Source organism: Notamacropus eugenii, chromosome 4 (assembly GCF_028372415.1).
Source record: "Notamacropus eugenii isolate mMacEug1 chromosome 4, mMacEug1.pri_v2, whole genome shotgun sequence".
Taxonomy (NCBI): Eukaryota; Metazoa; Chordata; class Mammalia; order Diprotodontia; family Macropodidae; genus Notamacropus; species Notamacropus eugenii.
In genome coordinates, this window is record NC_092875.1 from 163,312,931 (window position 1) to 163,385,019 (window position 72,089).

Genomic DNA, 72,089 nt, shown 5'->3' on the forward strand with positions numbered 1-72,089 from the left:
AGCTCTTTTAATCAATGCAAAGAATCGGAAATTTAGGATGGTATTCATCTATCACAGAACAGCTGAACAAATTAGGGTATGTAAATGTAAAGTAATATTATTGTACTATTACGTATGAAAAAAGGATGCTTTCAGAGAAACTTAATAAGTCTTGTGTAAACAGATGCAGAGTAAAGTCAGTAGAACCAGGAAAACAACTTATAAATAATAACATTGTAAAAATAACACACAACTTTGAATGACTCAAGAATCTTGATTAATGCAATGGTCACTCATGATTCAGGGAATTAATGGTGAAACTTGCTACCCATGTTCTGATAGAGAGCTGAGACCCAAGATACAGAATAAGATGAACACTTTCAGATATGTCCAAGGTGGAAATTTATTTTTATATTCGTTATAGGAGTTTAAATTTTTTGAGGGTCATGAGAGGGAGAATGGTGTCTAGAAATAAAGAAGAGAAAGAGAGGAGAGAAAGAGAGGAGAGAAAGAGAGGAGAGAAAGGAAAGAAGGAAGGAAAGGAAGAAAGAAGAGGGACGGAGAAAGGAAGGAGGAAAGATGGAAGAAGGGAGGGAGGGAAGGAAGGTCCCTGAAGGAAGGAATGTCACTGAAGCTTTTTTTAATAGTACACAGACATGAACAGAACCACTGACAAACTTTGAACTTTGAACAATTTTGAAAGTTACATGTTTAATTTACCATTATTGTTATTTTTTTAGAAACAGCATACATAGTAAGAGATTTAGGCTTTTATGTACAATCCTCTTTTTCACTATATATAGGATAGGATTCTTAACCTAGGGTCCATGGATTCTGGAGTGGTCTGTAGACTAATTTCAAGGAGTCTGTGAATTGAAAAAAAAAAACAAAACCAAAAACACATTTTGATAACCATGCTTCATTACAACTGGTTTCATTTCTAATCCTATATATTTTATTATAAGCACTTAAAACCATTATTCTCACATGTCCATAAGTTTCAGTAGACTGTCCATGACACAAAAGAGATTAACCCCTGATATAAGAAAACATTAATTTTATTTGTTGTTAGTTAAATTCAAGGTAAAATATATGATAATTAAAAAAAACAAAGATGGCATTGAGATTATAAATCTGAGCTACTTGGAGAACAGAAGTATTTTCAACTGAGATAGGAATGTTTGGAAGACACGACAATTTAATGAGTAAGAGGATGATGTTAATAGGATATCCATGTTAACTCATACAGGAAGCATTTTGGAGATGTAGCACCAGAGTTCAGAAGAGAGATTTCAGATGGATATATTGACTTGGGATCCAGCTATGTACAGACATGTAACCCATGAAAGTGAACAGCATTACCAAAAGATGTAAGATAAAAAGGAAGAAAGAAAGGAACCAGGACAAATCTTTGGAGGGCATCAATGTTTAGCAATTTGGAATTGGATGTCCTTGTTTGATCCTGAAAACAATCCAATAACATCGGTTATGCAGATGTAAATAACTCAATTTGTACACGGGAAAACCAAGATTCACATGAAATGAGATTTTAAACTAGAAAATGTCCATCAAGGTTAGTGAACATTAGAAACAAAATTAGAACCCAAGTCTAACTAGTCAGTCAATGAGCAATTATTAAATACTCTTGGCCAGGTACTTGTGCTACACACTAGAAACACATTTAATGCTTTTTTCCCACTATACCACATATGCCTCTCTCTTAAGTAACTCAGTTAGCAAACATAAAAGACAAAGAAGTAACTTTTAGTAGCTGGTCTCTACCCTCTCAGAAACCCTATGGATATAACCAACACGGTCAGAAACAGCTCAGTTGATATTAACTTTGTATTGTAGAACATCTAGGATGATATTTCCCCATAACAGGAATGGGGAACCTGTGGCCTTAAGGCCACATGTGGCCTTGTAGGCTCTTGGGTGCAGCCTTTTGACTGAATCCAAGTTTTATCGAACAAATATCTTTTATTAAGGGACTATAAACTCCCAAATGGGGCTGGCTAACTGTATAAGTTTCTTAACTGCTTCATTTCTGTCAAATGAATAATCTTGGTTCTCTACTACCAATGAGTCACTGCAATCTAACCTCTTTCATATTGCTTCCCCAATTCCAGTCATCTAAATATTACCATCTCAGAAGCAAACTGCATGTTTTGCTGTGTTCTTCCTGTTCTTTTGTTCATACCATTGACTATGCCCTTGGCCTCCACGTTCCTGTTGAATTCTTAATCATCCTTGAAAACAATACTTAAATGCCACAGGTCAGTAATGATAGTTTTCCTCTATGACCTTGCACAGAACTTTGTTTTCACCTCTCTTAAGTCCTTTTCATCTGTTAGTTTGGATTATTTATATTTATCATGTTCCTATACTAAGTGGTAAGCTCTATTGGGTCAGGAGGGACCCTGTCTTACCTGATTTTTTTTATCTCCCTCTCTCCATACACTATCACAGTATCACAGTACTTTATATACAACAGGCACGGAATATTTTTTTAAATTATTTTATTCTCAGTTTTCTACAATCACTTCCATATATCTTAGATTTTTACCTCTCCCTCCCCTTCTTTTTCTCCTTTCCCACTCACTCCGAGATGGCATGCAGTCTTATATAGGTTTGACACATGTTCTAATTATATTTTTACCTTAGTCATGTTGCATACAAGAATTGAAATGAATGGGAGAAACCATAAAACAAAATGAAACACAAGAGAAAATGATTTGCTTCATTCTGTGATCCAATTCCATAGTTCTTTCTCTGGATGTGTAAGGCATTTTGCCTCAAGAGTCCACTGGGAATTTTTTTAGGTCCTTGCATTGCTGTGAAAGGGTAAGTTTACCAGAAAAATTCCTTGCATACTAAGGTTGTTGCTATGTACAAAGTTGTCCTGGTTCTGCTCCTTTCACTCAGCATCAGTTCATATAACTCCTCCCAGGCCTCTCTGAAGTCTTCCTGTTCATCACTTCTCATAGCACAATAATATTTCATTACATTTATATACCACAGCTTGTTCAGCCATTCCCCAGTTGATGGGGATCATCATGATTTTCAGTTCTTGGCCACCACAAAGAGAACTGTTATAAATACTTTTGTACATGTGTACATTTGTACTTTTGGTGGAAATGACAGATACTCTACAATTGGGGACTGGCTAAACAAGTTATAGTCGATGGTTGTAATGGTTTCCTACTGTGCTGTAAGAAATGACGATATGGTTGAGTTCAGAAAAAATATGGGAAGACTTTCATCAAAATAATGAGAAATGAAATGAGTGCTACCAAGTGAATGTTGTTAGAAATTTTGTCCAAAGACCAGCTTTGAATGCCTAATTCATCTTGAGTATGATGAATATTAAAGCCAACTATAAAGGACATATGAAGGAAGATGCTACTCATCTCCAGAGAAGGAATTGATGAAAAAATTGATGATAGTATGCATAGTATAGTTTTACATATATGTGTGTATGTGTTTGTATTTGTGTTTAATTGTAGCTTTTTCTAGGGCAGGATGGGGAGGGAGGAAGAAAAAAATAAAAAGTGCACAGCAGAGAATAAAAGAAAACTAGGAAGGAAGCACAGAAGACAGGGTAACTTTGAAAGCAATGTGTAATATTTATTACATAGTTTTTTTTTTTTAACGAACATGGAAGTTCATACTTATATATTGAATCCTCTCATGTTGTGCGGTATATATGGAAATGTTTTGTCTTTTTGTATGTAAGTTCAAAATGAGTAAAAAATTTAAAAAAACCCAAAATATCAATATAAATGTAGTCTCAAAAGATTTACTGATGCCAAGTTTATGCCCTTGCTTTTGTTTCTATCGTCAACCCAATTGTTTATTCAACTACTGACTCTTTGAAGAAAAACAATAAAAATGCATCATTTGATTCTGTTAAAGCTTACTAACAAAGGCTGCACATACAAATGGTGCTGTGCATTGAACCTGGCAAAGTGATTAATTGTTTAAATTCATTCTTTATAAAACTGTTTAATCTTTTATAAAAAGAAACACTATTATCTTTTTAAAAACCATTTTTTTTTTTTTGTATTTTGAGAATACCTAACCAAACAAGATAAAACATTAGATTATGAACTAAAGCCTCAGTACAGGCATAATGTACTCATTTCCTGATCTTTGATAGGCATTAGTCTTTACTAACATAAAACAAATTAAAGTACCATAAGAGATTATGGTGGGGTGGAGCCAAGATGGTACACTAAAAGCAGGGACCAGCTTGAGCTCTTTCCCCAAACCCCTGCAAATACCTGTAAAAAAATTACTCTAAACAAATTCTAGAGCTGGAGAACCCACAAAGTGACAGAGTGAGGCAAATCTACAGTCTAGGACAGCCTGGAAGGTTGCGATGGCAAGCAAGGTAGGATCTTTTGCTGTTTTGTTTTTTTTTTAATAATAATCAAGTGCCTCTGATTGAATCTTGCCTTAATCAACCAAGAGTCTTTACTAGGAGTAAAATACAGAAACAAGAGTTTCGTTAACTAGAAACAGTATATGTATTTGTATTAATTATTTTAATGTGATCAAACAAGATCCTCCCCAGTCATTAATGGACCTGGGAAGATTTGTAGGAAGGCCCATATTTTTTGTTAATGAGGCACTGGTTCTGAAGGGTTGTGATGCTTTCCTGTATGTATATATGTATGTAAACATGTAGATATACATGAATATATTTTTGTATGTGTGTATTATACATACAAATATGTTACACATAAAAAAAGAAACCCTGATTTAACCGTATTTCCCACTTTTCACTGAAATGATTGTTCAAATAAAAGTCTACATTAAAAAAAAAAAAAAAAAGGAAAGTATACAGCCAGATCAGCCTAGACATCCTCTCCAGAAGTGGACAGAGCCTAGCCCTAACATAACGTGCAAAGTCAGGAAGTAAGTTCAAAGAATGAACAAACAAAAACCATGACTATCACAAGTTGAAATAATTAAGAAATACCACAAGGCTTCCTATCCATTTTAACATTAAACAAAACAAAACAAAACTTTAAGGGTCATATACTGACCAGTAATGCTGACGTGCAGAGATTTCACAGACTTCAATAGAAGTCACCTGTTTCTCTAGCCAATATTTTTCAAACTTCTTGAGTTATGTTTTTCTTTCTTTGTTACTAGGAATATCTGTACATTGGTATCTTTCTTCAGCATTAATCTCTTCTCTTACTACTTATTTATTGCCTAATGCCTATCTTCCATCTAATGACAAGTATTCTGCCAAAGAGAATTTATTTCTAGATCCATGAACAATGGGAGAAAAATTCAAGAGGTATTTTTTTTTGTTATGTTATGTCTTTCCTATTTTGAATGGTGTATCATCAATGTAAATAATCTCCCCTCTCTATTCCTTCTAAACCTGGGCAATTCTCAACCATTATCTTCCCAATATTTCACAGAGAATTAACCTGTATGTTGGAGGCTTTACTCTTCTTAATAACCCACATTTTTAAAGCAGTTTAAGGTTTAGAAAGCAATTTCAATCAATGAGCCCCTACTACGTGCTAGGCACTGGGGTTTCAAATACACACAATGAAATAATTCCCTGTGGTTTTATATCACAACGAGACTGTGAGAAAGGTAGGGCAGGTATTATCCCAATTACTCTTTTCACTGTCTAATTACTATTTCTCATTCTCATTCCATGACTGACCTATCTTCCTTTTTCAGTCATACATAGTTTCAAAAATGTCCTTAATGCTACTTCTTGCATATATCTTTATAGAAGTTGTATGGTTTCATCAATAAGAATGTCAGAATGGGCAAATGCTTTAATTATTATTGATGATGATAACAAATTTAAAATCTGATTTATCAGCTGTGCTATGGGAGAAGGACAATGGCAAAACAGGGAAAAGCTTTCTGCAGAAGGTTGGATCTGAGCTGAGACTTGAAGGAGGCAGAAGTGAGAGGAGGGAGAACATTCCAGACATAGAGGATAGCTAGTACAAAGGCACAGAATGGGATTTTAAGGGTCATGTATCTATAATGGCTACTGTAAAGTGCATGGAAGAGAGTGTTATTCAGTCATTTTTTTTAGTGTTGTCTGATTCTTCATGACCCCATTTAGTGTTTTCTTGACAAAGATATTGGAGTGGTTTGCCATTTCCATCTCCACCTCATTTTATTGATAAGCAAAGTGAGGTAAGAGTCACAAAGCTAGTGTCTTGAGTTCAGACATGAATTCAAGATGAATCTTCCTGATCTCTAGGCCTGGCACTCTATCCACTTCGCTATCTAACTACCCAATATGTAAGATAACTAAAAAGGTAAGAAGGTGCTAAATTGTGAAAAGCCTTTAATTCCACACAGAGAAATTTATATTTGATGCTAGAGATAAAAGGAAGTTGAGTTTACTCAATATGTGTGTCGGGCGGCATTATATGCTCAGATCCATGTTTTAGGAAAATCACTTTGGTGACAGTATGAAAGACGGTTTGGAGTGGGGAAAAATTTGAAGCAGGGAAACCAATTAGAGAACTACCGCAATAGTCCAGGAGAAATATGATGTTGACCTAAACTATATTGATTGTTATATAAGTGGAAAGAAGTGGACATGTACTAGAGGCATTATGGAGAAAGAAACTAAAAGACTTGGTAAGTGATTGGATAGGTAAGTGAGTGACAGTGAGGAACTGACAATAATTGTGAACGTGAGTGACTGGAAGTATGGTGTCACCCTCAACTGTAATAGAGAAGTTTGGACATACTGAGTTTGAGATGCCTATAAGACATTTACTTTGAAATGTCCATCAGATAGTGATATGAAATTAAAACTCAGGAGAAGAGAGCATAATACTGGATGTACAGGTCTTTGACTCTTCTGCATAGAGATGAAAATTAAACCAATTAAATCAAGAGTATAAAGACAAAAGAAGGCCCAGGAAAGAAGTTTGAGGCCATATTCACATTTAGTAGACATGGCAGATGGCGATCCAGCAAAACAGACTGATAAGGAGTAATAAGACAGGTGGGAAGAGAACCAAGAGAAAGCAGGTTCACAAAAATCCAGAGAGAAATTATCTAGTGGGAGAGTGGGGTCAAGTGTTACACCTGCAGAGAGGACAAGAAGGAAGGGGATTGAGAAAAGCCATTAGAAGAAGCAACTAAAGAGATACAAGTTGTTTCAATGAGTGATAAAGGGGAAAGCTAGAATGTAGAGGGATTAGAAGAGGGTGAAAGAAGGAAAGGCACCAAGTGGAGGTAGCTTTTTCAAGATTAGCTGAGGAAAAATATAAGGCAATAGCTAACTGAGATTTTTATTTGCAGGGTGTCAGGTGAAATGAGGTGCTTTAAAGAGGATATGGCTTTTAAAACCTTACCAGTAAATAGTTGCTGAAATTTATAGTTGCATAAGGGATGACTACTGGATTAGCATATCATTGCCAATTCTTCTACTTCAGGAGCTAAATATTGGTCTGGTTGCCATATATTGCGATTATCTCTCTTGCTGCCCTCACCAACTTACACTACCTCATATTCAATTTCATATAAGAAATAAATAGTGGCCTTTGATTATATTTTATTTTTGCTTTGTAAAAGATCAAAATTAGTAAATAAAACTGTGAGATAATAAGGAACTTTCTGAATGCTTCCCTTCCTTAGTCTTTAATAAAAGCATATGTTTATTTTTCATAACAACTTTTGTGGTGGTAAAGTGTTTCACCTCCCTTAATCAAGAAATATGTAGAGTTACACGGGTAGTGAGCCAGCATAATGGAAATAGCTGATCATAAATCTACATAGATCTGCAAATTTTACTAGTTGCTACTGCATTATTTTATGATCCCAGAATCATGTGACTTCTTTACAACAAATTTCTTGGTTCTGGTTTTACTGCCATTGTGATTGATAATCTCCCCTTCCATCTCTAAAATTCTGTACTATCACTATGTAAAACTAGTCTATGTCTCTTTTCTATTATAATACACAACTGCTGTTGTTTTTTATTAGCTGATATGAAATACTCATTCCTCTTTTTTCCACAAATCCAAGCCTTTCATCATTTTCTTTTAGTTAAAGATCAGAACTCAATTCACCTATTTTCAATTTGGAGGTGAAGGAAATAAAAAGGGAAAGACTGGAAAAGGTTGTTGTAGGGGATGAAATAAAAGGTAAAATGAAAGCTTGGATAGGAAAATAAAATAATTCAAAGAGAAACAACTATAATATTATGTACAGTAATCAGGAAAATAAGACGAAGGAAGGTTACTGGAAAGCAGTTTTCTATCATTTTGATTAGGCTAGCAATGAAATGTCAACATCATTATCAATCATTTAAGTGATTACTATGTGCCCGGTGCCATGTTAAGCTCTGGGAACACAAAAAAAGGCAAAACCATGGCCCTTGCACTCAGGGAGCTCACATTCTAATAATGGCAGCCACAACATGCAAAACAGGTAAATAATAACATTCATACAGCATAAAAGGGAGGTAATCTCAGGGAAGGCATCAATTTGGGGTTGGTAGGAGACTCTGAAAGGCTCCTTTCACAAGACAGATTTGAAATGAATTTTGAAGAAAACTGGAGTAGCTAATAGATGCCAAGGAGGCAGATCACTCCAGGTGTGAGGACAGTCAAGGAAAAGTGTCACTGGATAGTATATGGAAGTGTAAGTGTAAAGAAGTAAAGTGTAAGAAGCCTGGAAAGGCAAGGAGGGGTCAGATTATGAAGGGCTTTAAAAGAAAATTAGAAGATTTTATATTTGGTCCTGGAGGTAGTAGGGAGCTACTGAAGTTAATGGAGTAGGATAGTCAGACCTGTGGCTTTATGAAGATAACTAGCAGCTGAGTAGAGGATAGACTGGCATGGGAGAGACTTGAAGTAGGGAGAACAATTGACATGAAGTTAGGGAGCTATTGTTTCCCTGCAATGTCCCTACTCTTAGTGGCAATTTCCTACAGTCAAAAGTTTACTATCAGATTTATGAAATAACAGATTGTTGGGACGGGAACATCTGAGGTTAAGTCTAAAATTAAGCTATCAGGTTTAGGACTTTAGACTTAACAACAATAAATTAGGGTTTTTTTTTTAAATTTCTAGTAATAGTGTGGAGACCATCGGGTTAATAAGACTTGTGAGGTTAGCATACATAGTTAATCATTATTTTGTCTCAGTTGGTTAAAAGAAAAATGGTTTGTGGCCTATGTTGTAAATGCTTTAAAAGATCTGAATGTAACATGTAAATACTGGGTTCTAATGTGGATTTCTTAAATATGACAATTGGCCAAAGTCCCAATTTTGATTTTGTAGAGTGATAAAGGTACAAAGCTTAAGAATGGTCATCTAAAATGGTATTAAGGTCAGTTTTGTAGAAGAGTGGACATCCGGATTTCTACAAGAAGATAAAGAACGTGCAGAGATGCTGTGCTGAAGATGGACTGAAGGAGCATCTATCAGAAAACTGCATCAGATGATGACCCTTCCCAGATGAGATGGAACCCCTGAATGGATAATTCACTGATCTACCTTTGTATCTTAAATCTCTGTATCTGTACTTATAACATGGGATAGTCCCCTTGTAATTTGTTAATGTATTGATTAACTTTGCTCTCTACCTATATTCATATAAATGGGGATAGATGAAGGGAAGAGTAGTGGTGTGGAAAGTCTTCAGAAAATTTCTCTTCCATAAGGCCTTTCTCCTTGGATACCTGAGTTTCACGTATCCAGGGCTTGTGGATGGTCAGTTGGTCCCCCTCCCCCCCCCCCACTCCCCCTTATCAGCTACCAGCTTTCTTTGTCAAAGTGCTGTGGGCTGTAGCTGAAACTTGGAAGTTACTCAAATCTCCCCATTGTTTGTTGTACTGTTGCCACATCAGCACTACCAGTTCTTGCTTCTCCCCTTCCCCTCTTTTCTAAAGCCACAACAGCAGTTAAGTTAGATATTAGATGAGGTAATTGTATTGGGATAGGTGAAGATTTCCTGGGGTTTGCCTAGTTTTTCCGCACTTAGATTGTGAGCCTGCCTCCCAGCCAATGGAGAGGTGGGATAGTGGGGAGATGGGATTCTCTGCGTTAGGGTATAAAAATTGTGCTTCAATTTCTGTATCTTCTCCTTCCTTAATGAGACCAACCCTAATAGTGCACCTTTGGTCTGACTACCTGTGTACAGGAGCATTCCTTTACTGTGGAACCCCCGGAAATCTGCCTTTTAGTTCATGTCCTGCCCCAAGTTTATTTGTATTCTGAGCCTGAAGCCCAGGGACACTTCAGCCTACGAGGATGTGTTCCCAGGGCTGCTCCTATCCTGATTCCCATTCTAGCAGGATGGGGTATAGCTGGTTCAGCAGCCATGAGCACAGCTGCCCTAGTCCTGAGCAACAGCCATTTCGGCCTGCATAGACCAAGATTAAACTATTTGCTCTGCGCATGGCTTATACCCCCCCTTTGGCCTTTGACGAGTCCCCCATTTCAGTTAGTTACATGAAAAGGGGGGAGTGAAGTGGACGTTATTTCCCCCTGGAGCCCCTGGGTTGATAAATGTCCGTTGAGTTTCTAGGCAGGGTTGGGCCCCCTTGCCTAGCAGGCACTTTCTATTGTGCCCCCCCTTACCTAGTAGCCACTTTCTGTTGTGCCCCCTTGCCTAGCAGCAACTTGGGCCCCTGTCAAAACTGTTCTGTGAGATACGTTTGCTGTCAAGGCTGTACTGGGAAGTGCCGAAATGCTTAAAAGGCACATACGCACCTTACTTCGGGGCTGCCTCCTCTGGGTTTTTCCATGAGACAGCCGCCGGCCCTGCTAATAAAGATGCTCTCAAAATTCCCAATTGATTCTTGCCTGTGCTTTTTCTCGGTCTGTCCATTTCAAGTCCTAGCTATAGAGAAACTCACATTTACAAAATATATAAATTCACCCTGAGATTTCTTTAAATATTAAGCTTCCTAAAACACCTTACATTTGTACTAATTTTCTAACAACAACTAAGGTAGAAAGTTGTATTATCTCCATTTTACAGATAAAACAAAAACCAGAGGCCAGGATGTCAGTAAAGATTACACCCCAGAGAGTAAATGACAAGAATGGGCGGAAGTTGTAGACAATGATTTTGGCTGGGTAGAAAGCGAAACTTGACAAGTGTATTGTTCAAAAGAGGAATGGACAGCCTCAGAAGAGTTGAGTTCCCTGATGCTGGAGGTCCTCAAATGGAGAGTGGATGAAAGGATGCTGTAGTCAGAATTCTCAGATGGTGTAAGGATTGGACTAAGCTGACCTCAGATGTGCCTTCAATTTCTGCAGCTCCAAGACCAGAGCTTTTGTGCTTTTTTTAAAAAAATGTTTTTAATGTCATTTCCTAATGGTTTTCCCTCTCCTAAAAGAACCTTCTCTTCAAACAAGTACAGCCAAGCAAAATAAATACATTGGCTGTGTCTATAAAGATATGCCTTATTTCCCAGATGTTGTCCATTACCTTTATACTGAGACTAGAGGCATGCTTCATCACCGACTCCTCTGGGGTCACTATTACTAGTCAATGATCTGATCTTTTCCATCGGAGGCAGCTAGGAACAGCCGGCTGGGGCTGGAATCAGGGAAAACTGAGTTTAAAGCCAGCCTCGGTCACTCCCCGAGTCAAGTCTCTGTCCCTCAGTTTCCTCGACTGTAAAATGGGGATAACAGCACCTACCTACCAGGGTCTCCTGTGCCATCAAGTGAGACTTCTACAAAGTATTCTGCGCAGTGATGCACACAGCAGGTGCTTAATAAAGCTTCTCCCCATCCAGTCACCGTGCCTCCCTTACTCACAACTTACCAACAGTTTATTTCGTGAAAAGTTGGATAAAGCAAATAACCATTTGTAAAACCCATGTACTTCCATTTCCTTCTTCCCACCCACCAAAGCTAGCCCCGGTGCCCACAAGTAACTGCGGAGCTGGAGAACAAAGCAGCCGGGCAATCCACAGACTAGGTAGATCACACCTGGGACGCGGCGGCCGGCCTGGGGCTGGTGGGGAAGCCCCACGGCCTGCGGACACCTGGGTAAACTCCGCATTCCTCCCCCCCTCCCGAGAACGCCGGAGCTCCGATTGTCCGCAGGCAGACGGTCGCCCCTCCCCCCCCGCCCCCGGGGCTGAGGGCCACCCTCGCCCTACGCCCTCTGCGGCTGCTGCCCAACCCCCCCCAGGCCATTTACAGCTCCGAGAGGTGAGGTGGCACTGCTTTCCCCCAGGCGTCCCGCCCCCGTCCCACCCCCTGGTAAACTTTGGGGTTAACGGTCCTGCAGCGCGCAAAGCTCCCTGGTCCGGGGACCACGCGACACTCCCCTCCCCTCCCTGAAGTGAGCCGGAAGCCCATCGGCACCCCACGGGGCTTCGCCCACCAGGTACCTCGAGGGCTTCAGATTCAAAGCGAGAGGCGCACGGCCCCCTCCCTAGGCCCGTGCTCGGCTCGCGCCAACTCCCCCCGCGCGTACGCGCGCACGCACACACGCGCACCGCAGCGAGGCGTTGTGCGAGAGGGGGCGCGCGCGTGATCGACTCTCCCCGTTTGCCCCCTCACCTCTTCCCACCCAATCGCATCGACTCCCCCTCTCTCTCCCCGCAGGGGGGAGGGTTAGGGGGGATGGGCAGGGATTCCTCCGGGCGAGCCCCTTCTCGGTTGCCGCTCCCTCCCCAGTACCCTCCGGAGCCGCTCCTCAGCCCGACCGCCCCCCGCTTCAGCCTCTCCTCTCGCGACCCTTCGGGTTCAGCCGGGTCGACAGCACGCGACGTCACGAGGGCGGGGCCTGGCTGCGCCCCGTCCCTTTTTTCTTTGCCCGGCCCCCTCGGGGGGCGGGCAGGCCCCCAGTCGGGGGCGGGGGGGTGCGGCGGGACTTCTCCTTGTTTCTCCCGCTGGGCTGGTCTGACGCCGCGGGGGCGGCTCGGGGTCCAGTCCTGGGCTTGCGGCTGGGTCTCTGCTAAGTGGGGGGCACTGCGGGGTGAGGGAATCTGGGAGGAGGGGCACCGAAAGAGGGCACCATGAGCCGCCGCGGCGGCCGCTTCTGCCTCACGGCCCCCGGAGTGGCGGAGGGGCTGGCGGGCTGAGAGGCCGGGGTTTCTCGGGGGTGGGGCGGGCTGGGGTGGGGGGGCCACGGCGGCGGCATGTGGAGCTCCGCCGGGAGCATGCTCCAGTTGCTCCCCAAGCTCCTCAAGTACGCGGCTTTGCAGAGCTGGAGGCAGGAGCTGCCGACCCGCTGGGGCCCGCCGAGGGCGGGAGGAGGCGGAGACCCTGCGGACCGGCTTCCTCGGGGAGGCGGCGGCGACAGCGCCGGGGCGGCGGGCGCACTGCTCAGCCCCTACCAGGAGCGCAACAGTTTGCAGTCGGACTTGGAGCTGCCCGCCCCGGGAGGCTCCTATCCGGGAAACGGTACCAGCAGCTGCGGCGGCCCGGCCGCGGCCGAGGTGAGGACCTGGCGCTCCTGCTGCCTCCTGGGCACCTGTTGGTGCAAGAGCTTCCTGCTGGTCTGCGCCCTGGCCGCCCTGTGCTTCTCCTCTCTGGCCCTGGTCCGCCACTACCTGCAGCATCTCCTGCTGTGGGTCGAGAGCCTGGACAGCCTGCTGGGCGTGCTGCTCTTCGTCGTGGGCTTCATCGTGGTCTCCTTCCCCTGCGGCTGGGGCTACATCGTGCTCAACGTGGCCGCTGGCTATCTGTACGGCTTCGTGCTGGGCATGGGGCTCATGGTGGTGGGGGTCCTCATCGGCACCTTCATCGCGCACGTGGTCTGCAAGAAGCTGCTGGCCCACTGGGTGGCCTCCAAGATCGAGGGCAGCGAGAAGCTGAGCGCCGTCATCCGAGTCGTGGAAGGGGGCAGCGGCCTCAAAGTGGTGGCCCTGGCCCGGCTGACCCCGATCCCTTTTGGGCTTCAGAATGCAGTGTTTTCGGTAAGTTGTCAACCCCACCCCTCGCCCAGCGCAGAGTCGGAGTCACTTCACTTAGTTATTATAGGTCCCGAGGGAGCTTTCTTTTGAGTGTTTACTGAGACCCCAAGAGAGGATTCGAAATAACTGTGTGTGACACGATGGAATCGCCTCCTGGAAGGCGAATATGCAGGTTGGGCCAAAAGTACGAATGCCTACCAAACGCACCAGGACTTTTGGGACACCCTGGGTATGGAAGTGACAGACTAGGAGCATCGCTGGGGGCAAGTCTTGCTTGCTTAGCACAGCGCCTGACAGTAAGTGCTTAAGGAAGGCTTGGTGACTGTTTGGGACGTGGAGTTGGGAAGGTGAGAAGTTGAGAAAATATTCTTTGGCCACTTACTAGCTTAAATGACCTTGGGCAAGTCATCAGGCTCCACAAGCCTGAATCTCTTCACCGGTAAGGTAAGGATACTACTATTTTGGAGTCAGCAAGCCCTTCTATAAATGCTTACTATGTCAGGCTCTGGGGATACAGACGGAGGTAAAAACACCGTTCTTGAGAAACTCACATTCTGATGAGGTGACAACATGCATTTGTGCTGTAATTACGAGGTACATACAAGATACAGGATAGATTAGAGGTACTGGCAATTATTGCTTCATGAAGCTGTGAGGGTCCAGTGGATAACCATGTGAAGTGCTTTGTAACAAGTCAGCACCTTACCCCCTCCCCAGAAGAAAAATAGTTGTGTCAGATAGATCTTGGATATCTGATCCTGTAAATACTGAGAAGAGCAAAATACAAATGTCTTTTGAGTAATATTTTTCCTGGATTTATTTGGTAAACATCATTTAATGATTGGAAGTAATTCAGGGCTTAGAAATTTTAAAAGTTCATATGTATATGTATACACACATATGTGATGCCATCTTTTTTTACATTCCTATTTATGTCTTTTACCTACATTTTGACATTTGTCATTTTAAAAGTTCTGAAGGGAAGTGTTTAAAACAAAATTTTAGGTATTTAGGACTGGACCTGTAAATTCATCAGTGTCTGGGGAGTTTTTGGTGAGTACTTTTTCTGCCCTTTTTAGTATTAGACAGCTTTTCTGAGGAAAAGTGACTTGCCTGTGTTCAGCATCCAGTGTGCCAGAAGCAAGCTCTCTGTCCATTTCTGAGAAAGCACATTGATTTAGTTTCCAGAAGCTGAATGCTTGTTGAGTAACATTTTAGTTTCTTAAAAGTAAACTTGTTTAAATTCATAATATTTCAAATACTGTTTTCTCTTGTTTAGTAAATATTTTTAAAAGTTCTAAAACTTGGGAACATCTAACAAAAAACCCTCAAGTGCTGTAAGACTTTTGTTTGCCTAATAGATGTGTCCTGCAAATACCAGATAGGAGTACATTCTTATGGGAGGTCGGTTCTCTCCTCCATTTTTTAACCTAAAATCTGATTTTTTACTTATCCTGTTTGTTTTTATAGCTAATGCTTTTATCCATGCAGGTATGATGAGTACAGATAAAGCAGGTGCAAAGAGTACTGGATTAGAAGGCAAACATAAATTCCAGTCATGGTTTTGTGACTTTTTTTTTTTTTCAGAACCCTATGTGCTCAGTCTCCTGCTTTGTAAATTGAGTGGGCCTGAATTAAATCTCTGGGGTATCTTTCAGGATTTCAAAATATGTAGTGTATGTAAAATATATTGATTTTACATGTTAAGAATGATTATGTAATTGAAGTAGACATTTGAAGTCATAAAGTTCAAAATTTTAAAAACATCATACAGTAATTCTAGTCTAATTGACTTACTCTGAAAGGAGGAATACTGTAAACTACCTTGAAAACTATCTTGTTGGTTTTATTTGAAGAAAAGAAAAGATTCTTCTTCTTTTTTTTTTTTTATTTAACTTTTAACATTTATTTTCACAAAATTTTGGGTTACAAATTTTTTCCCCTTTTATCCCCTCCCCCCCCCCAAACCCAAGCATTCTTATTGCCCCTGTGACCAATCTGCTCTCTCCTCTATCCTCCCTCCCTGCCCTTGTCTCCGTCTTCTCTTTTGTCCTGTAGGGCCCGATAGCTTTCTTGACCCCTTAACCTGTATTTCTTATTTCCCAGTGGTAAGAACATTACATTTGATCCTAATACTTTGAGTTCCAACTTCTTTAGCTCCCTCCCTCTCCACCCCTTCCCTTTGGAAGACAAGCAATTCAATATAGGCCAAATCTGTGTAGTTTTGCAAATGATTTCCATACTAGTTGTGTTGTATAGGACTAACTATATTTCCCTCCATCCTGTCCTGTCCCCCATTACTTATATTCTCTTATGATCCTTTCCCTCCCCATGAGTGTCGACCTCGGATTGCATTCTCCTCCCCATGCCCTCCCCTCCATCCTCCCCCCCACCCTGCTTGTGCCCCTGTCCCCCACTCTCCTGTATTATGAGATAGGTTTTCCTATCAAAATGAGTGTGCATTTTATTCTTTCCTTTAGTGGAATGTGATGAGATAGACCTCATGTTTTTCTCTTGCCTCCCCTCTTTATCTCTCCACTAATAAGTCTTTTGCTTGCCTCTTTTGTGAGAGATAATTTGCCCCATTCAACTTCTCCCTTTCTCCTCCCAATATTTCTCTCTCACTGCTTGATTTCATTTTTTTTTTTAAGATATGATCCCATCCTCTTCAATTCACTCTGTGCACTCTGTCTCTATGTATGTGTGCGTGTGTGCATGTGTGTGTGTGTGTACTCCCACCCAGTGCCCAGATACTGAAATGTTTCAAGAGTTACAAATATTGTCTTTCCATGTAGGAATGTAAACAGTTCAACTTTAGTAAGTCCCTTATGACTTCTCTTTGCTGTTCACCTTTTCATGGTTCTCTTCATTCTTGTGTTAGAAAGTCAAATTTTCTTTCCAGCTCTGGTCTTTTCATCAAGAAAATTTGAAAATCCTCTATTTCATTGAAAGACCATTTTTTCTCCTGAAGTATTATACTCAGTTTTGCTGGGTAGGTGATTCTTGGTTTTAGTCCTAGTTCCTTTGACTTCTGGAATATCCTATTCCATTCCCTTCGATCCCTTAATGTAGAGGGTGCTAGATCTTGTGTTATCCTGATTGTATTTCCACAATACTTGAATTGTTTCTTTCTAGCTCCTTGCAATATTTTCTCTTTCACCTGGGAATTCTGGAATTTGGCCACAATGCTCCTAGGAGTTTCTCTTTTTGGATCTCTTTCATGCGGTGTTCTGCGGATTCCTTGAATATTTATTTTGCCCTCTGGTTCTAGAATCTCAGGGCAGTTTTCCTTGATAATGTCATGGAAGATGATGTCTAGGCTCTTCTTTTGATCATGGTTTTCAGGTAGTCCCAGAATTTTTACATTGTCTCTCCTGATTCTATTTTCCAGGTCAGTTGTTTTTCCAATAAGATATTTCACATTATCTTCCATTTTTCGAATCTTCTCGCTATGTTCTGTGATATCTGTCTTTCTCATAAAGTCCTTAGCGTCCATCTGTGCCATTCCAGTTTTGAAAGAACTATTTTCTTCAGTGAGCTTTTGAATCTCCTTTTCCATTTGGCTAATTCTGTTTTTGAAAACATTCTTCTCCTCATTGGCCTTTTGAACCTCTTTTGCCAATTGAGTTAGGCTAGTTTTCAAGGTGTTAATTTCTTCAACATTTTTTTGGTTCTCCTTTAGCAGGGAGCTGATCTGCTTTTCATGCTTCTCTTTCATCCCTCTCATTTCTCTTCCCAGTTTTTCCTCCATCTCTCTAACTTGATTTTCAAAATTCTTTTTGAGCTCTTCCATGGCCTGAGCCCATTGGGTGGTCTGGGACACAGAAGCCTTGATTTCTGTGTCTTTGCCTGATGGTAAGCATTGTTCTTCCTCGTCAGAAAGGAAGGGAGGAGGTGTCTTTTCTCCGAGAAAGTACCCTTCAATAGTTTTATTTCTTTTCCCTTTTCTGGGCATTCTCCCCAGCCAGTGGCTTGATCTCTGAATATTCTCCTCACACCCACCTCGCCTCCTGGTCCTCCCAGCCAGTGTTTGGGGACTGAGATTCAAATGCTGCTTCCCGCCTTAGGGCTTTTGGCGGGGGCAGGGCTGCTATTCAGTGTGAGAATTAAGTTCAGGTGGTGAGGTTAGGGCAGGGCCGCCTCTCAGGCTCAGTTCCCTCAGGGGGTTTATGTACAGACCTTCCACAATGGATCCAGGCTCCCGCCCGTTTGGGGAGCCCCTGTCTGCAGCCGCCTCTCAGCTTCTATCTCCTGGTGGGGCCCGAGCCATGGGGGCACCCCACTCCCCTCTCGACCCGCCAAAGAGACTCTCTCACCGACCCCCGTCACCTGTGGGTGGAGGGGCTTGTGCCGCCACTGGAGATCCCGTCTCTGAAGCCTGCTCGGATCTGTACCTCTCGGAGCCGGAGCCGTGGCCGCCGCAGGTCTGGGCTGGGCTCCGCGTCTGCAGCGCGACGGACCTTTTGCGGGAGGTTTGCAGGTCCCTCTGTGGGTGGAGGGACCCGCGTGGCCGCTGGAGATCCCGTCCCCGTAGCCCTCTCGGATCTTTTCCTCATGGTGTCGCGGCCGCTGTAGGGCTGCCCTCTGCTCCCAGTCCCGGCGCCCAGTCCGCAGTGCGAAGGACTCCCAGCGAGAGGTTTGCAGGTCTCTCCTGAACAGAAATCTCCCTCGCTCCAATATTCCGTGGCCTCTGGGTGCAGAATTCACCGTGGGTTGGTCCCCTCTAGCCGTTCTGTGGGTTGTGGGTTCGGAGCTATGTGTGTGTGCGTCTTTCTACTCCGCCATCTTGGCCGAAAAGATTCTTCTTGCTACTCCTCCTTTCCCCATGAGATCCTATGTGCATATGTACATATACACACATAGGTGTATGTGTGTATATGTACATATATATATATATATAAATTTCTTTTTAATTTATTTGCATATCCTGGCATTGTTTTGAGTTAGTATCTTGAATGATATGACAGGCTTGGGAGAAGCAGTAGGTAAAAGGCCTTTAGTGAAATCTAGAGATAGGAAATAGATCGGTGATTTTATTTGTGTAGGGAACTCCTGGGTGAGAAAATTCTCTTACCAAGACTGATTGGCACTCTTTCTACAACTTAGAGTCTTAGAGAGTTATCTTACAGCACAGAGAAGCTAAGTCACAGAACCAGTATGTTTGAGGCAGGACTAGCCAAGTCTTGGGTTCAAGGCAGGCCCCCAATCCACTTTTGCCATATTACTCCTGGATAGTAGAGAGAAAAGCTCGATAATTGTTGTACCTTAAAGTAGTCTTCCCCAACTGTATTTCTCTTCTTCCCATTTGATTCCTGCATTTAGAAATGTAAAAGGTAATCTTTGACAGATGGTTGAAAAACTTATCAACTCTGTACTTGGCTTGGCTGGTCTTTAGACAATAAAAATAGAAACAATCACCAACTAGGTCTACTTAAAGCTTTGTAGAATTTTTCATAGCTTACTTTCCCCTTTCATTACCTGGGAACAACCAGATCCTTGGCTACTTGTAGGACACAATGAGACTTAGGAAGAGAGGATGAGAATAAGCATTTATATAGTGCCTGCTATGTACCTGGTACTGTGGTAAGCACTTGACAGATATCTCATTTGATCTTCACTGCAACCCTGTGAGGTAGGTGCTGTTATCACCCCTATTTTATACTTGAAGAGACTTGGGTAGACAGTGTAAGTGACTTGTGTAGGGTTATACAGCTAATGAATTGTCTGAGTCATATTCAACTCTGATCTTCCCAACTCCAGACCTAATGCTCAATCCGCAGGGCAATCTAGAACATTTGTGTAGGTCTTTCCACTTAATGTATAGACAGGGGTAGTCATTAGTGGTGGTCATAATCATTTTTTCCTTGCCTTTCTTCCTGTTTTAAAACAGGATAAATAATTACTTATCTAAAATAGTTGAAGCATCATTTGGTGGATTTAATAGCCTCAAGAGTGCCTTTCTAGATCCATGTGTATCTATGATTCTCTAAAAGTCAAAGATAGTGATTTTTAAAGTATCTACTGTAGATATTATTTTCAGGCTCTTAGGAATTAAACAAAATAGATAGTGAAGGAATTCTTAGGAATTAAACAAAATAGATAGTGAAGCACTTTCCTTACTTTTACTGCCAAGATTTTTTGTTTTTAGGAGCAAGCCTTTTTTAAATGCATTATCTCCTTCAGCACTAGACACTGGAAATGGAATGGTCTTTAAGAAGAAAGGAGGCAGGGTTTGGGTGGTTATGCAATTTCACACTCTTGCTCTGAGCTTTCTCCCTCACCCAGCATCCAGTGAGTATTATCTTTGTGTTCACTAGATTTTAAGAAGACATTTTTTTCTTAGTAATTCACCTAAAAGTATGAATAAAGAAATAGTTAGAAATGTCTAACTTAAAAATGAGATTTTGTGTTTATACTGTTTTTAATATAATTTTTGAAGAAATTAATATTTGTTTTACAACTCAACTTTAGTACAGATAATTGCTTTTTAAAAGGAGATGCTTTCCCCAGTTGATTCCAGGATCAGATTTCTGGGGAAAGAGACCTTAAAAGTCCTGTAATACAACCTTATTTTACTTAGGCATAGAAAGTGGTCATGTATGACTTGCCCAAATTCTTACAGGTATTAAATAGGAGGAGTGGAATGTGTGGGAATATTGGGTCTTCTCTCAAAGTCTGTACTTTTTTACTCTCCTATTTCATGGTAAAAAATATTTTTTTAAAGCAGAGTAAGGATGGGAAGGGGAGGAGGTAGCTAGTGCCTTTGTTGGCTGCTACTTCTGCTCAGAAATTGGGAGTCACTAAACTTTCTTCCCCATTTTTGAAAGATTTCCAGCCTTTGATAGATGTTCATAACTTTATGGTTGTATTAGAAAGTTTTGTAATTTTCTTAAAATTTATACTTGAAATATTTCCCCCACTGTGATAATTCTTATCACTGAAAAAAATCAAAATGAGTTGCAATAAACACATGGATTATTTAGCATGGTATTTTAAAACATAATCATCTAATATGTCAACCTTTTATACTTGTGGCTTGTATTTAAGTAGTCTTAAGTACTAAAATGTCTACATCAAACTTGAAGTAGTGTTTAGAAACCAGAAGCCAATGCAGTAATATCCTACTTAACTTAGAAATGAGATTTCCACCATCCACATTTAGAAGCGAAAAGGTATATCTTTCTCACTGTAAACCCTGCTTTACTTTTATTTAACACAGAATAAGATGGAGATTGGGAAGACTTAAAAGGGCTATGAGAGGCATCCTCATCAACAGCTTTGATTAGTAACAGGACAACTAAGAAGAGATTGGGGAGGGGCAGGGTAGGAGGGGTGAAGACAATACTGAAATCACATAATTCCAGAAAAAGAAGGAACTTAGAATTCATCTAGAGCAGACTAAACCTTATGGGAGGCATGAATTGATCTCCCCTAAATCATTCCTGACAAGTGGTCAAGCTTCTTTGTAAATAGTTCCTCTCCCTCTTCCCCTTCTTCTTTCCGTCCTTGAATTTTTTACTTAAAACAGAAAAAACTGAAATTTTGTACAATGACTTTATTAGAATGACTAACTTAAAAATAAGATTTTGTGTTTAAACTGTTTTTAATATAATTTTTGAAGAAATTAATATTTGTTTTACAACTCAAATGTTTTAAGTAGTTTTTTAAGTTTTAAAGTAATTAGATGTATTGAAAGGACCCAAGTCAAGGCTATTTTGATGAGCTGAAAATTACAGTCTATAAAAAAATGAATTTACATTGCCTTTTTAGTACTCTTTTGAATCTTTTCATTGAATGTAGTGAATCATCGATTACAAGGACTAGGACAATCATTGTTTCATTTCTGTACTACGTATCATTCTTTGTGCTGCTGTCCACATGGTGCTTTGCCTGAAGAATATAAATTTTCATTGCTGAAATCTTGAAAGATGTCTTGGGGTTTACTGGCTAGATTTCTTTTTCAGGATAATGCCTTAAATCCAGATCACTCTGACTCTCATTGTTTGGCCAACAATAGCTCCCAGCCCAAGCCTCACTTTGTCGTTGTTTGGACTCTGATGGCCCAGAGTGGATGTAAATTTTTTCTGTTTTGACCAGAAAACTTGCGAGTTTTTGAGGGTCTTCCTTCCAAGATTGATTTTTTTTGGCTAGGTAAAAGAGGCCATTCTTTCCCTCATTTCTTAGAACCTAGCCTTAATCACTGAATGGGTGTTGCCTCAGCCAAACTGAGATCTGGAAAAGACCTCAACTTAAAAAGGTCAAGGTCTCCCCCTACATCTCCAGTCATCCTGACCTATATCTTGCCACTGGACCCAGATGGCTCTAGAGGAGAGAATGAGGCATGAGGCTGGTGACTTTGCACAGCCCTGCTTCTTTTAAATTCAATTCACTTGAAGTCATGATATCCCTTCCTGATGTTGTGGTCATCTTGGAGAATGAAGGACAAACAACAATCATTCTTTGTATTAAATGATGTATGTGTACGTACATATACATTTCTCATATGATTGTCACAATAAATCTGTGAAGAGAGGCAATCCTGTTTTAATGTAATTTTTTGACCATTGGAGGCTGCAAAATCTACTACAACAAATCATTAATATTAATGAGATATTTAATAAGACTATAGGAGCTGTAGGAAGATAGGTAAAAAATCTCTATAAATAATGTTGTTTCTCTGAAAACATTGGAAGAGAATCTCCTAATCACAATTTGTCCAAAGTACTCTGAGGAAATATTTAATCTTTTCTGTATCTGTATAGGAAAACTAAAATACTTCAACGTCTTAAGAGTATAGATAATTAAAGTTGTGTGAACTTTCAATTCCTAGTGTGATAGTAGTGTTTTTCACTTCCCTAACAGTATAAATTGTCACACCTCAATTCAGAGAACTTGAATTTTTTTTTAAAGGAAATGATGTCAAAAATACTGTTTACTTTCACAGCCTACCTTACAAGAAAACATTTAGTCTATACCTAAGAGAGTGTGAGGTAAGTTAAGCAGAATTGCGGAATTATTTATCAAATCCAAGCTAAAAATCATGTATTCTGAAATAGGAACCTTTTTACTGAATTACTTTCCTCATCATCTGATTTGGCTACATAATATGGATAGCAATACTGCAAATTCATGTTTATATAGCACTCATTTTCACAAAATTAATCCCCCCCATCCAATTCTGAGTCAGGTAATTAAAAATATTATTCTCTTCTTACACAGGAGGAGACAAAGGTTCAGAGAAGTTAAGTGACCAAGTGTCCAAGGGACACAGTAGTAGTGAGTAGGAGGGCCAGGATTTGAGCTCAGTTCTTAGACTCTACAATGCTCTATTCTGGTCTATTGTGAATGGTTACTGTAAAGGAAACATAGTGAATGGGTGAACATTCAGAATCATATTATTAACGGAACCGCTTTTGACCTTACCATTTGTATAGCTATAATTTTGAGGAAGTTTTTTTCCTTGCATAGAGTAAAGAGTGCTAGATTTGAAGTTGAGGAACTATGTTTGATTCCCAGCTCTACCCTCAAAAAAGTCACTTAATTGCCTTGGAGCTCAATAGGAAGTGAGGAGATTGAATTTCTCATGATGCTTTTGGTTCTGAGTATTTGATCTTGTGTCCATAAGCTTAAACCTGCCTTTATAGATTTCACCCGCTGATCCAGTTATGCTTTCTGGGGCTATAAAACAAGTTTCAACTGTTTTCCATGTGATACTTCTTTACATTCTTGAAGAAAGCTAATATTTATATTGTACTTTAAGGTTTACAAAGCACCTTATATACATTGTAATTCTTGTGAATGCTATTATTATCCCCAGTTTTTACAGATGAGGAAATTGAGGCTGAGAAAGGTTGAAGTCATGTTGACCACATGACTTGTGGTCACACAGTTTGTGAGAGACGGAAGGAGACTTTGATCTCACATCTTCCTGGCTCAAAGTCCAGTGTTTCTTCTGCTGTACCACCTATCTTTCTCTAAATTAAAGATGACCTTCAAGTTAACTTTTTATAAAACTAAATATATTACATCATGTCTACATTTAAAGCTACTTTATGCAATTTTTGTTCAACGGATAAACATTTTAATTATATTGTTAAGGAATTTTGACATAGGAAGGACTTGTGGCTTGTTGAAAATAATGAATTTGAGTTTAATTGAACTGGAACTATAACTTAGGTGAATTTATTTTTGGAAAAAGTATTTTATTTTTTCCAATTACATATAAAGATGGTTTTCAACATTCCTTTTTTATAAACTTTTGAGTTTGGAATTTTTTCTTCTTCCCTCCTATTCCTTCTCCCCAAAAAGACAAGCTCTCTGATATAGGTTACATATGTGCTATCATGTAAACATATTTCCACATTAGTCATGTTGTGAAAGAAGAAACAGAACAAAATGGAAAAGCCACAAAAAAAAATAAAAGTGAAAATAGTATCGTTTAATCTGCATTCAGATGCCATAGTTTTTTCCTGTGGATATGGATGTCATTTTATATCATGAGTCCTTTGGAATCATCTTGGATCATTGTATTGCTGAGAAGAGCTAAGTCAGTCATGGTTGTTACACAATGTTGCTGTTACTGTGTATGATGTTCTCCTGGTTCTGCTCTCTCCACTCAGTTCATGTAAGTCTTTCCAGGTTTTTCTGAAGTCCATTTCTTATGGCTCAGTAGTTTTCCATTATATTCATATACTGCAACTTGTTCAGCCATTCCCCATTTGATAGGCATTTCCTCAATTTTCAATTCTTGGCCACCACAAAGAGCTGCTATAAATATTTTTGTACCTGTGGCTCCTTTTTTATGATCTCTTTGGGATGTAGACCTAGTAGTCATATTTCTGGATCAAAGGGTGTGTACAGTTTGATTGCTCTTTGGGTATAGTTCTAAATTGCTTTCCAGAATGAATGAATCCACTCCTGTCTCCAACAATGAATTAGTGTCCCAATTTTCCCACATTTTCTCCAACATTTTTAATTTTCCTTTTCTGTCATATTAGCTATCCTGATAGGTATGAGGTGGTAGGTATCTCAGAATTGTTTTGAATTATATTTCTCTAATCAGTAGTGATTTAGAACATTTTTTCATATGACTAGAGATAGCTTTAGTTTCTTCCTCTGAAAACTACCTGTTTATAATCCTTTGACCATTTATCATTTGGGGAATGACTTATACTCTTATAAATTTGACACAGTTTTCTATATAGTTGAGAAATGAGACCTGTATCAGAAATACTGTAAAAATTGTTTCCCATCTTTCTGCTTGCCTTCTAATCTTCATTGTGTTGGTTGTGTTTGTGCAAATCCTTTCTAATTTAATGTAATCAAAATTATCTATTTTGCATTTCATAGTGTTCTCTATCTCTTGTTTGATTATAAATTCTTCCCTTTTCCATAGATCTAACAAGTAAACTATTCCTTGCTCTTCTAACTTGCTTATGGTGTCACCCTTTATGCCTAAATCTTACCCATTTTGATCTTATCATGGTGTGAGATGTTGTTCTATGCCTAGTTTCTGCCATACTATTTTCCAGTTTTTTCAGCAGTTGTCACATAATGAGTTCTTATCCCAGAAGCTGGAGTCTTTGGGTTTATCAAATATTACTGTTTGTAGATTACTGTAGTCATTTACTACTGTGTCTTATGTACCTAACCTATTCCACTGATCCACCACTCTATTTCTTAGCCAGTACCAATAGTTTTACAATTAGCCACTTTATAAAATAGTTTTAGATCTGGTACTGCCAGACCATCTTCCTTGCATTTTTTTCATTAACTCCCTTGTATTTGTGATCTTTTGTTCTTCCAGATGAATTTTGTTATTATTTTCTATAGCTATGTAAGATAATTTTTGGTAATTTGATTGTTATGGCGCACAATTAATTTAGGTAGAATTGCTATTTTTATTATATTAGCTTGGTCTGCCTACGAACAACTGTCATTTTTTCAGTTATTTGGATTTGATTTTATGTAAGAAGTTTTTTGTAATTGTGTTCGTGTAGTTCCTGAGTTTGTATTGGCAGGTAGACTCCCAAATATTTTATATTGTCTCCAGTTACTTTAAGTGGAATTTCTCATTCTCTCTCTTCTTGGTGAGCTTTGCTCATAATGTTGATGATTTATGTGAGTTCATTTTATATCTTTGCTAAAGTTGTTAATTATTTCAAGTAGTTTTTTAGTTGATTTTGTAGGATTCTCTAAGTATACCATCATCTTCAAAGAGCGATAGTTTTGTTTCCTCATTACTGATTTTAATTCCTTCATTTTTTTCTTCTCCTTGCTAAAGCAAACATTGGTAGTACAGTATTGAATAAGTGGTGATGATGGGCATCCTTGTTTCACCCTATTCTTAATGGGGAACCCTCTAGCTTATCTCCATTACAATTAATGCTTGCTGATGGTTTTGAAGATATACCATTATAAGGAAAGTTAATTAATTCCTATATTCTATAGTGTTTTTAATAGAAATGAGCATTGTATTTTGTCAGAGGCTTTTTTTCTGCATCTATTGAGATAATCATGATTTCTGTTGGTTGTGTTATTGATGTGGTCAATTATGTTCATAGTTTTCCTGATATTGAACCATCCTTACATTCCTGGTATAAATCCCAATTGGTCATAGTGTATTATCTTAGTGATAAATTGCTGTAATCCTTTTGCTAATATTTTATTAAAAATTTTTGCATTCATTAGGGAATTTGGTCTATGATTTTTATTCTGCTTTAGCTCTTCCTCATTTAGGTATCAACATTATGTTTGTGTCATAAAAAGAATTTGGTAAGACTCCACCTATTTTTCCAAAAAGTTTATATAGTATTGGAGTTAATTGTTCTTTAAATGTTTGTTAGAATTCACTTGTAAATCCTTTTTCTTAGGGAATTCATTGATTGCTTATTCAAATTCTTTTTCTAAAATGGAGTTATTTAAATATTTTATTTCCTCTTGTGTTAATCTGAGCAATTTATATTTTTATATATATCCATTTCACATGGATTGTCAAATTTATTAGCATACAGTTCTGTAAAATAGCTCCTAATTATTGCTTTAATTTCCTCTTCACTGGTGCTAAATTCACCATTTTCATTTTTGATTCTAATATTTTGGTTTTCTTTTTTCAAATCTAAAAATTAACCAATGATTTATCTATTTTATTATTTTTCCCTATAAAACCAGCCCTTAGTTTTATTTATTGATTCAATAGTTTTCTGTTAGTTTAATTAATCTCTCCTTTGATTTTCAGAATTTATTATTTGATATTTAATTGGGAATTTTTAATTTGTTCTTTTTCTGACTTTTAAAATTGCTTACCCAATTCATAGATCTGCTCTTTTTCTCTTTTATTCATGTAAGCATTTAGAGATATAAAGTTTCCTCAATTATTTATTGTTTCTGTGATTTCTTGTTGGATCCACTCATTATTTAGGATTAGATTATTTAGTTTCCAATTAATTTTAATCTATCTTTCCATAGCCTTTTATACATCATGATCTGAAAAGGATGCATTTAAATATTTCTGCCTTTCTGCATTTGACTGTATGGTTATTATGCCCTAAAACATGGACAGTTTTTGTATATATGCCATGTACCACTAAGAAAAAGATATATTCTTTTCTATCCCCATTCAGTTTTTTCCAGAGATCTATAATATCTAACTTTTTATAAAATTCTATTCACTTCCTTAATTTCTTTCTTATTTATTTTAAGGTTAGATTTATGTAGTTCTGAGAGGTGGTGGTTGAGGTCCCCTATTAGTATAATTTTACTATTTCTTCCTGTAACTCCCTTAACTTCTCTAAGAATTTGGATACTATACCATTTCGTGCATATATGTTCAGTATTGGCATTACTTCATTGTCTATGGTACCTTTTAGCAAGGTATAGTTTCCTTCCTTATCTCTTTTGATTAGATCTCTTTTTGCTTTTTGCTTTATCTGAGATCAAGATTGCTATATCCCTGTTTTATTTTATTTCAGCTGAAGCATAGTTCACAATATATTCTGCTTCAGTCTTTTATCTTTATTCTGTGTGTGTCTCTTTGATTCAGATGTGTTTCTGGTAATCAATATATTGTTGGATTCTGATTTAATTCACTCTTGCTGTTTGATTTCCTTTTATGGGAGAGTTCATTCCATTCACATTTGCAGTTATAATTACTGTATGTTTCCTTCCATCCTATTTTTTCCCCCTTTTTATACCTTTTTCTTTTCGTCCTGTCCCTCTTCACCAGTGTTTTGCCTCTGAACATTACCTCCCCCAGTCTGCCCTCCCTTTTCTATCATCATCTTCTCCCCACATTCCTTTTTCTTTTCCTTCCTACTTCTACATAGGGTAAGATAAGAGTTTGTGTATTATTCTACCCAGCTGAGTGTATAGTTATTCTCTCTTTGATCCAAATCTGATAAGGGTAAGATTCAAACAATGCTCACCCCCTCCCTTCTTTCCCTGTACTGTAATAGGTCTTTCATGCCTCTTCATATGATAATTTCCTCCATTCTGCCTTCTTCTCTCTCAGTACAATGCTTATTTCACTTCATAATTAATTTTTTATCATCACATCAAAATCAATTTACTGATCTAAGAAGAAAAGTTTGGGAGAGAAGAGCTATTAGACTGACTACCAAACTGAAGGTCTACAGAGCCATTGGGCTGACCTCTTTGTTGTATGACTGTGAAACATGGACAGTCTACCAGCGCCATGCCAGGAAATTGAATCGCTTCCATTTGAACTGTCTTAGGAAAATTCTGAGGATCACCTGGCAGGATAAGGTACCAGACACTGAAATCCTTGCTCAAGCTCAACTGCCAAGTATTCAAATTATGCTTCAGAAAGCTCAACTCTGATGGACTGGCCACATTGTTCGAATGCTAAATATACATGCTTGCCAAAAAGACTATTTTATGGAGAACTTGCATGGGGCAGGCAATCACATGGTGGTCAGAAGAAGCGATACAAGGACACTTTCAAGGTCTCTCTTAAGAACTTTGGATTTGGCTGTGTGACATGGGAAACACTGGCAAATGACTGCTTAGCATGGCGTGCTGTATTCTATGAGTAAAGTGCTATGAGAAAAAGTGCTGTATTCTATGAGTAAAGCAGAATTGAGATAGCACAAAGTAAACGTAGAACGCGCAAATTTGGAGTATCCTCTCCAAATATTCACACGGAGGACTATCTGTACCCAGCCTGTGGTAGAGCATTCTGAGCTCCTATTGGTCGGATCAGCCACAGTTGGACACACTGAAACTTCACTTTATCATGGTGATGTCATTTTGATCCTCTTCGAAAAACGGACAACAACCAATATCCATACCCTTTGTCAAAAATATACTCCTTCTTACTGCCCCAATAGAGATATAATTCTTTTTTTTTTTGAGGAAGGAGAGGCAATTGGTGTTAAGTGACTTGCCCATGGTCACACAGCTAGTAACTGTCTGAGGCCAAATTTGAAATCAAGTGGCCTGACTCCCTAGCCTGGTACTCTATCCACTGTGCCACCTAGCAATAATGGCAAGTAGAATAGGATCTTTTGCTGTTTTTGTTTTAGTATAATCAAGAACTCTAACGCCTGTATTTGAATGTGATTGGGGAGGATCTTTCCCACCCACCTGCCCATTGTGGGAAGCTTGATTAGGGGAGATGTTTTGTAGGAGGGTCCCAAGTACTTTTTGTTTTTTCTGTTGAGGCACTAGGTCTGAGGGTTTTGCCCTCTGGCTCTAAAAAGTGTATAAATACTCTGAGGGTGAGGTTTTACTTTGGGGCTTAGTTTTTGGAAGAAACTTTGTGTGCCAGATGAGAGTCTGGGAAGCTACTAAGCAGCCCCCTAACGCTTCCGTCTCTGGTAAAGATGTATGTATGTATGTATGTTTTTGGTCAGGCAGTTTGGAAGTACTGTCAATTGATTTTTGATTTCTCTGAAATTTTGACTTTTGACTTTCTCTGATATCTATGCTTGATTAAAGTGATTGTTAACCCCTCAAAAGTTGTCTTTCCTTTTATGAATGCAAATGTAAGAACCTGTGATTAGCAGGTCCCGCTTTGTGTTTTGGGGTACTTACTGATACGCTAACTGCTTAGTATCATCTTCTCATATAGGGAAGTGAACAGTTTAACCTTATTGAATACCATGGTTTTTTTCTTTTCTGTTTACCTTTTTATGCTTCTCTTGAGTCTTGTATTTGAAGATCAGATTTTCTGTTCAGCTCTGGTCTTTTCATCAGAAAATTTGAAGGTGTCAGTGAATGTCCATCATTTCACCTTAAAGATTTTGCTCAGTTTTGCTGGTAGTTGATTCTTGGTTGTAACCCATGCTTTTTTCCCTCCCAGAATATCATTTAAGGTAGAAGCTAAGACCCATATAATACTGACTGACTCCTTGATATTTGGATTGTTTTTTTCTGGCTGCTTGTAGTAGTTTCTCCTTGACCTGATGGTTCTAAGAATTTGGCTACAGTATTCTTTGGAGTTGGTTCATCTTGGGATCTCTGAAAGAGGTGATCGGGGGATTCTTTCAATGACATTTTACCCTCTGGTTCTAACTTACCAGGGTAGTTTTCCTTGATAATTTCTTCAAAGATGCTGTCCGGACTTTTTTTTTTTTTTTGGTCATGGTTTTCAGATAGTACAATAATTCCTAAGTTATCTCTCTTGGATTTCTGTTACAGGTTGTTTGTTTTTCCAGTGAGGTATTTTATATTTTCTTATATTTTTTCATTCTTGTGATTTTGTTTGATGGATTCTTAATGTCTCATGGTCATTAGTCACTTGCACAATTCTCATTTTTAAGGAATTATTTTCCTTAAGCTTTTCTACCTCCTTTTTCTTGGTCAATTCTATATTTAAAGGACTTGTTTTCTTCAGTGAATTTTTCCTCCATTTGGACAGTTCTATTTTTTAAGGAATTATTTTCTTCAAACAATTTTTATGCTTCCTTTTCCAAACTATTGACTCTTTTTTTCATAATTCTCTTGCATAACTCATTTCTTTCCCCAATTTTTCTTCTACCTCTTTTGATTTTTAAAATACCTTTTGAGCTCTTTCAAGCTTTTTAGGCTTGAGGCCAGTTCATATTTCCGTTTGACGCTTCATGTATAGGCATTTTGAGGTAGTTGTCTTCTTCTGAGTTTGTGTTTTGATCTTCTCTATCACCATAGTAGGTTTCTATGCTAAGGGCTCTTTTTGGTTTTTGCTCATTTTTAAAAGTTGAGCTTTGCTCCTGGGGTACAGGGGGCACTGTTCCAAGCTTCTTGAACTGAGAGCCAAGAGCTTGCCTGGTCTTTGGCTTTCTATGCCAGGGCCTCTGGAGCTGGTTTGCCCACTGTGCTTCCCTTGGTTCTAGGACTGGCAGTTTGCCCTCTATTCTGGGGCTGAAGGCCTCACAGGTGGCCTGCTGAGCTAGAACAGCAGGGTCTTCATTGCTGGTCTGTGCTGTGGCTAAGAGTCTCCATTTGGCTTGCCTGAACACTGCCTTCCTGCCTTGAGCAGCACTCCTCTCTTGCCCTAGTGAGACCGACCTTTACTGAAGTCCTTCTAAGTTATCTTGGGCTGGAAAATTGTTACACTCCATCTTTTTGTGGATTCTGTTGTTCTAGAATTCTTTTGGAGGCTTGATTTAGTGTTGTTTCTGAGGGAAATTGAGAGAGCTCAAGAAACTTCCTGGCTTCTCTCCACTATCTTGACTCCACTGTCTCATGAACTTTTAATAATGTCACTTTATGGTTGAACAATGCATTATCTCTTCAAAATACTTTAACTTAGAGCTTTACTATCTTAGTATTTAGGTGTTCTATGTAAAATGAACTGAATTTTTAAAAATAACTAAACTCACTTTAATAATTGTAAAAATGTAAAGTAGAAGTGTTTATAAATCATTCTATTGCTTTTTTCCATGTCCTGGAAGATAGCAGATTTCAACTTCAGTGACTCACTCAGCAGTGAGAGATCTAAAGATAGAGATTTCTCTACTGAAATTTCTGTTACCAGCTGCCTAAATATCATATTCAGAGATGAAGACAGGATGTTTCTCCTGTTGAAAATTAAGTACTGATTTAGGGAGGTATTGACTATTATTGTTAGGTTCTATTTGCTACTATTTAATGCAGTGAATCAGTTCCTTGTGACTTGGATGGGAGTATGAAATGGAATGTAAAAACATTTATTAAACACTTACCATGTACTTACTGTATATGTAATCTTATGACAGTGGACAAATAATCATTTTATCTTTACTTTAAAATCTCCGTTGGAGAAGCGTTGATCATACTATCAACTCCACCCAATTGTGTAGATTATATTCTCTTGGGAAACATATAACCTGTGCTACAATTCCGTTGTCATTGTTCCAATAGATTCTAGGGTCAGAGATGTTTCCCCTAGAAATTCTTTTGTTTTCTTGATTAAATGGAACTGGTGTTTTATTTGTAGATGTTGACTCCATCGACACAACAGTACACGTATATTGAACACCTGCCATGTGCAGATAGCAGCTTCTCCATGGCTTTCACATGCTCTATAATTCTTTTCTGCAAATCTTTCTTTGGTAATCTACCCAACTTACTAGAAGACTTTTTTTTTTTTAAATTTTATTTTTCATTTATAACAGATAAAAGAATTCAAACTTTTGGCCAGGTGATACTTCTTTTTAAAGCATTTACAATATGGACCACAAAAGAATTTTTTTTTAAACATTAACCAACTGAGACACAAATAATATTTATGTTGCTAACTTCACAAGCTCTTGACCTAATTGCCTTCACAGTATTACTAAGAATTAAAGGACCCTAACTTATTGTTGTTGGTGTAAAGTCCTATGTCTAATAGCTTAATTTTAGACTTAACCTCAGATGTTTCCCTACCAATAATCTATAATTTAATAGATCTGGTATTAAGCTTACAAACCTTTTGACTATAGGAAATTACCACCAAGAGTAGGGACATTGCAGGGATACAATATCTCCCCAACTTGATGTCAGTTCCAGGCAGGATTAGATTGTCCACTTGCATTCAGTCAGGCTTAAAGTCTGCCAGGTGTCAATGGGGAAATTGAGTCAGGAGAATCCTACCTCAGCCCAGGCTGAACAGCCACTCTCCCACTCTTCCCATGGGATCACTTTTTGCAGTTCATACCAGCATCTCACCAGCTTACTGGCATCATGGATTGGAGGCTCAGACCACCTTTCTTGCTATCCATATCTGGTGTTAGACTCAGAAGAACAGTCACTTAATAGTCCCATAGCATCTAAAAATGGAAAGTTCCAATAACCAAGTTTCAAATATGATCATAATTTCACTTTGGCTAAGGAACATCTTTTGAGGCAAGTCTTAAGTGGCTGACATGCCTTTCTATACATGTTCTAGTTCCTGATTAAACAGCAATCATAAAATCAAATTTACCATTAAAACCTTAACTTTTCCTTCAATGCCAAATTTTACCTGAGGTTACCTTCCTCTAGGAAATTCAGACTAAAATTCTTTTCCCCAAACTAAAGATGTCATTGATTTGTTCTCAGTAATTAATTCAGTAAATTGTTTTAATACTAATTGCTTTTACCTCACTTTGTAACATGTCCAATTTTCCTCCCCATCATTCCCCTCCCCACGCTTACTAATACCTTGCATTCTGATTACTCCTTCTCTCAGTGTACCCTCCCTTCTATCACACTCCACCCTTCCCTTATCCCTATCTTCTCTCTTTTCTGGTAGGGCAGGATAAATTTCTATACCCCATTCCCTGTATTACTCATTTCCCAATTATATGCAATAAAAATTCTCAACATTCGTTGCTAATACTTTGAATTACAACTTCTCTCCCTCCCCCCCTCCTTCCCCAACCCCACTGAGAAGGCAAGCAATTCAATACAGACTAATTATGTGTTGTTTTGCAAACGACTTCCATAATAATCATGTTGTGTAATACTAATTATATTGCCCTCTGTCCTACTCTATCCCTCCTTATGTTTTTACCCCCCCAAAATTGACCTTGTCCCTTCTCGAAAGTGTTTATTTCTAGTGACTCTCTTCTCTCATTTGCCCTCCCTTCTAACATTCCCCTCATCCCACTTGTTGCCTCCTCTCCTACTTTGCTGTGGTGTGATATAAATATTCATATCAGATTTAGTGAGCATGTTATTCCTTCCTTCAGCCACATGTGGAGAGAGTAGCTTCATTGTTCCCCTCTCCCCTTCTCCCTTTTCTCCTCCACTGAACAAGATTTTTCTTATGTCTTTTATGAGTTATAGCCTGCCCTCTTCCATTTCTCCTTTTCTCTTCCTGGTATTTTCCTCCTTCACCCCTTTATTTTATTTTTTTTGTGTGTGTGTGGATATAATCTCTTTTGATTCAACACACCCTGTTACTCTCTATCTATATTTGTGTATGTGTGTGTATGTACAATCTCTCCATCTACCCAAATACTGAGAAAAGATTCAAGAGTTATATATATTTTCTTCCTATGTAGTAATGTAAACAGTTCAGCTTTAGAGAGTCTTTTATGATTTTTCTTTTCCTGTTTACCTTTTCATGCTTCTCTTGATTCTTGACTTGAGAAGTCAAATTTTCTATATAGATCTGGTCTTTTCCTCTATATGAATGGTTGAAAGTCCTCTATATCTTTGAATGACCATTTATTCCCTTGAAGTATTATACTCAGATTTGCTGGGTAGGTAATGCTTGGTTTCAGTCCCAGTTCCTATGACCTCTGAAATATCCCATTCCAAGCCCTTCAGTCCCTTAATGTTGAAGCTGCCAGATCTTGTGTTATCCTGATTGTATTTCCACAATATTCAAATTGTTTCTTTCTAGCTGCTTGCAGTATTTTCTCCTTGATCTGGGAACTCTGAAATTTGGCCACAATATTCCTAGGAGTTTCTCTTTTCGGGTCTCTTTCAGGAGGTGATTGGTGGATTCTTTCAATATTTATTTTGCCCTCTGATTCTAGAACATCAGGGCGGTTTTCCTTGATAATTTTATGGAAGATAATGTCTAGGCTCTTTTTTTGATCATGGCTTTCAGGTAGTCTCATAATTTTTAAATTGTTTCTCCTTGATCTATTTTCCAGGTCAGTTGTTTTTCCAATGAGATGTTTCACATTATCTTCAATTTTTTTGGATTTTTGGTTTTGTTTACTAACCGCTTGGTTTAACTCATAGTCATTCATTTCCCTGAACTCAATTCTCACTTTCAATGAATTATTTTGTTCAGTGAGCTTCTTGAACCTTGTTTTGCATTTGGCTAATTCTGCTTTTTAAAGCTGCCTCCTCATTGGCATTTTGGACCTCTTTTTCCAATTGAGTTAGACTCTTTTTAAAGCTGTTATTTTTCTCAGCATTTTTTTGGTTCTCCTTTAGTAAGCTGCTAACTTGTTTTTTTAAGCTCTTTTATTGCCTGAGGTCAGTTTAAGTTCCCTTTGGAGGCCCTGGAGGCAGAGGCCTTGACTTCCTCTAACAGTATGCCTTGTTCTTCCTCATCTGAAAGGATGGGGGGAGACACCTGTTCCCCAAGAAAGTAACCTTCTGTGGTGTTATATTTTTTCCCTTTTTGGGACATTTTCCCAGCCAGCTACTTGACTTCTGAGTTTCCTCTCCACGACCACCTAGCCTCCAGTTCTGCCAAGCCAGCACTGGGGGCTGAGATTCAGATGAACTGCTCCAAAGCCTCAGGGGCTTTTGGCAGGGGCAGGGCTGCTATGTAGTGTGAGATTAAGATCAGCTGCTCAGGAGGGGCCAGGGCTGCCACTCAGGGCTCAGTTTCCTCAGGAGGTTTACAGTGAGACCTTCAACAATGGATACAGGCTACTGCCTGCTTTGGGATCCCACTGCTGCCTCTACTGCTGCCACCTGAGGAGGCCCGAGTTATGGGGACACCCTGCTCCCTTCTCGGTTAGCCGAAAAGACCCTCTCACTGACCTTTAGTGCCTGTGGGTTGAGGATTCTGTGCTGCTGCTGGAGATTCTGCTGCCTCTGAAGCCTACTCGGATGTGCTCCTTTCAGTGCCTCGTGGCCAAGGCAGGGATGGTCTCTGCTCCGCATCTGGTGCACGACAGACCTTTCCTGTCGGTCTTTCAGGTCACTCTGGGGTAGAAATCTCCTCTACTCTGTTGTTCTGTGGCTTCTGCTCCTCTAGAATTTGTTGAGAGTTCTTCTTTACAGGTATTTTATGGGCTGTGGAATAAGAGCTAGCGTATGTATGTCTTTCTACTCAGCCATCTTGGCTCCGCCCCCTCAAGACTTTTTTTAAAAAATAAGATTATCATCATAGCATGTAAGCAGTCTATCTCTGACTTACCTGCTATCAACCTGTATGTTTCCAAGAAACAGCTTTTAATATTGTCCAAGAGAATTCTTCTTTGGTAATATGCTATAGATTATTTGTACCTGTTTGTGCCTTTTGAGCTACTTGTGGTTTTTCTTTTTCAAATATTGCAATACTCCATTGTTCATATCTATGTAATCTTGTTGAGTAATGTTGGATTTTGTGGCACTGTGTAGTTTGAAATCATGGAAAGCCTGGCTTAATTTCTTGAATACAATTCAGCCAGTTCTCCTCTCAGCCCAACTCATTGTCTTAAGAATACTTAAGATCAATGTATTGACAAAATAACCCAACAAACTTCCTTTAACCACATGTGTTATTTTGAGTAAGCATTTTCTTCCATTCTGTTTTCATTTTGTTTGGCATTGTTATGGATTTCACTGAGGAATTTAAAATTTTCTAAGGCTCTGGTTAGAGACAAATATTGCTGCTTCTTTTAAAAGAGAGATTTTCACTTCTTTGACTATCCAGAGGTCAATACTCAAAATAATGGGTTGAAATTGCAGATAGGCAAATTTCAACCTGAAGTGAGGAAAAACTCGCTAAAATTCAGAGCTATTCAAAAATAGAAGTACTTTGAGAGTTTCTTTCTCACTGGAGGTCTTCAAGCAAGGTCTGATTGACCTATGAACAATGAGATTCTGTGATAGTATAGTATAGTGCCTTTTTCAGGCATGAATGTTTGGCATATGTTTTGGCATCAATGGTGGAATCTTTTATTTTAACTTTGCTTAGGATATCTTCCAAAACACTGGTGAACGCAACTCTGGAGAAAATATCTTATTTCATATCAATACTCAGATCATTGAGCAAGGCTGTTTCTTTGATCACATCTATCATATGGTTTGATATAATTTTAATATAATACATGAGTTATTCCTTGAGGTAAGATTTAAAGGATGGATTTTGTTCTACTGAGTCAAATGCTTTTAAAAAATAAATAATACAGTGGAAGTACTATTGTATCTATACTTCTCATTGAGTAATATTGCTTTCTAGATACAGTCAGCTTTAGAACATCATCTGTCTGTAAGAGTTCACTTGTTTTCTTTTAATCAAAAATATTCTTGATTATTCATAGAATATTCTCAGAAAGATTTTATTGAAATTAGAAAGTGGTCATGGTCATATAGACTTGTCTTGAGTCTCTTAATGGGAATTAGAAAGTATTATCTGTAGAAATCTTACACTCTTTGATATATCTTGAAAATTGATTCCTGGGTAACTTTAAAATTATATTACTTCTATTAAAATTTTCCTCTGCATTTCTTTATCTCTTTCAGCACCATTTTCACTTTCTTACATAGTATATTGGATACTGAGGTGGTAGAGGTCTGATGTTGTGTTTAATCAGTGATGATCATTATAAAAATGTTTGCAGATCTAATGCATTTTGGTCTTTGTATTGGGATGGTAGACAGGTGGGTAAGGTGTAAGAAGGCTGGAAAGATAGGAGGAAGTCATATTGTAAAGGGCTTTGAATGTCAGACAGAATTTAAGTTTGATCCTAGGGGTGAAAGGGAGCCAATGAAGTTCATTGAATTGGGGGATGAAAGATCAGTTTGACAGCTGAGTGGAGGATGGACAGAAATAGACTTGAGGCAGGAAGACCCACTAGCAGGCTATTGTAGTAATCCAGAGAAGGGATGAGAAGGGCTTCCACTAGGGTAGCAGCAATGTCAGAGGAGAGGAGGGAGGCATTTATAATAGATGAGATAAAGTTAGAATTGAGAGGATGTGACAATTTTTTGAATGTGTGACCACAGAATGAGGAGTCAGTGGATGACATCTGAGTTGTAAGTGTGGGTGACTGTTATTCTCTGATTTCATTTACAATTTGGGGGTGTTGTAGAGTGGAATCCTGTTTAGACGTAGGTCAAAATAGATGAACTCTGAATTTCCTTCTGATTTCATATTCCTATAATTGTGTTTTCAAGATGATCTAGATCTTATCATGGAAAATTTTCTACAGGCTTGTTTCTTCATAATTGCCTCCCACTGTTCTTAGGTGATATTGCTCAATCTTTCATTCTTCTCCCAAATGGTTTTTTTTTTTAAACAAATAAGCTTGTGTTATAAATTGACTCTGCAGTTGGTCATTTCACATTGAAGTGCTTGTTGGCTAGGGTTTCCAGACCCTTTTGGCCTCCATATGGTGACTGTTTTGCATCAATTAAACTTCTCCAAGAAATAATGGTAGTGTCTTTACATTTGTCTTTCTAATATTTTAGAGTTGTCATGCTATTTAAATAGCTCCTGTTAGTGTATAGTCACATAGCATCTCTTCATCTGTATACTTTTTAAACTATTTTCTTTTCTCTGATTAGTAGAGTATCTGCCTGTAAGCATCTGATTCTGAAATGAAATTCCTTTATCTCTAACTTATTAAGTTATGTACTGTTTCTTTTTTTTAAAAATGATATTCTCTGCTTGACATCTATCATTTTTTGATTCTCTTCTTAGAAGTTAATATTTGTCATGGAAAGATACCTTCTTGATCCTGAACCACATTTTCCATTGCAGTGTTTGTAGTTTTCACTAGTCTCAATTTTTTGATAATAAAATTTGACACTGGAAGGGAAAGTAGAAGTGATCTAATTTAACTTGCTTATTTTACAATTCAGGACCTTAAAGAACACAGAGGATAAATTACTTGTTAAAGGGCACACAGGTAGTAGTAGAACAAAAAATCTACACATCTTCCAGCTCTAAATTCAGTGTGTTGCTGTTAGTGAATATCAAAATGTATGTTAGCTTTGTTTGGTGAATCTTGTAAATTATGAAACTTTTCTGTTTCATCCTCAAGCAACAAATGCTTGATAAGTCACAGATATCTTTGTGATGGTATTTTTACTTAAACTTATAAGCAGGTACAATAAGATATGACCAGGTGTTCCATGAAATTGTTTCCTGTTAACATTTGTTCCAAATGACCAAAGATCACATACAAAAAGTTCTAGCAGTTAGAGTAATCCTAGGATCTAGAGCTGGCAAGGAACTTTAAGGCATCTAGTTCAACCCCCTCATTTTACAGTTGAAGTGCAGAGTAGTTAAATGGTTTATTCAGAGTCCCACAATTATTAAGTAGTGAAGTTAGCATTTAAAACTAAGTTAACCAGATTAAGTCTCATTTTTGCTATACCATATTCCCCCAAATCTAGAAGAGATATGACAAAAACACAGATAACTACAATATATAATGTTATATAAATTCACTAAAGTTATAAAACAAAGTTCTACATTAGATTGGGGGGAGGGATCAAGATTTCACCCAGGACAGAGCTTCATGACTCTTGTGTGTGTCAGAGATCCCTTCTCGTAATAAAGTTTTTAAATGCATAAAATAACTTCTCTTCTTCCTCTGTTCTGTGTGACTTAATGATTTAATCAGCTCCCATGAAGTCAGTTATCATCTCTGTAGATGATTTTCAGATCTATTTATTGATCTGTGACCTCTATCATTTTCACATCTCCAACTGTTTGAAATCTTGAACTGGATGTTCCATAGATATCTTAAACTCATCATTTTCAAAACTGCTGAACTAAGTCTTCTCCTAAATTCTGGATTACAGTCAAGGGTACCCCTATCCTTTCACTTACCCAGGCTTACAAAGATGTTATCCTCTGCTCTTCACTCAGATCTCTCCTATGTGCACTAAGTGCCAAGTCCTCCCAATTCTACTGTCTATAAAGTCCTGTGTGCCCCTTCCTTCCTCTGACATTGCCACCACCCTGGTGCAGGTCCTCATCACCTCATGCCTGGACTGTTAGAGAAACCTGCTGATTGGTCTCCTTACCTATTTCTGCCCATTCTACACTTAGTTGCCAGATTGATCTTTTAAAGCAAAAGTCTGATCATGTTTTCCCCCATTTAATAAATTCCAGTGACTCCCTTTTACCTTAAGGATCAATACAAAATCCTCTCTTTAGCATTCAAAATCTGTTATAAACTCACTCCTTCCTATCTTTCCTGACTTATTATACTCCCCTCCCTGTGTTTGGCAATCTAGTGATATTGTCCTCATAGCTATTTTTCACACATGATACTCCATCTTCCAGTTCTTGCATTTTCATTGACTGCTCCCTGTTCCTGGAATTCTCTCCCTCTTGCTCTCTTCTTTCTGCTTCTCTGGTTTCCTTTAAATTCCACCTAAAATCCTACCTTCGACAAAAAGCCTTTTCTACTCTTCATTTTAGTTCCTTCTCTGTGATTATCTCCACCTTGTCCTATTTTTCTTAACTTGTTTGTACATAGTTCTCTGCATGATGTCTCCCATTAAACTCCTTGAGAGCAGTGACTGTTTTCTTTTGCCTTTCTTTTTCTCCCCAGCCCTTAATATAATGCCTAGCAAATATTAGGTGCGTAATAAATTCTTTTTGAATGAATACAAAGGCAGCCAGTTATGTTGAAATAGAGTTATCAGTATATTAAAAAAAAAACAAATCAGGAATAGCAAGTTAAGAACCTCTAAACCATGAGGGAGTATTTAATTTGGGCTTTAAAGGATGTATAAGAATTCAATAAATAGAGTTGGAGAGGAAGATGTCTTGAGATACAGGAAAACAGTGTAAACAAGATTGCAGAATCAGGGGAATATATTCAGAAAATAGTACTTGAATTTGGCTAATTCAGGGAAAGTGTGGAAGGGAGAAATGCGATTGGAAAGATAGGACAGTACCAGGTCACAAAGTACCAGGAAAAAATAGTATTTAGTAGGTACTAGGGTATTACTGAAGATTTTTGAGCAGCTGAGTGACATGACCAGATCTCTATATAACAAAGATTGTTCTAGAAGCAGCTTGAAGGAAAAAAAATTGGAGGGGATAACTTTGAAATTGGAAAAACCTTTTAGGTGACTGACTTACAGTAGTCTAAGCTGGTGATGATAATGAGAACTTGGTTTCAATATGAAAAATAGAAACAGTTCCAGAAGTTTGGTTGATTGGACTTGAACATTGGATGTAGCAGGTGAGAGATACAGAAAAGTGAAAGATAGCCTGAGATTTTGAGTGTAGGAAAACAATTCCGTGTACCACAGGTATAAATCGTGACCTCAGGAAAATGGGAAAGTTAATAATGCTTTTAGTTGTATTGATTATAAAGTACCAGAAGAATATTAAGGTAGAGAGATCTTGTGGGGAGTTGAAGTAGATCTTTCCCCAGAAGAGAGGAAGATATCAATGATATAAAAATGAGGATGCCAAGTGAAAAAGTAATAGTCAAAAGCCAAATTGTCCTTAGTCAACATCTTGAACACATATTAATAGAATCAGGAAGACCTTGAGGATTTTGCAAAGGAGAAGGAGGTCTTAGAGAAATAAATGGGAAATATAAATAAAATGGAAAAGAATATGCAGTAGGAAGTAGAGATCTCTCATATTAGTAGGTATAGAGAATTCAAGAATGATGCAGAATGAAAAAGTGGTCAAATAGGAGGTCATTGAAGGAAGTCACTTTTGATAGGCAATGGCATACTGGAGGTGGAGACCAGATTACAGCTAAGGAAAGAGTAGGTACTGATGAAATGGAAAAATTGGATAGAGAACTTTGAGGTATTATGTTTAGTTTCATGCTATACATTTTTTCCTTTCCTTTTTAAACCATTTATTATTTAGCATTCTTATTTTTAAAAATTTGAGTTCCAAATTCTCTCCCTCTCTCTAGCCCTTCCCCCACCCATTGAGAAGGAAATAGAAAATATTATGCTTCAGTTTGCACTCAGAGTTTTATCAGTTTTCTCTCTGGAGGTGGATAGTATTTTTCATCATGAGTCCTTTGGAATTGCCTTGGATAATAAGAATTGCCTTGTAAAATTTGGATTCAGTCAAAAGGCTGCACTTAAGCATCTAGAAGGCTACATGTTGCCTCAAGGCTGCAGATTCCCCAACTCAGATCTACGATGCCTGAGACAGCAGATACTTAGTCTTTTGGAGGTCTGGTATTTCCAGAAAAAGCACAGATAAATCACCTTAGAAAATTTGATAAGCTGTATGTTTAGGAGAAGGAAAGAGCACACGCTTGCTATTAAAACTATGCAGGGTGATGTTTTCAGTCATCAATGTAAATATTTTAACTATAAGGATCAATTCTTAGGTGAAGTCTAGGGCCAATTCATTTTCAGTGATTAAAAGCAATAAGATTTTAAGAAATATTTTGTATTAAGTTCTTCAAAAGAGAAAGATATACAAAATGTAGAGGATAAGAAAAAAAGATTTCCTTGGTCAGGCAGTCATATTTAAAGGTTTGACAATTTAGTTTGTTCCTTGATTGCCATTCTTATATTATGATGTCTGTTTAAGAGTTTGTTTTTAAGTGTAAGAAATCTATTGTAGATATAATTCAGTTGTATATTATTTCATAGATGAATATTGTAATTAGAATTGTAATTAGTAATATGTTGTAATTAGAGCACTTCTGTTGTGTTAAAAGCTAGTTAGCTACAAATTTGCTTTCTGACATTTTAGAATTTAAAGCACTAATTTTTTATCTGAAAAGTATATGTTATAACTTTTAATACTATATGGATACAGACTAATAATGTTCATACTAATTTCATTTCATTGTTATTATAATGCATTTTTGTAACAATGTACATAATTAGCTTTATTTTAAAAAATTAATTGTTATTTGAGAGGCATTGTTACATAGTGGATAGAAAGCTGGTATCCCAGCTCAGGAAGAGGCAGTGTCAAATTCCATCCCTGACACATACGAGCTGTATAATAACACTGGATAACTTACTTAAACTCTCAGTTTAAACTTAAATTGTGTACTTAAAATTTCCATAGTAGAAATTGTGGAGAAGATGCTGATTTGCATTGTTAGAGGAAGATCCTTACTGGGAATTCCTTACACTGATTTTCTAATTATTTGAACTGAGATGTTTGTAATAGCTTTATTGGACACATAAGATAGTTGTAGTTTAAATGAATAGTAAAGTTTGTGTACATTTTATACAACCCTTGACTTTTTTAAAGAAATCAAATTTTTTTTTTTGCATGAAGATATTTTAGTTTGACTCATAGAAGCAGTTTTTGTTCAATCAGAATGATATTAAGTAATGCATTACTCCTTTTTGATCTACTATTTTAGATTACAGATCTTTCATTACCCAACTATTTAATGGCATCTTCAGTTGGACTGCTTCCTACCCAGCTTCTAAATTCTTACTTGGGTACCACCTTACGTACAATGGAGGATGTTATCGCAGAACAGAGTTTTAGTGGCTATTTTGTTTTTTGTTTACAGGTAAGTTTGGGTAAATAGTTGACCTTCTTAGTGTTGATTTTTTTAAAACTTTACGCTTCGATAACAATGGTTTAACAAAAATCTTTCCCCTTTTTTTCTTGCTTGAGGAATGCTACCTTGAATTGTAATCATATTTAATCCCTATGTAATGTATATATTTTATGTGTGTATATACCTGTGGGCAAATATTGTCATTCCTTAGAGGGAGAAAAGAAAACAAAAAATAAGGCATTACCATTAAATGAGATGTGATGCAGTTCTGTTTGTTTTTGCATTTTTTCATAAGTGTTGGAAAGTATTACAATATACTTTATATGTAATGCATTCCATTCTAATTCCAGTTGGAGTTCTGGCAAGGGTATGCAACTAATTTGGAATTTTTAGAAGACTTTTTTATTCCATAAAAGTGTGGTGATAATCCTGATTTTGGGGTGGGGGGAGTAGGGATGGTGGTGGTAGTGCAAGGAAACTCCTATCAACGTAGATCTGTGGTTCTGCAGTTCAGTTTTTGAGAGTTGACTGGAACATTGAGAGGGTAAGTGATTTGACCATGGTCACATAGCTAGTATGTGACAGAGGCAGAATTTGAACCTATGCCTTGTTGACTACAAGGTTATCTATCCCTCTATTCACTACCTTTGATAGTATCACTAAATAAATAAAGTAATATCTTAATTTAATTTTATTGTTAATTCATTGAATAGCACAAATAAATTCAACCATCTTTAAATTGTGCACAGGAAGAGTCCATCAGAAAGCTGTTTGATGACAATGCTTTTATTTCCTGAGGCTGACTCAAATTAAGTAGTTGATGGGGTGAGCTGATAAAACTGTAGAAAAACTAGACTTTAGGATTAGAGTTTGCCGTAATGTAATTCAAAGTGTTCTGGAATTTTACATAAACAGAAAATAAATCCTCATTAAGTGAAATTTCTACACATTTACAGTTTAATGTTAATTGATCGTAATGGCCTTGAGATCACACAAGATTTAGAAGTACCTTCTGAATCATCAAAGAAATAGTACATTATATTTTCAGATTTGCAGAGACAACAACTAAATGGCTTTGACATATGTGTCAGTTGAACATAAGAAACTAAGATTGAAAATTTATAGTTGGTGCTGTGCTTTGTAAATTCTCAGCATTATGTTGATATCAGAAAATGTGGTAAGTATAGAGCCAAAGTTAATTTTCTGTGGGCTTCTGATATAAAAGTTTAATAATAAGGTCTTGGAATATTTACATTTGTATCTTGATTAAAAGTTAAGTCAAAATGAAGTGCTGGTTTTGAAATAAATCATGTTCTTGTTGAAATTTAGGAATTTTGATCTTCATTATAATTTATTTGGATATCATAATTTATCAGCAGAATTTCATTTAATTTAGGAAAAAATAGACTTTAGGATTAGAGTTTGCCATCAGGTAATTCAGAGTGTTCTGGAATTTTACATAAACAGAAAATAAATCCTCATTAAGTGAAATTTCTACACACACTTACAATTTAATGTTAATTGATCATAATGGTCTTGAGATCCTACAAGATTTAGAAGTACCTTCTGGATCATCAAAGAAATATTAAGTTATGTTTAGAATTATATAATATTCAAACTTTTAAAAAATTACTGAGCCACTATAACTTAAATACGCTAGTCAGAATAATTTATTTTGTATTAACTAAAAATTCTTATAGTATTTGTAAATTAGAATTTATTTATTATTGCATTTCTATTCTGGGTTGTTTAATGGAGCTTTAACAACTTGAAGGAATTAATATTCATTCTTTGTCAAGAGTGCTGGTTCCTTAAATTATGAGAAAAGGGTGTCTTTCTCTAGCTATTTTTTTGTCTCTTTAAATGAGAACTTGCAGACTTAAGATATCAGTGGGGGGGTAATTAAAATGTAACAATATCCTTAGAAGTGACTCTGGGTGGATGGGGGTGGAGGGAACAAGGGGAGAACATTTTAGGTTCAAATGGGAATGGTAAAACTGAAAGGATATTTATTCACTTAAACAAATAAAGCATGTTGACCCTAAAAATTTTTTCCTTTTTTTTTTTGCTTCTTCCAGAACCTAATATCCTCTCAGTTTCTTGCTATTGCTTGTCGTTAGCCACTGTAAACATTCAAAATACCTCTGAACTATAATTTCCATTTGCCTTTTTATGTTATTAATAGGTTTAATTGAAACAAGTTTTCAATTTTTTATTTATTTCTGCCATGAAAGACTGCAGCAAATTGTAGACCACAGGTGTGTGATTTGAAGAGTTTACTATACTCCTCCATAGCAAATTCCTGAAATTAGTATTTGTTAAAATTATTATTCTAGGAATTCTTAGAGATAAGAAGAGTCTTAAAATTCACTGGATAATATATAAAGAAGGAAACAAGGCTTTATAAAAATTCCGGTATACAAATAATTAGATGTTATCTAAGTCCTGACAATCATTGCCATGCTTGCTTAGTAATATCATTCTTCAGAGTAGGAAGCCTCTTTGTATTCTCTGTAGCAGAAAAGGGACAAGTCAAATCAGTAAATGTTTATTGGATGCTGAATATGTGCTAGGCACTATTAAGCAGTGGGCAGGCAAAGAAAGGTAAAAGACCATCCTTGCTCTCAAGGAGCTCACAATGGGGGAGACAATATGAAAACAAACCATGTACAGAGAAGATATATAATGGATAAATTGGAGATAATCAATAGAGAAAGGCACTAGAGTAAGGAGCATCTGGGCTCTACCATCTCCTGAAGTCTGTGCAAATTCATGTTCATTGCTTCTATAACATTATTCATCACATCTTCTGCTATCCCCTTTTCTTTTTGCCTTCAGTCTTTCCCAACATCAGGGTCTTTTCCAGTGAGTCCTGGATTCTCATTATTTGGCCAAAGTATTTGTGCTTGTCCTTCCAATGAATAGTCTAAATTAATTTCTTTAAATATTGACTTATTTGACCTCTTTGCTGTCCAAGGGACTCTCAAAAGTCCTCTTTAGCACCACAATTCAAAAACATTGATTCTGCAGTGTTCAATAGTCTAACTCTCACAGTCATACATTGCTCTCAGAAAAACAATAACATTGAATATGGACCTTTGTTTGGCAGGGTGATAGCTCTACTTTTTAGTATGTTGTCCAAATTTACCATAGCTTTTCTTCCAAGGAGCAAGCATCTTTTAATTTCATGGCTGCAGTCACTATCTTCAGGGATCTTTGAACCTAAAAACATAAAATCTGACAGTGTCCATTTTTTCTCCCTCTATTTGCCAGGAATTGATGGGACCAATTGCCAAGATCTTAGTTTTATTTTGTTTTTTGTTTTTTAATGTTAATCTTCAAGCCAACTTTTATACTTTTTTTTCCCTTTTATCCTCAAAAGACTTTATTCTTTTTCACTTTCTGCCATCAAGGTAATATTATTGTCTGCATGTCAGAGATTGTTGGTATTTCTCTAAGCAACCTTAGTTTTGACTTTTGATTTGTTCAGCCTGGTATTTTGCATGACGTGTTCTGCATATAAGTTAAATAAATAAGGTAACAGTATACAGCCTTGCCGTACTCCTTTTCCAGTCTTAAACCAATTAGTTTTTCCATGTTTGGTTCTAACTATTGCTTCTTGATTCACATATAAGTTCCTCAGGAGAAAAGTAAGATAATCTGGTACTCCTGTGTCTTTGTACATTTTGTTGTTATCCACATAGTCAAAGGCTTTAGTGTAGTAGATGTTTTTTTGGAACTCCTTTGCTTTCTCAATAATCCAGTGAATGTAGACAATTTGGTCTTGTTCCTTTGCCTCTTTGAAAACCAGCCTGTACTTCTGGCAGTTCTTGGTTCACGTATTACTGAAACCTTGATGGTACACGAAATGAGCACAATTGTTTGGTAACTTGAATGTTCCTTGGCATTATCCTTCTTGAGGATTGAGATGTGAACTGATCTTTTTCAAACCAGTGGCCACTTCTGAGTTTTCCAAATTTGCTGATATGTTGAGGGTAGTACTTTAATAGCATCATCTCTAGGATTTTGAATAGCCCAACTAGAATTCTGTCACCTCCACTAGCCTGATTGTTAGCAATGCTTCCTAAGGTCCACTTGATTTTATTATCCGTAGTGTCTGACTCTAGAGAGTTAACATGTCCAACAAAACTGAATATAATCTTACAGGGTAAAAAAAATGAACTCTTAATGAAATATAGCATTCCAGTCAATCAATAAACATTTAATAAAATCCTGCTGTGTGCCAGGAATACACATATCGTAGGCTGTAATCACATTGTCATATTGCATTTTACGTTTGTTGTAACTATATCTACTTATAGACGTAGGTAAGTAAAATGTCCATTAAAATATCTATATATGTGTACAGATATCATTTTTCAAAATAAACCAATACACAAAATACTAGCTTGAGGAAATGTCTGATGTTCATTGTAAACTAGAATACAAGAAAATATTCTCCTGCTATCCACACAAATATTGAGGTATACACATTTAATTTACCAGGTCAGTCAAGAATAATACAGTTCTAAACACAGTGGATGTCTTCTGTAGTTCATGTTTATGTTAAACATAAAGTAATCTGTAAATTATATTGGTTGTATCCAAATTCAGAGTATAACCCCAACCTTTTAGGACCATTCAGAGCCATTGCAGTTATAGACTCTGATTTCAGATTAGCTCAATAAACCACACTTTTAATGACTTACATTCATTTTTAGTGAACTCTTCTTTGCCAGGCACTTAGAGCTTGAGTCAATTGTGGAGTCAAGGCTGTTTGGCACCTCTTCATCTCTTTGGGGCAACTTACCTATCTCTCCCTAATTTAGAACACAAGGGGAATGATTGATGTAGAGAAATGTCTCATATATGAGAACTAACAAGTAACTATAGCACCAATACAATCAATATTCACTGTGCCCAGGCAGCTATGAATATTCCAGTGCATTTCTGAAATACCACAGACTCTCCACATGGAAGACAGAACCAGAACATTCATTAAGACAGCAGAAAGCCTGATCCATCATAGTTACAAAAATCTGTACTCAATAACAATGCAGAGAACAACACCATCCCCAAGCATTCCCCCTCAAGGCTTCCCACAAACCAGTCCTATTAAACAAATCATAAGCAGGCCCCCTTAAACACAATCACAAACAAGCTCTTTCATTCATGCTAGCCAGCAGCCTACTCGCCTGTATCCTTCCTAGCTCTGCTCTCTGACCAATTTCCTCTCAGCTCTGCCTCTTCCTGTTCCACCCTTCCTGCTCCATGTCTTCAGCAAACTTCTTCCACCACAGGCCCCATGTGATTTAGACTTCCATGTGACCCACGCAGGTCATATGGGCTTATTAATGTATGGTAAAGATCTTCCCATTTAAATCACCATTACAGTAACTAATGCTGGGTTGCTAGTGCCAGCTTCTCCAAGGTTGGATACATTCTGTCTTGGCATCTTGAATTAAAATTCTAAATACGTTCTTCTTTTGACACAGTGTTATAATTGAAATAATGTCATCACTATCTTATTTGAGTGACATTAGGCAACACATAGAAGAATCACCAGACTTGGAATTGGAAGAACAGGGTTTGTTAGCTTCTATCACTACTGGAAGTATAGATAATCTCTGACCCTCAGTCTTTTTGTCTCTGAAATGAGAGAATAGTACTTGTACTAACCACAGAGTTATGTGGGAGGTGCTTTGTTTTCCTGTTATATACATGTGAGCAATTATTATTAACCTTTGTTATAGAAAACAGAGCTTGACTCAATTGTAGAATCAAGGCTGTTTGGCACCTCTTCATCTCTTTGGGGCAACTAAAAGCTATGAAATTATTTTAATGAGAAAATACAGCCACCAAATGACTGTGAAGTTTGGAGACTGCCTTTCTCTTCTAGTTCAAATTCACTTTATTGTTTTAATGGCTTCTTTTTGTTTTCAGTGTTCATTGTTTTGTTTGTTGTGGTTTTATGACCCCATTTAGAGTTGATTCAAATTTCATTTTGTTTCATGCTTAGCTCTGTGGTATCTCGTCCATTTGCTAGTAGGAGCATTCCGTTAATGAGCTGCTTCTCATTTTATTGTAGAAGACTAATGAAATCTTAGTAGTCATCTGGTCCTGCCTTTTTTGCTTAATACAGAAAACAAAACAAAACTCTCTTACAGTATCTCTACTTATTCTGCTTGAAATGTGTTGTTCAGTGATGAAATTGTAACTTAACAAGGTGGCTAATTCTAGTTTTGGAAAGCTTTAGGAAGTTTTTCTGAGGTGACATTTACATCCCTAAAATTTCTACCCATTGGTACTAGTTGTATTCTCCTGAATTAGAATAAGTATAATTTTCTATCACATTTTTTCAGTTGTTTTAAAACAGCCATTAACTTTCCTTCCCTTTCCTGCCTATTTTTTTCTTTTCTTTTGGTTAAATATCCCTAACTCCTTCAGTTTGTTTGCCCTAATAATGTAGCTTTCAGACCCTGTGGCTATACTATATCTGCTTTAATAATGTAGCTTTCAGATCCTATATCTATCCTATATCTATTGTCTTTGTGGAAGTCGGAATTATACGTAATAACTCCAGGTATTATTTGACTGGTACAAAATAAATCTTCTTTGATCTGCTGATAGTGCTTCTGTTAGTACTGGTTAAATATTCATTCATTCTTTTTTTAAATATTTTGTCTCTCTTGTGACTCTACATGAGTCTATACTTGACTAAAAGCTCTACATCTTTTCCTTTATCTATTAAACATATTAAAATATCTTCTTTCCCTCTTTTATTTTTTTTTTTGCCTGAATGTAGTTCTAATTTATTTCTGTTAAATTCCATACTTTTCCTTTTGAGCTGTTATTTCAGGCTGTTAACATCCTCAGGCTATTCTCTGATTTGATAAGCATACCTTTATTTCATCCTGGTAGTTGACAAAATTGTTGAACAAGATGGAATAAATAGAGTCTAATGGTGGTTGTTCTTCATTCTCAAAGAGGACCAGAATAACACCACTATGTTAGAGTCAAGTTACAGTGCTTCCAACTGTAGTAGATCAGAGCAATTTGAGCTTTGAATGCTCTACTACAGGTTTGACACAAATGGTCCATTTGAACTTTTGGGGTGGATTCTCTAAATTTGCTCATCTCACGTTTCTTTTGAGCTACTTCAGTTCTGCTTTGCTCGTAGAGCACAGCACCTTCTCTGATGAGGGCACGCCTTGCTGAGTGGTCCTGTGCCAATGTCTCCCATTGCACACAATCAGTTCCAGAGGTCTTAAGAGGAACCTTGAGAGTGTTCTTGTATCTCTCCTTCTGACCACATGAGTGCTTGCCTTGTGTAAGTTCTCCTTAAAATAGCCTTTTAGCCAAGCATATGTTTGACTTTGAACACTGTGGCCAGCCCATTGTAGTTGTGCCCTCTGATGCAGAGTTTGGATGCTTGGCAGTTTAGTTTAAGAAAGTACCTCAGTGTCTGGTACCTTATCCTGCCAGGTGATCCTCAGAATTTTCTTAAGACAATTTAAATGGAATTGATTCAGTTTCCTGGCATGATGCTGGTATACTGCCCAGGTTTCACAGGCATACAGCAATGACATCAGCACAACAACTCCAGAGACCTCTAGTTTGGTAATCAGTCTATTTACTCTTCTCTCCCACACTTCCTTCAGAGCATCCCAAATACTGATCTACCTCTGGAAATGTGTGTGTCAACTCTCCTCAGTTAGTGTAGTATTAGAAACACTCTAATTTGATCGATCTAAGTTGACAGTCACATGGCTTAATAGAGTCAGAAGACCTGTATTCAGATCCTCACTTTCTTGCTTATTACTTGTATAAATCACTTAACTTCTCCAGGGCTCCTTTTCTTCACATGTAAAATGAGGTGTTTAGGTGCGAAATGACCATTAGGTCTTTCCAAATCTAAATTTATGTAATCTAGGTTTAAATGAAGACTGTGTGACTATAGTGCTTATCTGGTTCAACAGTGTAGCAATTCTTTCAAAAAGGAAATGAGGTTAGTTTGGCATGATTACTTAGTGAATCTCATGGTTCCCAGTAACTACTTTTCAGAGTACCTACAAATAATCTGTTTAATATAGTAGTAGTCCAAAGTATTCTTAAATTTGTCAGGAACTGGCATCAAAATCAGTTATTTTGTTTCCATAGTTTTAATCCTTTGAAAACTTGACATTTGCTCATCTAACACCTCCTACATTTTCTATGGTTCGTTGCACATCTTAGAGATAGGATTTAATCACGTCTAACCTCCATTAAATTGTAATGATAAAACGTAGTTTTTAAAAAATCTTACTTATAGAAATACATCATTCCTTATAGGAAATTTTTTAGCATAACAAAACATTTTAACTTGAGGACACTTAGATGTTTCAGTAACAGTAGATGTTCCCCAAGGCTGAATCATGAGTCCTCTTCTCCTTCAGTGCTCTTTTGTTTGGTGATCTCATCACTTCCACTGATTCAATTATCATTTCCCTGCAATTAATTCTTAGATCTATTAACCTAGCCCCAACTCATTCCTGATCTCCTCTCACATCTCTGACTGCCTCTTGGGCATCTCATCCTGAATGTCCAGTAGACATCTTAATCTCAACATGTCCAAACTTGAACTCATTATTTTTCCCCTCAAACTGTCCCTTCTTTTTAACTTTCCTGTTAGTATCCAACGCATCACCCTCGCCTACAGTCACCCAGGTTAGCAACCTTAGTATCATCCTCACTCTTGAATTCCACAGCCTACTCCCCCCACACATAGCCAGTTGTGAATACTCTCAGTTTTGTCTTTGTAACATCTCTCATAAGCCCCCTTCTCCCTTCTGACATTGTCACAGCACTCTAATGCAGGCCTTTATCATTGTGCTATTGCAATAATTTCTGGTGGTTTTCCTTACCATAAATCTTTCCAATCCATTGTCTACTGAGTTTTCAAAGTGATCTTCCTAAAGGGCAGGTCTACTTTTATCACTTTCTGTTCAGTAAACTCCAGTGTCTCCCAATCACTTCCAAGATGAAACACAGAACCTTCTGTTTGACATTCAAAACCCTATATAATATAACGCTTTTCTTTTTTTTCAGTCTTATATCTTACTCCCCTCCATCTATTACATGATCCACTAACACTAGCCTTCTTACTTATGTGATGTGACACTCTTGTCTCCCAACTCAGTGCTTTTTCACTGTTTTTCCCCAGTCCTGGTATTCTCTCCCTCTTCCTCTCTACCTCTTGGCTTCTCTGGATTTCCATCTTCTATAGCGAAAATCGTATCTTCTACAAGAAACCTCTCAACCATTCCTTTTCTGCTAGTGCCTTCTCTTGTGATTATCTCCAATTTTTTCTGTATAGACTCTATTTGTATAAAGTTGTTTGCCTGTTGTCTTACCTTTGAACTGTGAACTTCTTGAGAGCAAATGACTTGGGTTTTTTTTGTTGTTGTTTTCTTTCTTTGTTTCCCAGTGTTTTGCAGTGTATGATACATAGTAGATGCTTAATAAATGCTTGTTGACTTGTATAAAACATACATAATTTGGATGAGTGAAAGGGAACTGTATAAGTTTGTCTTATTTACAATTTAAAAATCACTCAAAAATTTTGGTTGTTTCTACTCTTAAGGAAAGCAGCCAAGAAAGATGAGACTATATTATCACAATAATAATAACATGTAGTGCATTATACATATTTAGATTTTTATAGATTGTAGATTTTTATAGACATATACAAATATTATCTCATTTTATCCTTACAACACCTCTGGGAGGTAGGTGCTGTTGTTATCCTTATTTTGCAGTTGCGGAAACTGAGGCAAACAGATATAAGTGACTTGTTCAGGGTTATATAGCTATAGTAAGTTCTTGAGGCTGGAGTTGAATGGTCTTTCTAACTCCAGGGCCAGCACTCTATCCACTGTGCCACCTACCTGGTAATAGTCTCTTTTTCCCCTTCAATGTTATTCTGTAATGGTCTCAAACAATCCCACCTGTACCAAGCATTTGTAGAAAAAGTTTTATTTTTCCTTTGAATTTAAATATTTAAAACTTCTGAGTATTTTTCTCATAAACATATTTTCAATTCTTAATGTTTCTCTTTTATTCACAGATTGTTATAAGTATAGGACTCATGTTTTATGTAGTACATCGAGCTCAAGTGGAATTGAATGCAGCAATTGTAGCATGTGAAATGGAACTGAAAACCTCTGTTGTTAAAGGCAATAAACCAAACACCAGTGGCTCTTCATTCTTCAACAAGAGGACTCTAACATTTTCTGGAGGTGGAATCAATATTGTATGAGCCCAATTAAAAAATGTACATAATTATTAAGAACCCGATGTGTTCCTAAATGCCTAGAAATCACTTCAGTAGTGGCCAAAGTCAGGTTAGAAATTAAAATTCAAGTTGTATTATGGCACAACCAACTGACCAGTTCTTAAATTGCACAATGGGTTTTTGTTTCATTTTTAAGTGAAGGACCATTAAAGGGTAAAGAGTTTAAATCTAGTTGTAATTTTGACTGCACCTTTTTACCATTTATTATACCTGTTATGGCCTGTAGGTCTGCACTTTAGTGACTTTTTGTTTTAAGAATTATTTTATTTCTGTGTACCTTTTAAATGGAGAAATAGTCCCATATTTTTCTTCATAGCATTTTTATTTAAAAGTCTGTGAATAGTCATATGTATCTTATTGATAAAGAACCATAAAAGTATGCAATTTAGTGTACAATATTCTTGAATGTCCTTTGCTTTGGAAATATTTCTGGAACTGATTAACAGTATTTTATATATTATGGGACCATTTGGCCTCCCCTTCCCTTTTTATTTTAAAAAAACAGACATTAACTTTTGGTTGAATGTATTTTTGTATAGCATCAAATCATTTGCAGGGCCATTTATGCATATTCACACAAGCTTATATCCTACATTGTGGGACTGAAGTGCTCTTAATATATCTTTTTTATTTACACTGTGTAATATGCAAAGCAAAAGGGAAGCTATAGAGTAGTTGGTGGACTGTGTGACTTCAATAAGGTTGGTTTAGAATGGAAATTTATGATGTAATTGTGTTACAGTAACATATTACCCTCACAAGTTCTTTCATAAAAGGGCTGTTACAATTCTATTTTTAAAAACATTTTTTTAGATTTTTTTTCTTTTTAATTTATGAAATATATTTAATTAGGCTTTTAAAAGGAGAAATGTCTCCCCTTCAAAATGCTGGAATTACTAATACTACAAATACAACACAGGTGGCCTTTAAAAAAAAAAAATGCCTTTTTTCATGTAAAAATTAAGCTTTAAATAAACTTTATAGTTTTATTCAAGTAAATTTTCCCCAGAGTTCAGCTTTAAAAAAATAACTATTACTGTTACATGTCCAAATTTGGGGACATTTTCCTCTTTATTAAAGAACAAGGTTCTTTTTTTGTTTTGGTGGTTGCTGTTTTGGTAAGACTCAGGACTTCTGAAATGTGAAATTGGAATAAACATGGTTTCTTGGTTCTTCATTATGTAGCCTGAATTTAGTATATTCTATGTATAGCACTTATGAGCATAGGTTAGATATGTTTTTATACAGTGGATATGCATTCTTACCCATTTATCACCTTACATTTTATTTTAGCTCGATTTTGAATTTTAAATTTGATATTTTCAGTGATTGTATATTTTTGTGTTAACTTAAAATTATGCTTTATATTATTTGCTGTAATGAGTCAGCAGTCATATTACAGTGCCTCCTTCCATTTGTTTTGGCCTTTAGGGACAAAATTTTGCCACGGATTAGCAAACATTCTGAAAGAACATTTTAGAGGTAGAGGTTCTAGTCTGATTCTGGGGATGTATTTAATAATTTGGATATTTTCCCGTTTTACAATTTCACTTTTATTCAATGGTTCATATGTTAATAAAGCTCACCCATTTTGGATCTTATGATCGTGCAAATAGAACTGGGTAGAGCTAATAGTGAAATGAAAGACAATCAGTTTGAATGCTCCAGAGACGTACAGAATACATTTTAGAAGAGAAAGTTAGTTCTCATTATTTGATGCAAAATCAATTAGTAAAAAGTGATTTTATTCAACTAATGTGAGTGGCAGTATACCCTAAATTATGCCCTAGTTTGACTAATCTGGTAAAAGACTTAACTATGGTTTGGTTTATTTTTTGTTGGTTGATTTCTTTAAGTAAAAAAAGGTAATGATCACATAAATGATTGTGTACATTGATAATTGTTTAAAAATTCAGAAATAATGTATTTTGAAGTGCATTTATTTACATAGCATTTTGTAACTTGAGTAACTTCAGGTTTTTGGTAGTTTGAAATGAGTTCTTCCAGTTGCATTTTGAATGGTACTTGTAATACTTGTGTACAGATTAAAGAATAATATACATTTAAAAAGATTTTTTTCTGTATCCTGCCAATCATAATTTTATATAATAAATTTGCTCAGATTCCTTAAAGAAAAATAGCTTGGATTGAATGTTCTTAAAATCTTGAAGTATCAGGAATTTATCTTTCACTCCATTGTTTCTGTCCTCTGTATAAACCCAAGCCCCTTGTATTTTATTTTAATGAACACAGCAAGAATTTCTTCAGGGTCCATAGTACATAGCAAGTGTCTGGCTATACACCTGCAACCCTGGTTTCAGCAAGTCATTTAGTTTCGTTCAGTTTCTTCACCTATAAAATGAGCCAGAGAAGGAAATGGTAAACCACTCCAGTATCTTTGCCAAGAAAACCTCAAATGAGGTCACAAAGAGTTGAATACTACTGAAACAACTACATAAATTATGATATAGCAGAGTTTAATGAAAACAATTAAGAATATTGTTTTGCTTTGGTCTTAAAAAATCGCAAAGGATAAGAACAGTGAAACCTTGCTTTATTGTTGTTAGTCCTGAGTTTCTAATAATACTATGTAATTGTTGAGCAAATATAGTAGTGACAGTTAAAATTTAAGCCCAAAATCTCTGAATTGGCCATTTAAAAAGATTTTCTCATTGCTGAAGATAAGATATTCTGAGCAGGTAAGTCAATAAAAGTTCTTGATAGTTCATTAATAAACCTGAAAAAGAATAAGGGACTAATACTTTTGTTTTCTTTTTAGTACTTTGAATATGCAGTAAATTTGAAATTTAATTATTTAGGTCTTATTTAATTTTTTCATATTAGCTAGTTACCTTATTAATGAAGAAATAATATGAATTAAATGACACATTTATATTGTCCTCTATTTTTGTGATAGCTTACTGAGTGAAAGAGCAGTTTTTATAGAAAATATCCTAATAGATGAGAAGCAGGTAAAGATTTAATGGAGGACCTTTTGGGCCAAATAGAAAATCTAATCTGTGAGCAGTATGATTAGAGTTGGAGAGGCCCCTTATTTTAATGCCTGCTTATGCATTCTATGGCATAAAAATAGTGATCAAAACTGTCATTAATGTTTTAAACTCTGAAAATAATGAACGTAAAAGAGGACTTTTACTTCTATATCTATAAATCCACATCCATTGAAATTAGTTTGGATTGTACATTAGCCTGCTTCAATTGTAGCTGCAGTTTCCCTTCTGAGTTTATATTTTTTCCCTGAGTTTTCCATCTACTTTGCCTGTGGAATCATCCTGTCAGATCTATGCCCAAAGGAGGCATAATTAAAATCATTTGTTCGAATAGCATTCAGTTGACTAAGAAGCAGTTCTGAGCATATTTTACCATTCTGCATTCAAATAACTGCAAAGATGAACAGATGTGTCCTGACTAATGGAGGCAAGTCTCTTTGGTACTTGGTTCATTGTTGAGAGTCAAGAATCTTAATGATTTGTTGTTGTCCCAACCATTTGGGGGTGTGTGTGTAGGGGTTGAGGAGACATAAGTGGAATAAGAATGAAGAAGTAATGATGAATTTTATAATCAAGAAACAGTCTCCTGATTGTGATAGATTAGACCAATTATTAACTACCTTCCATTTGACTTCCTTTGGAAAAAGGTCGAAGAAGATATTTACTATTTGTCTGCTGTCTAGGGAATATTTAAAGGATTTAAAGACAATTTAAAAAGTATTTTGAATGTTAGAGGGACAACATATATATTCAAACCACTGAAGAATAGTTTTACATAACCAAATACTATACTGTGGATCAAACTGAGTACATGAGAGACAAGGTTCATAAAGTAAGAGAAGAGCTGGGCAATTCAGGTAGTGGTGTAGTATTTGAAAACAAAAGAAGCATCGTTAGTTCCTTAACTTTATGCAGTTTGATTTGATGTCTCCCCCGTAGTTCTACGTTTTTTCCTGCTTTTAAATCCCTGCAGGGATTCTTAACTTTGTGTGTTCTGGTCTCATTTGGCAATCTGCTACAGCTCATGGACCCCTTCTCAAATAAGGTTTTTATTTTATTTTTTTTTTAATTTTTTTTTTTATTTTGTAATGTTTAACAATCACTGCCATACAATTGTGATTTTATCCCCCCCACCTACCCCCCACTCCCCCCCTCCCTCCCCACGACTGCATACAATTCTGTATAGATTCTACATATACTTTCCTATTGAGTATATTTTCACTATAGTCCTGCTATGTAGTCAGACTAAGATAAATGAAAGAAATCGTATAACTAATCAGAACATGATACACAAACACATACACATACACAAACATGATCTGCTACAATATGTGAGTGACTTCCATATTTCTCTCTCGGAGTGTGGCAGGCATTTTGCCTTGAGATCCTCCATTGGGATTTTTTTTTTTTTTTTTTTGGTAAGAAGTTCTTGTGTTATTACAAAAATCTAAGTCTACCAGAAAAAACTCTCACACACTGTGGTTGTTGCTGTGCATAAGGTTCTCCTGGTTCTGCTCCTTTCACTCAGCATCAGGTCATATAAGTCCTTCCAGGCCGCTCTGAAGTCTTCTTGTTCATCATTTCTTATGGCACAATAGTACTCCATTACATTCATATACCATAATTTATTCAGCCATTCCCCAATTGATGGACATCCCCTTGACTTCCAGTTTTTGGCAACTACATAGAGTGCTGCTATAAATATTTTTGTACATGTGGGACCCTTTCCCATTTTTATGATCTCTTGGGGATATAGTCCTAGTAGCGATATTGCTGGGTCAAAGGGTATGCACATTTTTGTAGCCCTTTGGGCATAGTTCCAAATTGCTCTCCAGAATGGTTGGATGCGCTCGCAGCTCCACCAACAATGAATTAGTGTTCCAACTTTCCCACATCCTCTCCAGCATTTATCATTTTCTTGTTCTGTCATGTTTGCCAATCTTATAGGTGTGATGTGGTACCTCAGAGTTGTTTTGATTTGCATCTCTCTAACCAATAGTGATTTAGAGCATTTTTTCATATGATTATAGATAGCCTTAACCTCTTCCTCTGAAAATTGCCTGTTCATATCCTTTGACCATTTATCAATTGGGGAATGACTTGTATGATTATACATTTGGATCAGTTCTCTATATATTCTAGAAATGAGGCCTTTATCCCTGAGCTTAGCTGTAAAAATTCTTTCCCAATTTACTACATCCCTCCAGATTTTGGTTGCATTGGGTTTGGTTGTGCAAAAACTTCTCAGTTTAATGTAATCAAAGTTATCCATTTTGCATTTCATAATGCATTCTATCTCTCCTTTAGTAAAGAATTCTTCCCTTCTCCATAGATCTGATAAATACACTATTCCTTGCTTCTCCAGTTTATTCATGGTATCAATCTTTATACCTAAATCATGTACCCATTTGGACTTTATTCTTGTGTACGGTGTCAGGTATGGGTCTATGCCTAATTTCTGCCACACTGTTATCCAGTTTTCCCAGCAATTTTTGTCAAACAATGAGTTCTTATCCCAGAAGCTGGGGTCCTTGGGTTTATCAAACAGAAGGTTGCTATATTCCTTGCCTACTGCATCTTGAGTGCCAAGTCTATTCCACTTGTCTACCTCTCTGTTTCTTAGCCAATACCAAGTGGTTTTGATAATTGCTGCTTTATAGTACAGTTTGAGGTCTGGTAGCGCTAGGCCACCTTCCCAAGCATTTCTTTTCATTAGTCCCTTTGATATTCTGGACCTTTTGTTTTTCCAAATGAATTTTGATATTATTTTGTCCAGCTCTAGAAAGTAATCAAATAAGGTTTTTAAATGCATTTAAAGATGAATAGGATTATGGAATGATTAATTGCTCTTGTCCAACTCCCTCTTTATACAAATGAGAAAACAGGGCCAAGGAGAAAAAATGACTGCCTCAAAGATCATACGTTATAATGTAAGTGTCCAGGGTCAGATCTCAACCTAGGAGATAGCCAGTGTTGTTTCTACTGTTCCATGCTGCTTCCTAAAAAAGTTGATTATAAATGATTTTTTGTACTTTTAGTATGCTTAAGTGATTTTATCTTCATTTGCTCATGCAACCCTGTACATGATGAAAGTCAATAAAAAACAAAGAATTAATTTGCCTGAATTTTGGTTTTTGTTAAAAAATCTTTGAGGCATATATTATATCAGAGAATATATGTGATTAATAACTGTAGAAATTGTACTAGACCAGGTACCAGGAGAGGTGGGTTGAACTTTGTTTAAAATGCCATCAGACTATATTTTCAGTTATGTAGTTAATGGTCTTGGTGGACTAGTATGGGATTTGGTCAAAAGCTTTTTACATCTTTGACTGTTTTCCATATGTAAAATAGAAAATGTTAAATATGTGTAGGAGGTACATGTAGTGCCTATGTTATTCTTAAGCCAATCTAAGACTTGAAGTAAGTCACCCTGTGGGCTTCAACCCCGTGTTTTCAAACCATTGAAATCAGTTTGGCAATTTAAAGGGAAAAGTAAATCAATAAAGAGGGCAGCAATGGTACAGCCAAAGGGGCATTCATGAAGAAGGAGAGTACCATCTGTTTTGCCTTGGTAGTGCAGGTGTCCCCAGCTTAAGTTTCTTTGAGACAGCTCCAGTTGACTGTCACCTAGGAATTTTGTTGTTCATTCATTATCCGATTCGTTGTGACCCTGTGGATCTTAGCACACCATTACTTTCCATGGGGTTTGCTTGGCAAAGACATTGAAGTGGTTTGCATTTCCTTCTTCAGTGAACTAGGCAAACAGAGATTAAGTGACTTGCCCAGGGTGTAAGTGTCTGAGGCCACATTTGAACTCAGGTCTTCCTGACTCCAGACCCAGCTGCTTCAACCTAGGGATTGCTTCATTTTAAAAGGGTAATAGAATTCTTTTGTAAGTAAATTGTAAAATACTTTGCAAATGTGAAATCCAGTAGAAATTCTTATGAATATTTACTAAAATAAAAAGTGTTTAGGAAATATATGTATAAATTTTGTTAATTTGGCAAAAATTGCTTATTTCATGGCAAAGGAAGATATAATTTTCTTTTCGGTATTTGAAAGTGAAAACTTATTAGAAGTATTGAAATGACTTTTAGAAGAAATTGGTAAAGGAACCAACTAGCCCCTATTTATAGATTTGAAGTATTATGTATTCTGATGTACTGTTAGATCATTATGTCAGATTATACAGTATTTTCTGTTCTAATACCAGCCTCAAGTTCTTAAGAACCTTTGAACTTTGCTCTGATCATGAAAGGACCCTGTGGGTAGATTGTTGCTTGAACTAATGAAATCATCAGCACATCATGTATTGTGTTTGTTACTTTTCTCTATGTGCATATGATTTTAAAATGTGTTCACGTTCAAAGTGCTCATGAAGCACCCTAGAGCACACATTGAGCTGCCAAATACACTTGAAAATGAATTTTTTATTGATGTCTTGATTTTTGTATTCTTATAGTTTTCTTCCTATATCCCTTCCAGGGAGCCATCCCATATAATATAGTATTTCTTCAAGACAAAAAGAAAAAAAAAGAAAAAATAAACATGACAGATCAATACGTTGAAAACATCCAGTAACATGTGCAACATGAAATACTCATTGACCTCCCACCTCTGTGAAGAGGGTATGTTTGTTGGTAGGATCCACTTGTGTCTTTTGAATTATGTTTGAACTTTTTAGTCTTAATACATTCACTTTTGATTTATTTGTGTGTATTTCTTAAAAATTACATTGATGTAGTCAGGTATATTGTTTAATTGCTTACTTCACTCTGCATCAGTTCATATAGATTTAACATATGCTTCCATGTATTCATCTCATAAATCATTTTTTTTACAGCACAACAATATTCCCTTATATTTATGTCCCTCAATTTGTTTAGCCATTTCCCAATTGATAGATATCTGCTTTGTTTCTAGTTCTTTGCTATCACAAAAAATTACTGCTGTAAATATTTTAGTGCATATGAAGGAATTTCTTCTTATCGGTGACTTCTTTGGGGTATAAACACAGTAATGCAATCTCTGAGTCAAAGAGTAAGGACATTTCAGTCATTTTGCATAATTCTAAATTGCTTTTCAAAATGGCTGTATCAATTCTCGGCTCCACTCAGAATGCATGTGATTACTGCCAACTTGTAGGGTGTGAGGTGAAACCTCCATTATTTTGATTTGTGTTTTCCTTATTGTCGGCAATTTGGAGCATTCTTTGATGTGGTTATTAACACAATTCTTTAGTTAAAACAATTCTTGTTTTTAGAAATGTTTGTTCATATCATTTTTCCACTTGTCTACTGAGGAATGACGATTAGTCATACATAAATATACATATGCATATGGATATATACACATATAAATGTATTTGTTATATGTCTTAGATACCAAATCCTTACCAGAGAAATTTGATACAAAGATCCCCCCCAATTTGTCCTCTTACCCTGACTGGATTAAATTTGTCTGTACAGAAGCTCTTCAGTTCTATATAATCAAAGTTATCTCTTTTATCTTTTGTAGTTTCCTTTATCACATTTAGTTAAGAATACATCTCCTACTTATAGGTTTGAGAGATATATGATCTGTTTCTTTTATAATTTTTCATAGTATGATCTTTAATGTTAAGATAGTGTCCATGTAGAATGTATTGTAGGAGTCAGGAGGACTTGAGTTCAAATGTCACCTCAGACACTTGACACTCACTACTGTGTGACCTTGGGCTTAACCCCAATTGCCTCATCCTGGGTCATCTCCAGTCATCCTGATGAATATCTGGTCACTGAATTCAGATGACTCTGGAGGAGAAGTGAGGCTGATGACCTGCACAGCCCTCCCTCACTCAAAACAAACTCAAGAGCAAGTCATGTCATCATTTCTCTGATGGCATGGTCTTCTTCAGCAACAAAGGATGAACACACACGTTGTAGAATAAATTGTAGAATGTTGGTCTGAGCCCAGTTTATGCCGGAATGCTTTCTAATTTTCCCAGAAGTTTTTAACCAAGTAAGGAACTCTTTCCTAAGTAATTTATGTTTCCTGCTTTATTGACTATGAAGTTGTTGAGTTTCATTTTTTCTGCATCTCCCTGGTCTAGTTTATTTTGCTGATCTGCTTCTCTGTTTTTTCTCTAAATTAGATGGTTTTGATTACTGCTGTGTTATTTCCTCTTTGTCCTAACTTCTTTTCATCATTTTACTTTATACTCTTGATCTTTTGTTTTTCCAAATGAATTTGTAAAATTATTTTATCAAGTTTTATTAAGTATCCCCTGGATAATTTGATTGGTATGGCATTAAGAGTGTAAACTAACTTTGTTAAGTCCACAGACACTAAATATCCTTTCAGCTATTTAAGTTGTTCTTTATTTCTGTAAGGAATGCCTCCCAGTTGAATCTATATAAGTCTTTTGTGCAGATTCCCATATATTTTATGCGTTTTGTAGTTAATCCCGTTATCACTTCTTGGATATTTTTGAGCCTTTCTTTTGCCATCTTCAGCTGAAGCTATCGTTTCAGTTACTATCTTCGCTTATTCCCTGGGATCCTCCAAGTGTCTCATCATATCGGTAAGTAGGTGTAGTCTTGTCTCATCTTCATGTATCTTGTGCCTTTAATTTCTGTCATCTTACTGCCATTGCAGTCATTTCATACCTCTATCAAACTGTAATGGGGAGATGAGGCATCACTGCTTTGCTCCCATATTTGTTGAAAAAGGTTCTAGTCTGTCCCTGTTGACTATGATACTTTTGATTGTAGGTAGATAATTTTTATGATTAAAAAACTGCCCCTCCCTGTGTACTTTGTAGGATTGTTAGCATAAATAAGTGTTGTACTTTATTAAAGGCTTTTTTAAAATCTCTGTTGAAATGATATGGTTTGGAGCATTTTGGTTTTTAATGATTAATTATGTTGATGCCAAATGTACTTTAAAGATGTATGCGAAGCTTTAACAATTATTTCATAGAAATCAAATAAAAAGATAACTCATGTCAATAGCAAAAACAACTTTCTATTTTAACTTTACAGAGAAGTTAAGGTTAAATTTTCAAAACAAACATACCGTTTTTGTTATTTCATTTAGAAATTGTGTTGTGGTTGAAAGATCACTGTATTTGGATTCTTCTAAACTAGGTGTGAATTTGAACTCTACTAATGACTATCAAATGACTTAACTTTTCTATTTCTCAGGGTTTTTTAGCATGCAAAGTGAAGAGATTGGACTAAATGACTTCTAAGGTTTTTTTCAAGTTTAAATTTTAAGTTTACATTTGTGATCTCAACAATAATCCTATCTCCATTCCCTATAAGTCAACAATCTTCTCTAGCATTATTGTTTTTAGTCACTTATTGATTGCTTAGCAAAAATAAACGTTTTTTTAATGAGTGCCACTACTGAATTCTGTTTGGAATTCTAGTCTTCTCATTAAGGATTTTAGCAAATATTAAATGATGGTTTGAAAGAGTGCAGAATGATAAGGTAGAAAGTGAAGAGGTCATTCAGGAAATGGTTGCATAGCTTCCCATTGGCAGCTGTTATCCATATAGTCTGGTTCACACGATCTTGGTTAAGTCACTTATATGTTTTTATATTTTTGTATAAATTATGTTAGCTATGATCAGATGAATTATATATTGATGTTTAAATATCTATATTTAAAAAAGATCCCTAAAATATTTTACAACCAGAATTAAGTTAAATTAAATTTTACCATGGCCAAGTTTTGTGTGAAATAGAGCCCTGAAATTTACACTGTTTCTCTTCATCTCTATTTCTCTGAATCTGTCTGTCACACACATACATACACACACACATACACATATACACACACATACACACAATCTTGCTAGTGTTTATCTTAGTACTATGTATGTCAGAAATAAGGACTCAGGAGGATTCAGTATGAAATTTTAAATACACTTCATCTTTTATAGAAAACTGAATAAAAAATAAAATGGAATAAATAGTAGGATTTAAAATATTGCAAAATTATGTTGATAAAAGAAGGCACGTGAATTTTGAAAACAACCAGAAAATTAAACAACTCAAGTTAAGGTTCTTTAGTTATATTTTAATAGTAAGGTGATATGGATGTAGTGTTGTTAAATTTTATTTTTTACACTGCTAAAGCTTTTATTCTTAAGCTTTATTGATGTTTTGTTTTTACATTACATTTACAGATTACTCCTATTTTATAGGTTTTCTTATAACAAAGAAAAGTAATTAAAACTGTTAATACAGCGATAGCACTTGCCCGCCTTTTGTTTCTTAAAAATTTTAACTGAAATCTATTTTCTTTCCCTCCTACCCTCTCACCTCATTGGAAAAAGAAAAAAATATAGTAACAAATATATGTAGTAAAGCAAAACAAGTTCCTTTTATGGCTGTGTATAAAACATATCTCATTGCAGAGCAGGTTTCATTGTTAGGCCTCTGGAATCATGCATGGTCATTGTGTTGATCATATTTCTTACAGCTTTCAAAGCTTTTAGAATGTTGTTATTTTGTAAATTATTCTGGTTTGACTAATTTCGTTCTACAAGTACTCAAAATTATTTATATTTATAATATTGATGTTACAGATTAAATTTTTCTTCTGATTCTGCTTATTTTTTACTATGTATTAGTTCATATAAATCTTTCCATTTTTCAGCAACTGCTACTAATAGTTTTTTCCTTACTCTAGTATTTTAAGAGTATAAATTCCTCTATTAGACTGTAAAATCCTTGAGAGCATGAACTTTTTATTTATCTTGGTCTCTCCTGTAGCACCCAATAGAAGAATAAATGTTTTAAATGCAGTTTTTTTATTTGAATTCCCTCATCCTTGAATTGTTGGACAAGTCATGGCCATTGTTCTACTTCATATAGATAGCATATGAAATATTATTTTTATCATGCTTTGGGAGTAGAATACAGACACTTAAGACACTAATGCTTTTAAATTATGTAAAACTGATTTATCACAACTCTATCTAGACAAAACTTCCAATAAATCATTTTAAAAATCATGCCACCAATAAATCTATCAGTTCAGTAGATTATGACTTAAGACCCTTCTTCTCTAATAATAGTAGTGATTCAGCCTATCTTAAAAGCAAAGAATAGCCAAGAAAATTTTATCAGAGACAAACCACCTGTACCATGATAATACATGTATAATCTTGGCTATTAGCTCTTAGACATGCAAGATCAGCATATCTGGAATAGCATGATATTACTTACCAAATAGAATATGAATTGAATGTTTATATTCCTCTTTGTCATTTATTCCCATCTTCCTCCCAAACTCTTTGCTCTATTCTTTTATCTTCCCTCTCCTATGTGTTTTCATCTTTTCTGTTTTAATGTACTCTTCATATCTCTCCATTTCCTGCTAATATCCTTACTCTAGTATGAAAAGCTAGTAAAGTTATACAAAATAGGAAATATTCTAAATACTTTAAAAGAAAAAATATTTCTTACACATTTGCCAGTTTATGAAAAGGATCACATTTTCCTTATGGTCTTTTGCATACTTTCCGTGTACTTGTTTACATGTTTAATTCAGGTGCTTTTAATATTACCAAAACCTTTCTAGGGCTAGACAGGAAATTATCTAGATGTGCATTGGGAAGACTTTCTCTTCTTCTTTCCTTTTGTTTTCCTTTTTCCATGCCCTAGATTAGAAATCCTGAAAAGCAATTCTGAATAGGAGGTAGAGAAGTTATTAACTTTTCAGTGGAGCACATGTAACCTGATAGTCCCCTCTCATAAATAGAAACAAATAATGAGTAGCTGGCATTATAGGCACTATATTATATTACATCATTATATTACATTATATTATATATATATACACATATACATACACACATATGGAATTAAGATTGTTTATTAACCATGTGTTTGTAGACTATTTTATGACAATTAGGAAAATATTTGCCCTCCTTTCCTGGGGTATTTTCTTCGTTCTTAACAAATTTTCAAAGATTGCTTATAGTCACCTAGCAATCATGTATATTTTTTAGTAGGTTGGAAATATAGTTCATTTATATCTAATGCCTTTTCCATGCAAGGTGTAGTGCCGTGGAAAGGCTCCTCCTTTTGTAATCATTTAAGATTTGTGCTACTTGTCTATGCCTGTTTCCAAATAACTTCACTTGTCTGAGCCTGTTTTCTTATCTGTGAGATGGAGACAGTATTACTCAGAATACCTACCATACTAGGTTGTTGCAAGGATGAATTCAAGTATGTGTGTGTGTTTGTGTATGTATGTGTTAGTTGAACTTTGCAGCATCATATAACTACATGTCCATCCCACCTTCTAATACTCAGTTATTAGTTGGAAAAAGAAGAAGGAGCCTTCATTTTCTAACAATTCCCTAAATGTGGAGCATGTGACTGTCACCCTGCAGGAGAAACATTTACTCAGTACTTTGCTGCTTTGGACAAAGAATAATTAATTCTCCATTCCTGGTGGTCAATTATCTCTATCTCCCAGTATCGTAGCTGTTAATTGCAAAATCTCACCAAGAAAGCAAATCAAGGGGATGGGGAGGGTTGGGGAAAAGGAGATACAGACAGGAAGACATTACCACTCCTCTAAAAGAAAAGAAAGTTCATAAAATGATCTTGACAAATGCAAGACTCCTTCCCCATACTCTCCACCCCTTCAGTGGCACACTTAGTGACTCTTTGACATTGTGAGATACAGAAAATGAAGAGGAAGAGATTCTTACAACCCACCAGGAGATAGAAAGTTGTGGGAGTTCTCTTCCTCCCCACCCCACCCCCTTTTTTTTTTTACAATAGGATTATCTTGGGTTACCTGCACTATGCCAAATAGTTGCCAACTTTGATTAAGGATTGCTCAGAGAATATAGCTAAAAATGGAGGCCTGCATATTTGGGAAGCTTTTTGCTGAATATGGCTGGCTAGAGAAAGGCCTTTATTTTTATTTTATGGAGAAGGAAAAATTTTAAAACAGTGAAGCATTTGATTAGCATGTTAATATACTGGTATAATTAGGACATTGTAAATCTTATTAAAATCAGACATTCTGAGTATCATATAGGGAAATTATTCTTCATACTAATGTGTATAATTTCATCAGTATCCTTAAAATGTATCCTTTAAATGTTTTAAGATGAATATTTGGAAACTTTTCATTTTGTATTTTCTAGGATGAGAGAAGGGAGAAAAGGAACAAGCATTTAAGTACCTACTATATGGCAGGCAGTGTACTAAGCCTTTACAAATATCTCATTTGATCTTATTTGATAGACATCTAGCTGTTTAGGCCAAAGATAATCTGAATAGGCAAGGAAAATAATTTCTGCAAATTGAATACAATACCTATCATAGAACTTGGAGTCATAGAATTTTAGAACTAGCAGAGCACTGCTGGCTTAGTGGAGGAGGGAAGGGAGGAAGGGAGTTTTATTCAAATCCTACTGTCACATCCACCTCACACAACTATTAGGAGCCTCAAGTGAGATCATGTATGTATACAAAGTGCTTTGTAAACTTTTAAGTGCTACGTAAATGTTAGATGAGCTGAGCACAAAGCAGTGCACAAAGATCTTACCCCCAAAGCAAAAGTAAAGGTTTTAGAAATCTGTAGATATTTCCTTGGTGTCTCTACATGATAAGCATCATTGGAACTGTTGATGTGATTTAGTCCGCGTTGAATCATTTAGAAAAAAAGTGGGAAAGATTTATAAAGGTTTTTATAACAAACTTTTACCTCTCAATGATAGTGGAGCCACCACATCAGAGTTCTTAACACCATAGCCTACGGTATGAGCTTGTAACTAGAAGTAAAAATGACAATAAAGAAAAACAAGGATAGGAGAAACAGCTGGAATAGACCAAGTGTGTGCTGAGGATGGATGTCTGTGCTGGAGGTGACACAGTTTTGAAAGTATTGAGGTATCAGTTTTCTCAAAGAGGAATATACCCATTACAAGAAGAAGAATTTTAAATGTTATTTCAAAACTAACAAATAAATGAGAATAGCAATAACTGTTGGCTCCTGTGCATATAATCTCATTCCTACAAAATTCTTATTAGAATAATCGTTTGTTGTCTTTTGTCCTTTGTTCTTGAAGTGGAACATCAGGGAGGTGATGCCATGCCATGCAAATACATTAGATTTAAGTGAAGCAGGGCTACACAGTCACCAGGTCTCACTTGTTCTTCAGATACATCAAAGACATGAGAAGATAGAAGTAGAAGAAGGAAACAGACTGTCATGAAAATTATACTATAATATGACACACATTTAGTAGTATATCTATGGGGGCAGCTACATGGTGTAGTGGATAGAGTCCCAGAATTGGAGTCACAAAGACATGAGTTCAAATTCAGCCTCAGAAACTTACTAGATATGTGACCCTGGACAAGTCACTTAACCCAATTTGCCTCAGTTTCCAGTTTTCTCATCTGTAAAATGAGTTGGAGAAAGAAATGGCAAACCACTCCAATATCTTTGGCAAGAAAACCCCAAATAGGGTCACAAGTTAAAAACAACTGAAAATTGTGCCTTTTGTTTTTTGACTATAAACACATTTTGATCCTGTGGCCACCTTAAAAGACTGTCCTTCAACAAAATACAAATGCCAAAATCTTACAAGATTTCCTTGAAACTTGTAACAGGAAATTTTGTTTGACAACCCACTGTCAAACTCCAGTAAGGCATGAAGATGTATGCTCGCCAAAGGTCTTTTTTCATTGTCAGGGAAGATGCCTAGTACCGAGTTCACAAGCAAGAGGGATTCACTGTCATCAGATGTTTGGGCATTTTTAAATTTACATTAAACCTTGTAATATTTCAGAGTTTCGTGAGACTGATAATTATTCAAAAGAATTCAGCCTAACTATCCACACTGGAAATATTAGACGGACAAAGAATGCCAGTTGTCTAGATCAGGAGTCATGCATTTGTTAGACCTAGGAGCTAAGAATGGTTTTTACATTTTAAAAAATGTTATTGTATTTTTTAAAATGTAGAAACCATTTTTAGCTATCAGGCCATATGAAAACAGGCAGGATAGGTTAGATTTGGCCCCTAGGATATAGTTTGTAAACCCTTTGTCTAACTCTAGACCATAAGTATTTTGATTGACAACCTTATATGAATAGTCTATCAATGCAAATATTTTGGATAGATACTGTGAGTAGACATTGAGCTTGCCCCAGAATTGAATAGGAGGAGAGTAAGCTAGATTGCATGAAAAAATTATATGGTGCTTTAAGTTACTCTCAGCTTTTCTTTGAGGAGTAAAAAGGTCAATCTTTTTAAAGATGGCATTTTTCCATTGTTGCTGTCTGCTGTCATAGAGTACCCTAGTCTTTGAAGGATTGATCTGAAGATTATCCATTGGGTAACCAAAAGGCACATGGTAATCATGTGTAAGCTTTGACACATCTACCAGCAAAAAATTTCATGGAAAGAGTTGCATAAATGTTATCCAAGAGATGTGCTGGAATCATCTCAAAATTGACTTGAAAAATGACTATTTTTAGAGCATTTATACCTCAGAAATCTACAAATGCTACTAATAGGGACTTAGTTTATTGTTGATTTTCTACTCTTAAGAAAGTGATGAAGAAAATTATAATGGGGGGTGGAGCCAAGATGGCGGATTGAAAGCAACGACTCACCTAAGCTCCTGGAAAAACTCCTCTGGATATCTCCGGGGGGAGAGTCTGACCAGACTTTGGAGGTGTAGAATCCAGTGGGTGACGGACTTTGACGGATTCGGAGCCCAGGCTGGACCAGAGGGTCCACGGGAGGGATCTGTTCCGCGGGGGTAAGACCCCGGCGCACAGCGCAGCACGGTCGGCGCGGCAGGGCGGAGGGGACCAGAGGAGCCCGAGAGTGGCAGGCGAGACCAGCGGAGCAGGAGATAAGCCAGGCCGAGCCGGTGAGAGCCGCTGAGTGCCAGACATCAGCGCAGCAGCCCTTGAAATCTTCAGCCTGAAGACGGACTTCGGTGGGTCACTACTTGAACTTCCAGGAACTGGGATGGCAGAGTGATCAGTAAGTGCTCTCTCCTCCCCCCTGATGACCGTGAGGGAACCATAAAATTCTTCCCCAGATTAATCCTGGATCAGCGGGAACAGCAGAAGGGGGCGGGTGGTCTCATAACACCAGAGGCTGGAAAAGTGGCAAAGGGGGATTCTTCCTACGGTGGTGGAGGCGATCTGGAGGGACAGACGACCCAGGGCAGAGAAAATTTGCACTGAGACCCAGGCAAGCCTCAGAGCCGGGAGACGAGCCCAAGGAGGGGTGGGAACACGCGTTAGCTTCTAGGCGTGCCCCAGCCCTCCAGGGGAAAAGGGAAGACAATAGGGAAGCTGGGATCACCATCCCCTGACCTTGCCTTTGCCTCAAGTCAGCTGAGGAGATATCCTGAGGACAGACCACCCCTCCCACATACCTAACAAGCTAACCCCAGGGTTGATCAGGGAAACAAAAAACAAAAGCCTGCTTTTAGCCTAGACACACATCAGCTCAACTTAAAGATCTGTACCTTCTGACTGAAAGAACCAAAAGCTACAACACTCAGCCAACATCATGAATCGGAAAAAGCAGACAAAAAGTGAAAAAACCATAGAATCTTTCTATGGGGATAAGGACCAAAACACAAACACCAAAGAGGTTAGAGCTGAGACTGTACTTCCATCTGAAACCTCAGATGGGACTATGAATTTCTCGCAAGCACAACTAGATTACCTGGAACGTCTGAAGAAGGATATAAAAGAAAAACTGGCCAATGATTTTAAAACTATAAAAAAAGAATTCGCTGATGAGAACATCACCCTGAAAAAGAAAATTGAAGAAATGGAAAAGGAAGTTCAAAAATTAACTGGAGAGAATAATTCCCTAAAAGGAAGAGCTAATCAAATGGAAAAGGAAACCCAAAACCTAATTGGGAAAATTGATCAGATGGAAAAGGAAACCCAAAACCTAACTGGGAAAATTGGTCGAATGGAAAAAGAAGTACAAAAATTAAATGGAGAAAATAGCTCCTTAAAGGGAAAAATTGGTCAGATGGAAAAGGAGATGGAAAAGCTAACTGAAGAAAACACTACGATGAAGATTAGAATTGGGCAAGTAGAAACTAATGACTCAATGAGGCAACAAGAATCAGTCAAACAAAATCTAAAGAATGAAAAGATAGAAGAAAATGTAAAATATTTAATTGGAAAAACAACTGACCTGGAAAATAAATCCAGGAGAGAAAATCTAAGAATTATTGGCCTGCCAGAAACCCATGATGAAGAAAAGAGTCTGGACAATATCTTCCAGGAAATCATCAAGGAAAACTGTCCAGAAGTAC

At 37.0% G+C, this 72,089-nt stretch overlaps 2 protein-coding genes across 3 annotated transcripts; one reads left to right on the top strand and one right to left on the bottom strand.

Moving 5' to 3' along the window:
- Positions 1 to 657: 657 nt before the first annotated feature.
- Positions 658 to 13,101, bottom strand: LOC140502370 (uncharacterized). The gene is made up of 4 exons (XM_072606583.1): positions 13,074 to 13,101; positions 12,519 to 13,038; positions 11,431 to 11,541; positions 658 to 845 (listed from the first exon to the last, which is right to left on the bottom strand). Exons 1-3 carry the CDS (start codon positions 13,099 to 13,101, stop codon positions 11,487 to 11,489), a joined length of 603 nt encoding a protein of 200 aa, XP_072462684.1. The 3' UTR covers positions 658 to 845; positions 11,431 to 11,486.
- TMEM64 (transmembrane protein 64) lies at positions 13,068 to 55,890 on the top strand. 2 transcript variants are annotated; one of them, XM_072603608.1, is made up of 3 exons: positions 13,070 to 13,879; positions 43,273 to 43,428; positions 53,525 to 55,890. In XM_072603608.1, exons 1-3 carry the CDS (start codon positions 13,100 to 13,102, stop codon positions 53,714 to 53,716), a joined length of 1,128 nt encoding a protein of 375 aa, XP_072459709.1. In that variant the 5' UTR covers positions 13,070 to 13,099; the 3' UTR covers positions 53,717 to 55,890. The 2 variants fall into 2 exon arrangements, with proteins under 2 accessions (XP_072459710.1, XP_072459709.1); XM_072603609.1 differs by lacking the exon at positions 43,273 to 43,428 and having other exon boundaries at positions 13,068 to 13,879.
- The last annotated feature ends 16,199 nt before the right edge of the window (positions 55,891 to 72,089 follow it).

What these genes read in the sequence shown, in the direction of transcription:
- TMEM64 (XM_072603608.1), top strand. Translation starts at nt 13,100, where the DNA reads ATGTGGAGCTCCGCCGGGAGCATGCTCCAGTTGCTCCCCAAGCTCCTC. An exon ending in TTCAGAATGCAGTGTTTTCG is followed by an intron (nt 13,880 to 43,272) that starts GTAAGTTGTCAA and finishes CTACTATTTTAG; the next exon opens with ATTACAGATCTTTCATTACC. An exon ending in ATTTTGTTTTTTGTTTACAG is followed by an intron (nt 43,429 to 53,524) that starts GTAAGTTTGGGT and finishes TTTTATTCACAG; the next exon opens with ATTGTTATAAGTATAGGACT.
- LOC140502370 (XM_072606583.1), bottom strand. Translation starts at nt 13,101, where the DNA reads ATGCCGCCGCCGTGGCCCCCCCACCCCA. An exon ending in GCCGTGGCCCCCCCACCCCA is followed by an intron (nt 13,039 to 13,073) that starts GCCCGCCCCACC and finishes CCGGCCTCTCAG; the next exon opens with CCCGCCAGCCCCTCCGCCAC. An exon ending in ATGCGATTGGGTGGGAAGAG is followed by an intron (nt 11,542 to 12,518) that starts GTGAGGGGGCAA and finishes CCCTGATTCCAG; the next exon opens with CCCCAGCCGGCTGTTCCTAG.